The sequence below is a fragment of the Nelumbo nucifera genome, chromosome 3, assembly GCF_055504915.1.
Source record: "Nelumbo nucifera cultivar China Antique chromosome 3, China Antique-T2T, whole genome shotgun sequence".
NCBI lineage: Eukaryota > Viridiplantae > Streptophyta > Magnoliopsida > Proteales > Nelumbonaceae > Nelumbo > Nelumbo nucifera.
In genome coordinates this window covers 19,122,598-19,192,335 of record NC_142651.1, presented here as the reverse complement: position 1 = coordinate 19,192,335, position 69,738 = coordinate 19,122,598, and the positions used below count along the sequence as shown (strand labels likewise).

The 69,738-nt window shown below is 40.6% G+C and overlaps 2 protein-coding genes across 3 annotated transcripts; one reads left to right on the top strand and one right to left on the bottom strand.

The window, feature by feature from the left end:
* Nucleotides 1–3,747: 3,747 nt before the first annotated feature.
* On the bottom strand, nucleotides 3,748–7,592 carry LOC104600122 (phosphatidylinositol 4-kinase gamma 7-like). Of its 2 annotated transcripts, none has more exons than XM_010262967.3 (2): nucleotides 7,298–7,592; nucleotides 3,748–6,309 (listed from the first exon to the last, which is right to left on the bottom strand). In XM_010262967.3, the coding sequence occupies exon 2, from the start codon at nucleotides 6,021–6,023 to the stop codon at nucleotides 4,116–4,118; it is 1,908 nt and encodes a 635-aa protein (XP_010261269.1). In that variant the 5' UTR covers nucleotides 6,024–6,309; nucleotides 7,298–7,592; the 3' UTR covers nucleotides 3,748–4,115. The 2 variants fall into 2 exon arrangements, with proteins under 2 accessions (XP_010261269.1, XP_010261276.1); XM_010262974.3 differs by lacking the exon at nucleotides 7,298–7,592 and adding an exon at nucleotides 7,086–7,270.
* A 23,675-nt stretch (nucleotides 7,593–31,267) lies between these two features.
* On the top strand, nucleotides 31,268–67,099 carry LOC104600114 (O-fucosyltransferase family protein). Its single transcript, XM_010262957.3, has 10 exons — nucleotides 31,268–31,702; nucleotides 32,145–32,229; nucleotides 59,435–59,505; nucleotides 59,590–59,678; nucleotides 59,814–60,057; nucleotides 63,155–63,267; nucleotides 63,352–63,442; nucleotides 63,539–63,667; nucleotides 64,123–64,673; nucleotides 66,235–67,099. The coding sequence occupies exons 1-10, from the start codon at nucleotides 31,505–31,507 to the stop codon at nucleotides 66,698–66,700; spliced, it is 2,037 nt and encodes a 678-aa protein (XP_010261259.1). The 5' UTR covers nucleotides 31,268–31,504; the 3' UTR covers nucleotides 66,701–67,099.
* The last annotated feature ends 2,639 nt before the right edge of the window (nucleotides 67,100–69,738 follow it).

The following is a 69,738-nucleotide window of genomic DNA, read 5'->3' as shown; positions in this document are numbered from 1 at the left end:
TTATGCAGCGGCTTTTTGGCGTTCCATGAGCTGATAAATCTGGAATGCCGTGAAACTAAGCTGGTAAAAACCTGGAAAGTCGAAAATAGGTTTATTGAATTAAATGACTTTCCAGTGGAGCTGTCAGGTAGCTTCTCCCAATTAACACAGCTCAGTCAACGCAGAAGTTTTCCTTAATGGATTCTTATCATGCTAAGGTAACATGATTATAATTTCTCTCTCTCCTAATTTTATTTATCAAAATCTCCACCTATGATACAGTATTCTGCATTGCGTTTTGATAGATTTCAAAACTAATTATTTGCTCATACAATAAGGTTCATTTCATCTTTGATTTTCGCTCCTTATAATGAAAAATCTCTCGTAAAATTGAATTATTTGGGCATCAGTCATTTGTGTGGGTGCTGAAAGAAAATTTTCTTGTTGTGAGGGTTATCCAGATTCTTCTACAATCTCCTGGAGTCATTTAGGAGAATTTCAATTGTTCAGTCTTGGTTCAATGATTTTGATTTTTGAGGAAACCCATTTGAAGTCATGTTGGATTTCTTTCTTCACCGACGCCGATATAGAAAATCAATAAAGCTTCAATAACCCATTTTATCTCAAGACAATTTTCGCTTGGCCTTTGCTGCTTACTGGTCCATTGATACGCCACTTTTCTTCAATTTCACGCCTTGTGAATTTTAAACCCATAGCCTAATGGCGATAAAACACTAAACACCTGATAAAACCTACTACAGATTTGGAGGCCACCTCAGGCAAAGGCTATTTCATTCACGCACAGAGAGAGAGAGAGATTGTTTATTAACAAACAAGCCTATTGATGAGGACCTTCACCAACCATTTCTATTATCGCTGGAGATAACTCCAAGAGGAATTGAAGATGTCCCTATTCACTAACAAAGGCTTGACAAACGACAAGGACACCCGACATTTAGGACTTCACAGTCAGTCTGGATCGAGTACAGTGGATGAAGTGGATCCAATATAGGGTCATATTATAAGCGGATTAGATCTGTTATTCGAGATCCATGTCCACCTTCACCAGTTTATGTTTGGGTAAGGCAACTTATCCTAAACAAAAAAGTACTTCAGAGTTCACATCAGTGATTAAAGCAACAAAGGAAATGGATTTTGGGAAGGCAAGTAATCCCCACAAAGAGCACTAATATGAATGATTAAAGTAACAATGGAATTTGCTCTATTTTGATAAGAAAAGCAGAAAAAAGTGAGATGGGGTTGATTTTGCTTTTGGGGTTTCCGAGACCCCAAGTGCCCATGAAAATTGAAAAGGAAGATCTCCAAGATCAAGGAAGGGTCCTGTCTGTGTCCCAAAGACCACCACTAGATATGCGACAAAGAGAGGGTTGTGGGTTGTGACCGCTCTCGATTGTTGTTTTTGCTTATTTCTCTCGCGGTCATACTCATGGTCATGGGCATCTTTCTTGTTCAGTGTTTGTCAAGGGGTCTAATGGCCTGGGCGTGAGCATCCATGAAATGTCCTTGTAGTTTTCAGTCATATATTCTAGACAAAACATCGCTTGTTGGCATCAGAGGACTAAGGACTCTTGTCTGCACAGTAACTACAAGGTGAAATTAACAGCACATCAAAGCTCAAAGGATCAGAGGAATTAACGGGTTACCTGCCAAGAGGAAGAAAAAGTAAAATGAGAGTATGCCTGTGGAATCATGGCAATGCTGTCAATACAGAAACAACATGTTCATGTCTTCCACCCGTCAGGAGCTCAGTACATATAGATTGGGACTTTGAATCCAATGGCCCCAACTTGCTTCTTGTTGGACACTACCCAGCTTTTAACAACACTAAAAAAGTAGGTGTGATGTCGGTCGGACCTTGCTAAAGGCCATGAGAGCTCCATCAACAGCTCCAGCAATTTACTGAGAAAAAATTGTTATTTTGTTCTACTTCTACACAAGTTTCCTGTACCACACACCAATGACCACAGGATTTGATAATTGCACCCATAAATAAACACGTAGAGAAGTACAAAGTTAGAGTTCACAATACTTTTTGATATTTTTATTGGTAGCTTGAAATTTTATCAAGGGTTATTATGACAAACTGCCCTTCGGTTTTCTTACGTTTCAGACGCTTTTGTTTATGACATTGCGACCATCATAACGAAAGTAGTCCAAATGCACCACTATTATTATTGTTTTTTAATACAAAACTAACCCTGATTAATTGATTAAATTTCATATGACAAAAATACCCTTATCTCTGTGGGATGCAAATGTAAACTCCCCTCCAACAGTTCAACTGAGCAGATTGACGAGTCTATTTTCAATAGATTTGTTCAAAGTATGGAATTGATAAAGGGGCATCATAGTAATCTTGCAAATTCCATTCGTTTTCTAATGGCAAATGTATGATCTCTGCAGGCATGGAAAAATCGAGACAGGTTTAACAGTAAGTCAGAGAAGTGGAATTTCCAGACAATAACCCTTTTATTTGTTTATTTTGGTGGGCAATTAGGCTGCATAATAGAGTATTTTTTCAGATAATAACTCTCTTACAATGTTTGTAAAGGTTTCCCTACCTTTCTTTTTCCTTCAAACCGGACATAGCCTTATTGATATATAAATGTCAGGGGACCGGGACAACCCACAAGAACTCCTACCCACACCTACCCAATTTATATCTCCTATCCACACTTAATCCTTTGCATAAAGATTCACTACAGCTGTATATGGGGAACATCTTCCCATGAATAATAGCATACAGATATGAAAGATGTAGATGTTCTCAATATACAGCTGTAATGAGACTAATGATAGCATACAAATATAAAAGATATAATATTCTCAATATACAACTGTAATGAGACGTGGATAAGATTCTAATGAGTAGTAGATCCGAACAGGAGGAATCCAACCTACACTTGTGAATTGGGAATCTGTGATAGACTTCTTACAATAGCTATAAATGTACACAGTAATGCTGTCACAAGTATGGACATGTGGCAAGTGGCATCCAATGGATTCGTAATTGTAAGCACACTGCCGTCTTCATCTAGAGAATGGATTCGTAATTGTAAACTGGCATTGGAAAACTATGAATGGATCTTTGCCCCAAGTGGCATCCAATGATCCGAATATGTAGTTAACTAAACAAAGCCCTTTCATTCGCACACAAGGCAAGAGGAAGAGGACAGTGAGACAATGAGAAATAAACTATAAACAACTAAAACAAGGTACAGATGCGAAAACCTACAAAAAAAATTGAAATTTACCATTCCACCATATTAAGTTAACTAAACAACAAAACGAATCAAGTATCTAACCACGTTCCTTGGTCTTAAGAATATGTTTGGTTTTGAAGAAAAAGGTAGGAAAAGAAAGGGAAACTTAAAGAAGGTTTGTATAGGCCTCCGTACCTTTTCCTTCCTTTCCCTACTTTTTTCCTTCAAACCAAACACAGCCTAGATGTTCTTTCTTGGCATGAGAAGAAATGTGCACCTTCTATTTCTCTTCCTCCTAAATACTAATTCCGACCAGCGGCAGCCCTCGAGTGCACAACACTATTATACAAAACCACCACCAACATCTGAGCGCGCATGCTTAAACAGACAAATCATCAAACAACTGAGTTCCCTAAATCACTTGTCTGCCACTACAAACAATAAGTCCACGAAGAGAGACCGGAAAAACCGATGCTGCTTAATACACCAACCTCATTCGAAACAAGTCCAACATAAAATAACAAATAGCTCTAACATCACAATGTACAATAACATTTTTCTTTTTTTTCTTTTGGGATTTTATTCTACCAAGTTATTTATCTAACCAGTGAACATGGAGTGAAAAGATTAAAAGAGAAAATAAAAGTGAAAAAGGAACAAGGAACAATCACCCTTGCCTCTTTCACTTAAAGCTGATGACCGATACTCTCATCTCATCCTCAGATTCTAAGAATATTTACAACACTTCCTCCTACGACTACCACTACCAACTCCCAAATACAATACCTTCGTCCGGGAGGAAAAACCAAAATCAGACCTATCTACGGACCCTCACCCCCACACAGCTCCAAGTCTTATTCTTCTTCTTCTTCTTCAGTCGTCTCTTTTTACATTGGCAGATATGCAACTGTCTCAAAACTGGCATGATGTTCCAAGCCTCTGTCTCTGCCTCTGCCCAAGGCTCACAGATTTTCGGTTGTCAAATGCTGGGTGCAGCAGCTCCTGGAACTTGTCAAGGAACAGCGTCCACTCCTCTTCGTTCATGTCAGCCAGTTTCACAAAGCTCACGCTTGCAGGCAATTGCTCGTTTGCACTCCTATTCCCTGAAGACGTGCCTTCAGCCTTCGAATTCCGGTAGCACAAGTTCTTCTCACCTAGGCCAATGCTCTTCAGAGACATAGAGACCTTAGAAATGGTTGGTGCCCGATTAAGAGCTAGTGGGTTTGCAAAATCCTGTAACCTTTCTGGCTCCTTTTCCCCATCGCTCTCTTCCTCCTCGATGCTCTCCTCTAGTTTAGAAAGTGGATTTCGGCCATTCCCAGCTCTGAACCCAAAATTGAACGGTGTTTTAGCCATGAAATCGTATGCCATTTTGGGTGTCGAGTCCACCATTGCTTCATCACAGTCTATATCAAACTGGAATTCCTCTTCCTCTCCTGCTTCAGATTGGGATGAAGCTTCCCTTTCTGCAGCTATCAATCTCCTCGCCTCAATGCATACCACCTCAAGCTCACTTGGCTCCTCATCACGGCTCCGAAACTCTCTACTCATCATCTCACCTATCTCAGCAAGACAGAGACCAAAAGCCGCTGCTTCCTTGAGAAAAATAGTACAAAGAATCAAAACTCGAAGGCACGCCTCTCGTATCATGGGCAGCTCCATCCGTAGCATCTCAGAATCTTTAAATGGATCAAGCATTTTAATGTACTCAAGCTCATCCTCAGTGAATGGAATTGATGCTTGAGGCCAATGGATCCACTCGAAGTATGGGTCCTCAAGGCTCTCTGGAAGGCAGAGGCCATGATCAATTGGAATGAGTTCAACCTGACCAAAGCTCCCAATCCCATCAAGCTTCCTAACCAGAAGGTTTCCAGCATGTCTGTCCGTATTCAAGATCCTTATATCTAAAATCCCTATTCTATGCACAGCAGCAACTGGGAAACTTGATGTCCCATGATCACTGGCATCGAAGTCATGAGGAATGAACTGCTGGAAAGATGCAATTTTGCTAACCTGCTTCCTGTCATGAGTCTTGCTTCCATTTACCCCATCATTGACATTGAAGATTGAGTGTGTGATCTTCACAAGTGCCGTAGGGGGAACATTGGCGAAATGATCATAGTCAAGAAGGTAAGCTGCAACTTCTCTGAAACCTGTCTCCCCAACCCGCACAGAACGTTTCAACCCTGGCTGCCCAAGGGCCTTTCCAACAAAGCCCTTTGGGTTGTTTGGCGCAAAAGGTTCTTCATCTGTTGGCTTTACTATTGCAACACTCTCACCTTGAACGTTTCTAAAATAGTAAGCACCACCAAGGCCATTATGAACAGGGATTGGATCAATACCATTCTTTATTGCCTTCACAATGTCCTTCACCAGTTGTTTTGTTCTAGCAAATTTGCTTGAGTACCCTAATATTTCAATCAGAGCACTTTGATCCCTCTGCTGGAGATCCTTACCGGTTGGCGAGAGGCATGGAGTTGATGAGCTCCTGTGCAGGAGGTTACGCTTCAGCAAAAGAGGTGAATCGTTTCGAACAGCACTGAGGTCATTCTTCAGCACCAGATCCCCAAATGTCAGCGAGCTCTCCTCTGTTGGAACATTAAGGGCAAGCTGCAACCTTCTCTTCACAGTATGGACATTATCACTTCGGTCCAACTCCAGCCCCAAAACACAGCCAGTATCAGTTTGCACAAAGACACGCCTCCTCCCAACTGGTTTTCCCTCCAATCTCTTGCTCCCATGGTATTCTGCACTGATGGGGCCGTTAAAGACTGCTACTGCCATCTGAGTCTGAACAGGGCTGTCCAAGTTAGGAGACATGGAAGGGAGAAGAGAAGTGCTTGCTTTCAAGGCCAGCGACAGAGGTGGCGTCAGCAGAGAGCTTCCTCTCCCTCAAACAGGCGCCAAACTCAAACGCTGACACAAGATGAATGAGAGAGATGTCTATTTTCCAAACAATCATTAATCGACTACTAGAATTTGAACTGCCTCTGTTAATTTTCACATCAGATTGAAAGGCACTGTACACAGGTACAGAGAAAGAGATCTAATGAAGTTGCTACATTGGGGAAGCCATTGGATGCCGAGTGAGGCAGAAGAGGGAAATCTGTAAAGAAAATTAATAATCACCGTTAACTCACAAAAGAAAAATATGTACCTACTCCAAATAAATCCAGCTAAAATAACAAGAATCATTTCACAAAAGAAGTATCTTAAAATTCTTGACCGCTAATTAATATATTTTGAGGGAAGGGGTAGGGGCGTAAGTTCGGTAACACAATATACTTTTAACACTTTAGATATTGGATACGAGTAAAATAAACGAACGCTAAAGAAATGGGAAAAAGATTGACAGGTTGAGATATTTTTCCCTGATCATGAACTGTCTCGCTGTTTTAATACTTGCAGCACAAGCAGAATAAACGCTAAAGAAAAGGGGGGGAAATTGGTAGATCGACATATTTTTCCTTAAACTGGACAACCGAGCAAAGACGAGTGAAGGATATAGTGTTACAGGGATCTTCCTGCATTAAGCGTCCTTCATTATTACTTTATTTTCAAAGATAGAGTCTTTGTTTTTCATAAAGAAAGATAGAGTAATTTTCTAGAAGAATCTCACAAGATAGGGCGAAAAATGCACTTTGAATACGTTTATCCACTAAAACCCTTAAAAACTCAAGTTCATTCGTTCATTTCATGAAATTGCAACGGTAATTTCGGTTCGGAGTTCATCGTAATTCAAAAATCAAACAAAAGCAAGGCACTCGTACTTCAAATGATTCTTCATCTTAAAATATAGTAATTATTCACTCCTTTCTCCGATAAACCAGAAAAAAAATGAACGAAAATTTAAATCTCTATTGGCGAGAAAGAAACCTCTACCATTTCGTCTGAACATTGAATCCAACCAGAAATCCGCAAGGATATATTAGAACAACCGAGAGGACTTCAATGATCAACTTTCAAATGTAATCTACGGAAATTAAGAAAACATATGACAAAAAAAAGAAAAAGAAAAAGAAAGGCGAGACTGATCTCTCTCCCAAAATCTGATCAAGCATACACAATTCGAAAAATCCAAGAGAGCAACTGACCAGATTGCGAGACTTAGAAGCAAAACGCGTTGAGTTCGTACGCGGAGAACACCAGAGCCTCGATTCCGTGTCAAGGACGAAGGAAATCGGAGACGAACGGCTTGGATCCGAGACACAAACCGCGTAAGGGTTAAATTTGATCGAACTGCCTCAGATACCTCTTCTCCAAGCCAAAGCCCTCTCTTCGAATCTTCCTCTTCTCCCTTTTAACTCCGATCTCGTCTCGCAGTCTCGAGTGAAGAAAGAAAGGGTGGATAGAGTCAAGGCCAAGGGCGCAGAGGGGGTTAAAAAACTAACCGTAGTTAGAGAACTGGGGTTTTCGTTTTGCTTCTCCTTCGAAGAAGATTCTAGAAACCGAAACCAGGATCGTCGATTGCGAAGGAATATGTCATCTTCACCGCTTGATGTTAGCCCAATGGGATTTTGTAAGTAGGGCCCATAGGGTTAATTACGTGGAAAAAGGTGACTGGGCGGTGACGTGTTAATATCTTCGTCAAACAGGTACTGCTTTTGTTGCCGGTAATCCGGCAGGTATTTGAATTTGACCATTTTTTCCATGAAAATATCAGAGTTACCATTCTATCCATTCTAAATCAGGAAACGTCGATGGACCGAAATACCCTTCAAGTATATAATAAGTTATAGAGACGACATGGACCACCACCACCCACTTGGCGGGCCTAGGTGGGGGCATCTTCTTTTGACAACTGCTGAGCTGATCAGCTTTTCCATTCGTGCCCGGTCCCGTTATCAGGATCATTCGATGAGTATCATGATTTGACTGAAAGGTTCATGACATGAATGGTGGGGCCCTTAAGATTTCTCTTCGTACCACCATACGATCATCCCCTTTAAATTATCATAAACCTGGATCATTGATACCGTGTAAAATTTGTATTTTAAAGGGTCATTTTCAGTTTTCTAAAACTAGGATTTTCTCGGAAACAAGAAGGTGAAGCTGACTAAAGTGACGAATTTACCCTTACACATTTGGGGATCACGGAAAGCATACAAGAGGGGTGTTAATGTAATTTGAGGGGGAATTCTTCCAGACGTTACGGGATCTGCGGGAAGTTCGTGGAGGAGCCCGAGAAAATTTCAGCACTCCCTACGTTTAGTCGTTTACTAGGCAATTTTAAACAGTTATGATGAATCAATTTTAGAAAAATAATAAATTAAGACCTATACTCTTTACGAAGTGAGGGACAGATCCTCTGGTTGTAGTACGGACAGAAAAGACACGTTGCGACGATGCAATGGGCGTGGTGTCTCAGAAATGTGCTAACTTGTTACTCAATGCGATGACTCTACCCTTAGTGCCAAGGGTGTGTCAGGACTGTGTAGTAGTCCTGTGGGAGTATCGCTCAACACGTGTAGTTTGGATAAAAGATTGGGACCCACTAGGTGGTTCCCACCCTCCGATACGGGTTTTACCTTTTTTAATTATATCCTTTGAGTGGGGACCCTGTCCTACAAGAGGCACATGGCAATATCTGATCTCATATATTCCTTTGTTCAGTTCATGTATCGGTTGAAAGAGCTCAAATCAAATGATGTGGTTGCCGATTTATAAGAAAGATAAATAAGGCGAGAGGAAAATTATTTATTTGGGGGAAATAAGGTAGGAAGTAAATTGATGCTGTCATTTTATATAAGAGAAATTATGGTAGGAGGAAATGGTGTAAAGTTTGCATCAACTTTTCAGATGCAAAATCTGCATTGTTAATAGATGCAAATGAGACAAAATAAAAATGTAAATTTGGTATTAGATAAGAGTGAATCAGGTATTTGATATTCTCAACATACTTATACAAAAGGGAAGGAAAGAATTAGGTGGGTCACTTGGAAATTGCGCAAACTTTTTTATAATTAAATTGTGGATGGTGCTTGTCGTGGGTAAGGGTGTCAATGGACCGGTTTTGGATTGGATCCCATCCAGTCCAAAATTAATTTGGATGGATTGGACTGACTAACAAAATAAATTGGATTGGACCAATTCGGTCCAAAATATTTATTAGATTGGATTGAACTTGGTCTGTCCATAACAAATTTATATTGGATTGGGTTATATTAAGCCAATATCTGATCCATTGATATAAGATAAGAATATATGTATCAATGAACCAGGTTTGGGTTGAAATCAATCTAAGTCAAAATGAATTTGAATAGATTGGATGGTCCAAACATTAAATTGGGCCAATCCAAATTGGTCCAAAACATTTATTGTATTGGATTGGACCTGGTTCATTTATAACGAACACACATTGAATTGGACACCCCTAGTCATGGGAACCCCGATGATAGTGGAGGAGGTGGTGTAGTGACTAGTGAGAAACTTTATAGGGGTTTTTTGCTTTGCCTTCTACAATTTTATGGAATGAGCGCTTCTATTAGAGCTGAATTTAATGCTCTCTATGATGACCTTCAAATTTGCCTATCTTGCAACATTTTGGAAGTCGAGATTTAAAGTGATAATCAATGCTTAATTGATATTCTCCTTGAAAAAATTCCCCACCCTTGGCTTCTAACTTATATCCTTCCGAAAATTGAGAAAACATGTGCTGTTATGCACCTTTCTTTTTCTCATACATTAAGAGAAGGGAACAAATGTGCCAACTTTTTTGCTAATGAGGGTATTAATAAAGGAAACTACTATGCTTACAATTCCATCAATGAGGTTCCAAGAGAGGTAAGATTACTTTTTCAAGAAGACTATTTTGGGATTCCATCACTCCGTATAGGTTAATGGTCTTGTTTAGTTTTGATTGTATTTTAATATTTTGTTTTTTAAACCTTATATTGGATTGGAATGAGATGGTAAGGTTGTGTGTTTTGTTGTTGGGTTTTGGGGCAAGGTGGGGTATGTCCTCCCCTGTTTTGATTTACCTCCCTTTTAATAATGGTTAGTAAAATTTTTAGGTGGTCACCCCTCCAACTGGAGTAAACTTAGGAAAAAAAAAAAAAAAGTATACAGATGTAATACTAACCTGTGGATGCAAGATTTGTATCTGGGTTAGATTTGCATTGCAACCAAATGCAGCGTAAATTTCCCGAAGGATTGCACCAGTGAAAATAGCCTTTATTGTTAGTTTGATAACCAGTTCAATGACCTCAGAGTTGTATAACATAGCTGAAGGAAGCCTCATTGAGCTTATGGTTTACAGCACAGTCCAATTTGTATTAGGCTTATGTGACTAGGCGGGAGGGGGCACTGATAAATAGGAGGAACTCAAGATCATCTCTACCCATAAGACGTTACCCACACTCTTCCCATGAGGTATTATAGTGCATGTTGAAAACATTCTCATAAGGGAGCGTTCTTTTTTTGGATTTTGAGAGGGGGGAAAGTTGGTTAATGGGGTTTTGGTTCCCATTGACCAAGAATTTCATGTTCTTTTTTTAGATTAATGTGGGGACTAGGTAAGTGATACCCATCTCCCAGGTGGGAAGAAAGTTTCTAACACTTGAATGGAACAAAAATACCCATTTTAATAATAAATTTTTATGGTTAAAATAGTCATTTCCTTTTTTACTTGGGAAATAAAAAAACATGGGTAAATACACTTACCTGGGTAAGTATTTTCCAAGAAAAACTTACCCAGGTAATTGCATTTACGTAGATAAGTAACTTACCAAAAAACGAACAGGGCCTAGGCCTAAATGGCAACATAAAAGTGGGAATTGAAGATGTTTCTAATACATGGCTATGTTGTCTTGTGGATAGTGTGTGGGCAACATCTTGCGGGTAATAATAGATCCAAGCTCGAAGAATAGAAGGTCGACTTCACTATTTTTGTGATCTGATGAAATTCCACTTGGACTGAGTTTGGATTGATAGAAAGTAAGAGAAAACAAAGAAATTGATGAAAGTTCTTATGAAATCTTACCAAACTTTCCATCAACTTTCTATTCCTCTTTTATTTTCTGTCAAACCAAATACAACTTTAAAGATTTAAGGATCAATTGGTATCATAATTAGTTTCTACTTTTATGATACCAGTTGATTGGTTATAATCTTTTTGAGTACCATGCCTTTCCCGTAACATAGCCGAATCCAACAATATATGATATATGAAAGAAAGAAGTTTCTTTCATGTTAGGCAAACTACTTGAACCATGAAAATGACTTCCAATCTTTCTTAATAGGTCAGCTGCTTAGGCGTGCAAATGAGGCACAAATACAATGGTGGACAAAGGTTAGGCTCATGGGTCTCAAATCTTTGCTCATCACATGAAAAGATTCCCAACAACCCTACTGAATTGACATTTTTTATATGACATATACCATATCGTGAGTTCATATATATTATACTTCTATATAGTTCTTTAATCAAGACGTAGCAGTAGTCCATGTGGCATGGATCTTTTGCTAAAAAGCTTGATTCTTCTTGGCAAAGCCAAAGCCTTAACACTAATTACATGGCAAAAAGAGTGCAATTAATATGTGAAAAAGAAGATAAACAACAGCTTCTTTAGAATTGACATTGCTTAATTAATCTGCAGATCAACTTAGCTCCTGTGTTAAGTTTCACTCTGATCACTAAATTTAACCATGATTGAAGGTCCACCATGGGACCTTGCAAAAATTATTAAAAACCAGAATTAATAAGAATTCTTGTAAACAATAAATAGTCAATTTATGCAACTCTTTTAAACGTTAAGGCTTAACATAAGTCCCACAACTATGGTGGGAGCCATGAAAAGACACTACAAGACAAGCATATATATGTCTTATCATTTTCCTTAAAAAAATCTGCGAAACTCCAACAGCGGGCCTTATAGAGCAAGAGACTGCTATAGGGTGTTATAAACACGGGAGAGCTCATTTTGTAAGCAGGACTTAACCTAAAAGTTCAAGCCATTTGGTCAATTCTTATAAATCATTCGTTTCTTTTATTTCTTTTCAATGTAAGAATTTTTTTGCTCATATGCTCACACTTGAATCCTAACTTGAATTTGCCATAAATCAAAGATTTTATAAACTCAGTCGACCGAGCTTACTTAGAATATACAAAGATAAAAGAATATATATATTAATACGCCCTCAGTATTCTAAGTGTAATATTTATGTATTGGGTTCAGGAAAGGAAAAAGGGAGATGAAAACAATTAAGAGATGGTAGACAATGCCAACAAGCAACTGGAAATTGAAAAAAGGTTTATTTAATTATTTATCAACTTGGATGCACGGTCCAAGACGTCCCAACATATGAAAAATTAAAAAGGACTATTCATGAGAGTAGGTCGAGGGTATTCTTGTAATCTTGTATATACGCGTATATTAATATGTTATTCTTGGGTTAAAATTTTAAAAAGGCGTATTATTTAAGGAATTAAAATCTCGGTGGCACGAGGGGCTGAGTCACAGCCCAGTTGGGATTTTTTGGAAGTTCTTCTGTAAATTGTAAACACTAAAACAGCGTATGGTTTCATTGAAGTCAAGCCCAAGGAGCATTTGAAACTGGCACGTGCACTTTTGTGATATTTGGGTCTTATCTTGCCACATTGTTATGGGTAGTTCTGCAGCCGAAGAAACTTGTGTGGCGTTCAAGCTAAGGCAAGCCAGGATAAGCTTTTTGTATGCTTAAGGTTAGGAGTTGCCCGATGTAATGGTTTCACCAAGTTCAGTAGCATTGGATCATGACCTCAGTTCCTATGGCCAGGGCACTGTGTTGACTCCTTTCGGTCCATGGGAGGTGTTGTTTACGTGCTAAAGGGGGACAACCATGATGAGAGGCAATTTGATGCTAGTGAGAGGGGCTGGTATGGTGAAGGGTCATGCTTAAGCCAGGCCAGACCCGCATGCCAAGCCTCCCTTGAGTGTCGGTGGCACAGTGCCGGTCCATGCACTGTCCCCATGAGCATATATGCACCCATGAGAAACCCTAGTAGCCATGCTAGCCATTAACCAAGACCGCTCAGCAAGGAATGTTAGTCTAAGAGTGCCAAGGTCAGACATCGAAGGAGGTCGATCACCCCTCCTCAAAGAGTATGTTAAGCTTTTGGAGGTCTGCCTGAAGATAACATCAATTCTCCTAAAAATCTTACAGGTGAAAATGATGATGATGTCTCTTAACATAAATCCATCAAGTATAGACAAGGCTAAACTTATGTCAGACCATGAGAACGTAGCCTCATGTGTGCGAACGGTCTTATTCCCCTTTTTGACTTGGTGTGATTCGTTTATTTCTTATGATTGTATTAAAATAATAATAACAGTCAAACATAGAAAAGAGCTAGCATTGATGGAAGATGGAAATAATAAAGGAAATAGAGAAGATAGCCCCAAGTTTTTGTTTTTTGTTTGTTTTTTTTTTTTCGATTCTCATCCAATTGTGATTAACTGATTACTATGGTCCATGTGTCCTTCCTTTTCCCATGTCTATTCAGAAGCTGAAGCATTGAATTGAGTTTGGTGGAAGGTGGAAAGCAGCGTTTGTATTTGGGGATTATTGGTCGGGATTCCAGGAGTTCCCGTGGGCGGTCGATACGACCTGGTTTGGGCTCTATTATTTCGCGCCTGCTGTTTTTTCATTCTCTCTTGATGTTGAGGGTTAACCCACTAACCAGCCAGGCCTAGCCAATGACTGAAAGCTTGAAAGTGGGAACGGACCAGCTCTGGTCTGAACGTCCCACGGTCCCAGTAATTTGGACAAAGCTTTATCAAACGGTTGAACCAGCTAAAGAGCTAAAAGGTGAAGCTGGTCCCTGTTTGGGAGGGCTGCTGCTTTGGTTCAACTGCTCTAATTAAGCCCTTTAAAAATCCACTAAAAGAAAGGTCCTGTTTTTTGTTGAATCACTGTATATTTGGGCTTTCCCGATTTTTATTTTATCCGACGTTGCTTATAGGTTTGTCTGGGGGCGACCAACCTCACAAAGCCCAAAAATTATCTTACATCCAATGGTATGCCTTTCTGCTGAAGTTTCATTGAGTGGCTTCACCAAAGCAGCTCAAATCAAAGCTTAACCCTCTCAAACAGGCCCTTTGGAGGGGCGGGCTGACCTAAAGATTCAGTGCTAAGCTAATTCAGATGTTTTCAAGCACTCTAAAGATCTAGGCTGAAGCAGATAATCATCCAAATGGTTAATTAGCAATCTATAAATGCTTCTGGAAGACGTTCATGGTGAAATTACAAAGTTGCAAAGCTGGGCTAAACTCTTTGTTCAAGTGAAACCCTTAATTTTATATATTGAGACCTTGATTTTATATATTGGGGTTAATTACTTGGGCAGGTTCATTCAATTGATGGTGGTCCAGAACTCCAGATTCTTTCAAAAGCAAAGCAAGAGAACAAGTTGTTCAGTCGTATAGTCCCAAAATCATGAAAAGCACTATATATCTTGTTGGCTGCTAGCTAGGCTTCAGAAGGCAACACAACCAATTCAAGCGGTAGCTAGCTATCTATCTTCTCGAGCCCATCGTATTAAATTGTCCCATGAGCACTACGAGTCCAAAACAAATGGGTCCTTAATGTATGAACATGAATAGCATAAGAAACGTAATTAATTTCATCATATCTATCTTTTTCGGCCATGTACAAATATGATCATTGGACACAACTGAGTACTCCTTCCTCCCTTCCAAACGCAAAGTCTCATCGTTGATACCGTCTAGTCCAGCTTATTTATCAAGCAGTTGATTCATCTTTCCATTTAAAGATTAAAATATAGATATTCATTATTATTTAAATTTGATATCGATGTATGTCGATATAACCAATATTTACTTTTTTTAATTTAACTTTTTCTATTTAATAATAAAAATTAGAGGGATGATATCTATTTATGAAATGTTTTAAAAGTCTTGAAATAGCTCTGCATTGGTGTATCAAAACGTATCTCAATATACCGAAACATTTTTAATCCTTATTCCCATCTAACAGCGGGCTTGGAAGCATAGGGAACACCCTAAGCCAATAAAGGGATCTTCTTCTTCATTGAAAATGTTCAAATAGAAGTTAGTTGCTAGTTTTATAATTAGTTAATACGTGTCTTCACTCTCCAAGCTTCTATTGCTTGGCGGAGCCTTAGATTCATTCGTTGGCGGTTGGACCATTGACCAAAGGAACCCTGTTTCACCTCATGAATCCAAAAGCAAGGAGTCGATGAGGGTGTTTTAGTAATTGGCCACATTATACACCCCTTAATGCCCTTTTTCAAAAAGGCTAGAGTAAAAGTTGGTTACCCTAAGGGGCCAATTTGGACCTACTTTTGACTTCACTTGTGTAACAATTGAAGTAATAGTTTATGTAAATGAGCTTTATAAAATAGGTACTCTCCCAATTAATGGGGAGGATTTGATTCATTGGATTGGACGGAAAGTCCGGTAAATATTAACAATTCCATTCTTATTCTTTTTACGCCAAGGACAAATAAGTAAATATAAACAAACGATGGTTAGTATGACTTTTACTTTTCAACATCAACTTTCGTTTGATTGCATTTGGAAATTAAGGAAAAAGCAATGAATTTCTGAAATTTCCTATTTATAGTGTTTGGTTCTAAATAGCAAGTATTTAAGAATGACGTTGCTTTTAATTTCTTTTACCTTATTATTATTATTTTTTTGGAGCAAATAGTGATCGTACACACATGAGAAACAAATTTTGCAATTACATGGACAGCCCTATTTTTTGTACGAGGGATAAAGGAGATTAAAACATAATGAAATTCTTGTAAAAGATTTCTGAAATTAGCAATAACTGTGTGAAGCCGCCAAGGGACTTATTGAGAGGCATCCAACAGGATATCTGTTATTTTTTGTGCATCTCCTTTAATGTGACTACGAGGGAAGTGGAGTTCCTTCACCATTTGGAGTCCAGCTTTGAAAGTTCATGCCCCAGTAATGTCAGGAGCCGTCCTTTCCATGCAAATGGCTCTACTAAACACAAAACCTCCAGTGTGATCTCTCAAGATAATGCAAAGCCTAGAAAAAGAATCTGTATTTGCACTATCGACATTAATCTTTAAGAATGGGTGAGAGGGAGGAGACCATCTACAATGGTTGCTGATAATTTGGTTATTTTGAGAGGCGAGAATGCTCCCCTTCCTTTTTAGTGAAGCCAGCTCCTCAATCTGTGCATGGACTGATGAAATAGTTTCAACTCGGTTGAAAGCTTTATTCTCTATTGCCTTCTTGCATGATTACATCTACTCTTCCAACAATGCCAGAGGATTATAGCAAATTTACTGAAAAGACCAAGATCATCCGTTGGATTATTTCTACTCTATTCCCACCAAAGGGACATCCAATCAAGAAGAGACTAGTCCGATTTTTCCTCCGTACGCATGGCTAAGCAAGATCCAAACTAAACTGGTCTTACAGTTTGGCAATAGATGAATAAATGATCTGCATCCTCTCCCACAGAAAAAAACACAAAGGACAAGATTTATCAATTTTCTTAGATATTTTGGCCAAGGACTCTTTTAAAGGTAAAGTGCATGCCTTTAAGAGAATGCCATATGAAAACTTGGATCCGAGGAGTGATTTCTCTAAGCAGATGCACAAGTCATGGAAATCCAATCCTCCTTGTTTCTTTGCTCTCAAGAATTTACTCTAGCTTTGTAAATAAATATAAGATCCATTTGAATTAAACCCCCACCAAAAATCACGTGCCATAGCATTTAATTGGTTGCAAATTCCTTAGGGGAGGGGGTTAGTCAGCATGAAATAAGTGGGGATAGCATTGATAGTAGATTTGATCAAAACTTCCCTATCAGCATGAGATAAGCAATTTGATTTCCAAGATTTCAACTTGTTCTTACATTTTTCTAGAACGAAGTGCCAAGTATTGGTTTTATTTCTTTGGTTGAAAAGAGGAGAGCCAAGATAGATTTCCTTATTTTTCATAACAGTAACTCCAAGCAATTAGCGATTTCAAATCTCAGTCTTCTATGGACATTGGAGCTGAAGTGAATTGTGGACTTACTCAAATTACTTGTTGACCCGAGCAACTATTGAACTCAACAATGGTGTTTTTGATTGCATTGATCTCATTGCTAGAACTTCTACCCATAATACGAATATCATCTGCAAAGAGTAAGTGGTTAATTCTTAGGCAGTTCTTGGCAACTTTGAAGCCATGCAGAATTCCAGTCTCTATCTTGTAAAGGAGAAGTCTTGAAAATAGGTCCATATAGAGAATAAAAAGATACGATAAGAGCGGACATCCTTGCCGAAGACCTCTTTCTGGCTTGAAGCTGCTCCCTAAATTTCCATTCAAAAGAATTGAGTATGTAGCTGTAGTGATGCAGGCTCAGACTAAATCACAGTATCTATTGGAAAAGCCACGCTTCTGCAAATTCCACAAGAGAAAATCTCATTCGACCCTGTCATAAGCTTTAGTGAAATCAAGCTTGAGTGGAAAGCTACCATTTCTTCCTTTCATTTTCCTCATGGAGTGAACAATTTCAGTATCAAGGACTCTATTGTCATGTATCTGTCTCCCTAGAGAGAAAGCACTCTTCTGGAAAGGTATAATCAGTGGATCAAAGATGGTCTTGATTCGAAGTACAAGGATGTTAGGGATGATTTAATTTGTAGGGAACATTGGTAAGACCAATGGGCCGAAGATCATTGACATATTCTACTCCTCCTTTCTTTGGTATGAGTACCAAACTAGTATCATTAATTTCCTCAATTAACTTAGGATCAATGAAAGCAACTTTTACAAAGGAGACCAGGTCAGCACCCACTTCATTCCAATAATTTTGTTAGAAGAGAGCGTGCACCCCATATGGACCTGGAGCTTTCAACGGCCCAATAGTGAATAAGGCCTTTTTAACCTCTTTGGTTGTAGGAATTCTATAGAGATTTTGGTTCATCTCCTCTGTAACTTGAGTGGGAATTAGGGAGCATCGAATTGGGAAATATTAGGATTAGTATATTTAAATAAATCCACAAAGAAATTACGTACCAAAGAGTAAATGGTATTTTCATTTGATGTCCAGTTACTGTTGTTGTCTCGGAGCCAATAGATCCCATTTTTTCTCCTGCAGGATACGGAAAAATCTAGTTTGTTTGTCCCCTTCCTTTAACCAATCAATTCGATCTCTTTGTTTCCAAAAAAATTCTTCAAGCTCTAAAAGTTGATCGAGCTCCTTTCTCAGTTGAGTTTCTTCCGCAACATTACACATAGAGTCCTTCAATTTATTTTCAATAATTCTAATTTGTTGTTTGAAATTACCATATTTGCACGAGAGCCCAAGAGAAGAAATTCTTTTTGCAAGAAGTGCACCTCTTTCTAAAAGTTCCTTCAGACTTGTTCCATAAATCTTGAACCATGGCTTTAAAATTGTGTAGCTTTGTCCAGTAGGCTTCAAACCTGGTTAATTTTTTTACAATAACGTCGTCTAGGATTGTTATAAGAGCTATGGGGTAGTGATCACTCCTTCCAACAATTAAATGCTTTACATGGGAATGTGGGAATCTATCAAGCCAATCTTCTGAAACAAGCGCCCTATCTAGGCGTTCCAACACCAGTTCATTTTGTCTACGGTTGGACCAAGTATAAGGGTTCCAGTGAAAACTAAGTCCACTAGTCCACAGTCCTTTGCCATTTGGTTAAATAAACGAATTTGATGCTTATCAGTTCTGTGTCCCCTGTGCTTTTCTCCATCATTAGAGATAGCATTGAGATCTCTGATTAAACAAATTGGATTAGCAACATGAGAGCAAATATTTTGGACATCTTCCCAAACTTCACCTGTGTGTTCTTTTTGTAGATGGCCATACACACATATAAGTTCCCCCGCGAAGTGAGCTGGAGTATTGGAAACTTGAGCGTGAATAACATTATGGGAGTGGTACAGAATTGATAAACTTAAATTCTTATTCCATCCGAGCCACAATCCACCAGATTTACCAACTACCTCAACCACAAAGCTGTTATAGTGATAGAAGCTATTCATAATCCTTAGAGATTTAACAAAAGACTAATCATCTCAATTCATATATGAAATGGTTCTCATAGTTTGTTTTTCAAGTTAGGTGAAATATAATTTGATTTGTTTCCCTATTCAATATCATTTCCAAAGGCTGTGTTTTGTTGTAGTGCAAAGCAAATTTATTTGTAGTACAAAATGCATGGGAATATAAATACTGATTATTGTAATGGGTTGTGAGAATACAGACAAAGAATGCAAGTTCTGGTTTAATTTTATTTTGGCGGCGTTTGAATATAGTGGAAAAATCCACCGTGTAAAAGTTAGTTGATGAAAAAATACATCATGTAGAAGTCCATTATTTTAAAACTGCTTGAATTATTGGGAATTTTTAAGTAAGAATGAATGCAAAAGTGATTATTTACATCGATTAATGATAGTCAGTCAAAAAACATGACTACATCAATTTTTATGGAAAACAAACATCTGCAAAAGTGGACCAATGTAAAACTTGAAAAAATGCGAATTGACAGTTTAGTTTTATGTCAATTCACATTTACGCCTCAATCAAACGTAGCCTTTGGGTTTTATTTTACTTCATTTTTACAATAATTGAACAAAATAAATTAAAATTTGAAATAAAATTAAACCAGAATTTGCACTATCATAATTTTGCATCTATGCACATAAATTTGTGCTGAAAACAAATGCAACCAAAGGAAATAATTCATTTTCCTTCATTTTATGTACAACCAAACACAACTAAATAGATTGTGCAACTTTCTGATGATCTATGTGAATGATAAAAGAGTTCAGGATTGCCAATAAATCTATAAGCAAGCAAGATATTCTTGTGCAAGGCATTTTTGTCATAAAAATATTACTGATGATTGTTATAAAGCCAATCATGTACTCCTCTCTCTCTCACACACACAACACATGAGGTGGGCTATATGAATCCTGTTTCTCCATCCCATTCTCTTTGTCTTGCCCCTTATTAAATTATGAACACTTAAATCATTTATTACTATTCTTACCCATGTCATTTTTGGTCTACCTTCAGTCCTTTTAGCTTCTTAAATTTTCAATAAATCATTGAAAAAGAAGGTGTATTACCAAAATATTCTTTTTAATGCTAGGAGTGCAACTTGGGTTGATTTGAGCTAGCATTTTACACTACTTCAATTTGGGCTCAGGCCTTCAGATGGACCATTCAAATTATAACAAAAGCCCAACCCAAACCTACCCAAGTTGAACCCCTAATTGATGCAAGATTATCAAAATAAAGAAAAAGAAATGACTGGAATATTTTGTTATTCACAAATCACAATCTCCACTACAGCTTTATTTGTGGAAACATTTTTGTGCATTCAGAAATTCCAACCTGATGGTTTTAATTTGAGGACCTCCTAGTTAGAACCCTCGCTTCCAAAGTTCCAAGAGAAAACGTCTTAGTCATATCCTTGTGTGAAATGCCAAATTACTTCCTCGTAATTGTGTTGTCAATTTCATGAACGCTAGGTGATGAAGTTTGGGATAAGTCCTACATGAATAATTTCATTTCCACAGTTATTTCTAATGGCTGATGTATCACAAGAAGTCAAGAAATCCTTGACATGTTGGTAAAGTAATGAGAAATCAATTTGACGATCAAAGCCTATATAGAAAGTAATCTCCTCCTTAAATCTTCATATCCATGACCCATCTCTCACATTTCAGTAGTTCTTTGTTCATTTTCAAGTGGGCTCTTCCAAAGAGATTTTTTCAGGAATAAAACTCAAAGTGGTTTACCTTTTCCGTCATTTCAGGGACTATTTGACAACAACTGAAATGGCTGAGCTGAATTGTTTTATCTTTAAGTGAATAAGTTTTTAAGAAGGTTGTGAGCTCCTTAATGGCTGAAACTGAAGTTCGGTAGAGTACTATACCCTTGAATATTTTATTAATAAATTATTTTAACCACTGAAGGAGCAAAACAATAAGGCATTCAGTTCAGAAATTTCAGCTGTTATCAAATGGTCCATTAGGCTCAGTTTGTGAAGTGCATAAATATAAATATGTACAATGCAAATACAAGGTTTAGAAATACTATATACAAACGTTTTGCACCAAACACATTTATATTTGGATTCTAAGCCTTGAAAACTTTCTATCTATGGTGAACATTTATGAGAGTATTCTGCTATTAACTAGATAATAAAATTCAATATACAATATGCCTTTCGAGATTAATCATTTTAACTCTTAAGTAATTCTTAGGGGGCATTTTTTTTTTTTTTGCATTTTGAGAGAGGGGAAAGTTGGTCAATGGGATTTTGGTTCCCATTGACCAAGAATCCCATGTTCTTTTTTCAGTTTTATGTGGGGACCAGGGAAAGTGATACCTATCTCCTAGGTGGATAAATAACTTTCCCACATAGGGGAAAAGTTGCCAACACTTGAATAGGACAAAAATGCCTATTTTAATAATGGATTTTTATAACTAAAATGGTCATTACCTTATTTACATGGGAAATAAAAAAAATATGGATAAATACATTTACCTGGATAAATATTTTCCAAAAAAAATTTACCCAAATAAATTATTTATCAAAAAATGAACGGAGCCTTGTAGATTTTTGTTTGAGGTATACTATAATCTATAATGAGGGTGCCCTCACATAACATGATGTGCCTAAGTTAGGAGATTAATGAAACCCACCATTCGATATGTTCACACTCCAAACAATAGTTAGATAAAGAAAGTCACAATCAAATAATTCCAATCAGACATTTACTTTAGACTCTCAAAGTGAATGCTGATCCGGAAATAATTCAAAAATCAATCAGATGACTTGATTTTATCTTATCTTTTTGGACCTTTTTAGATATGTGATCATTTAGGTAAGATCTACTCAACAGTTCGGTCCCAATCCACTATACATGATTGAAGGGAGACACCTCATCGCAGTTATGATGACAAAATCCTCGTTAATGTAGCATGGTTAATTTTTTTTTTTTGCATTTCTTCTTATTATTGTTTTTTGTGTGTAGTATTTTTTTCTTAGAACTTAAGCTTGTAGCCTTGTAAGTGAATAAGAATTACCTTTTAAATTCTAAGCTTTCTTCTCCTGTTATCAGGTTTCTATTAACTACTAGATTGGATGTTTAAGGGAACAGTCTCATAATCAGGTTGATTTTAAAGCCAAATAATCTTACACGTGGCAATTCATGTTGGGCCCAAAAAAAGACCCCCTGTCTTCTCTTTACCATGTTCACGGGGCAAGCATTAGCTCAGATAGTGTGGTTACATGACCAAACATTGTAAGGGAGTGATTACATGGTCAATCCTGATGGCGCCTATCTGGCTGATTGTTTGGACTTTGGATTGATCAAGGCTCATTTACATAGCAAAAATAGGTGGGATCATGGTTTTCAAAATCTGACCAGACCGGAAAAACCAGGAATCGGTCACTTGACTGATTCCATTTTTCCCCAAAATTGTTTTTTCCTAAAACCGTTGATTTTGATTAGCAAATCGCTGAACCGGCTAGTTAATCGTTTGAATGGTTTTGACCTTTTTTTAATTTTTAAAATTTTTTTATTTTTTAGTTAGAACGGGCCAGTCATTCAAATCGAACAGTTGGACTGTTCAAACCGATAACCAGACCTCCGACCAATTCAATCACCGGTTCAATTTTAAAAACCATGGATGGGACTATCTCATTTATCTACCTTAATTAGCCTCATCAGGAAATCTCCTCTCTAGAATAAAGTGAGGTGTGGCCGTATGAGGATACAGGACCCATAGGTGGATTTGGTTCCTCATAAATTGCAATTTATCCGTATTTTGAGTATTGAAACCCAGCATCAGTAGGGGTACAGCTTTGGCCGAGTTAATTCAAACCCAATTCAACGAAGTCAGCCTGGGTTGGGCCAGTTTGGAATTCAGTTAGGAGTTAGGATTAAGGTTGAAAAATTATAAACCTAATTTAACTTTGCATTGGGTTAGGATTGAGGCATAACCCAAAATTTACATGTCTTCATATTTATTTATATAAATGCCACATAAATATGTGCAAATGTATGTATTTATGCATGTAGGTAAACATGATTAATGTAAAAAATCAAGCTAACCTGAGCCCAGTTGATCCTAAGGGTTAGGAACTTAGGATTGAGGTTCAACAATTCGGGCTGAATTAGGACTGACCTCAACCTAACCTAACCAGCCCGACTTAGCACCCCTAAACATCAGAGAGGTCCTATCTAGACTCCAGATCTGTTACAAGAAGGTATTAAAACAGGATACCTAACCCAATAAGAACAGATAGCTGACATGTTTGCTGGTTGGATTACGTAGCCTGTATTACACAAATTGTTTGTAGCAGGTCTTGTCTTTCCTGTGTAATAGATAAGATCAACAAGGCCAAACATTATCATATACAGAAGATTATCATGATATAAATTTTATGCATTCCAGACGGTGAAAAAAACACAAAAGAAAGCTCTTCTAGTTCTGATTTTTGGCAAAGTCAATGCTTTATTTAGGACCTATTCTATGATGGGTCTTAATTATTATTAAAACCTTGCGGGGGCCTCTAAGCCCATTTATGGGTTCTGTCTCCATAAATCAAACAAGCTTTTACAGTTTATGAACAGATAGGAATTCCGAACCCATCTTAGTTCCATGGGTGATTGGCCTGGCCAAATCCATGCTGTGCATGTATTTGTTCGTAGTCCAATCCATTCTCTGTGTGAGAGTGGTGTGCGTGTTTTGTGGTGTTTACATGGTACACATTAGGGGACTTAGATTGTGTTTGGCAGGGCTTTTCTTCCCTAAACGGGCTTCCTAAGAAGCACTTTTCTTATAAGTGTGGGTGATTGGCCTAGCCCAATCCATGCTTTACTTCAATGCGTGTATTTGTTCCTAGCCTAATCCATCCTGTGTGTGTGCTTGTGATATTTACATAACACATATTAGCTGGCTTGGACTGTGTTTGGCATGGTTTTTCCTCTCTAAAAAACGACTGATCGGGTGCTTTTCTCTGTTTACTGCATTTTCACCCAGTGGTTTTTTGGGGGTGCTCTTGGCTTTTGGAATGCAAAAAAACCCCAAAAGTGCTTCTGGGAAGCCCCGCCAAACGCAGTGGGGTACAAAATTATTTGTTGGTAGCACTGTATCATGTAAGGTTTTTAAAGCCAAACTGGTCAGGGGTTCAGTTTCTGGGTCGAATGATCTGACCATTTGAATCAAATAAACAGTCCATTCTGACAAAAAATAAAAAAAAATGGTCAAAATCATCGAATGAGTCTGAGTCAATAATTTGTTGACTAAATCAACATTTTTTTAGTAAAATTCCGGTTTTAAGGAAAAATGAAACCTATCATCTAACTGATTTCCAGTTTTTCGATCCAACCATCCAATCCAATTTTAAAAACCATGGTACCATGGATTTTTTTTTTTCGAACTCAGACCTAACTGTGCTGAGACCAATTTCTTGGGCTATAGTCAGGTCCTGAGCTCCAATGGTCAATAAAGTGTGCCATTTGTTCCCTAGCTAAGGAATTCTTGCTTATAATACTCATGAGAAGGCATTATAAATACAAAATTAGGCATGTATTAGGAGGGTGAGAGGTAGTACTAACATTTCTGGATTACCTCCCTTTATTTTTCTTTGCACAGCCTTTCTAAATATCTCATTTAAATATTGTTAAAATGTGAAGATAATGGACAAAGGCTGTCTCAAGATATGGATTTTTTGAAAGTAAAAATCATGCAAATATTTTGAGAGCTTAATATTTTAACATACGAGTATAGGAGACATTATGACATTACTTCTTGCAAGTAAAATCTCCACACACGCTCTTAAGGTAGCAACATTCATACTAGAGATATTCCTATGTGCAGTTAGTTGTAATTTGCAAAGAATTTTTGCCTGCAGGAAATCTATGCTCGAAGGTATCTCCTTATGTTAACGTAAATATGGGAGATATTCTTAATGTATGACTGGATGCTATGCCCTCGGGGTATTTTTTTACTACCCATTAATGATTTCAATCCACTCTTGCTGAGTGTATTTTTAAGCCTAAAACTGTGAAATGACAGCCTTTGATATATTGTCATGGCCTCATCTTGAATCGGATGAAGTGACATCAAGTTGGGGCCACAACAATGCATCAGAGGCCGTGATTTGTGCTAAAACCACGTTGTAGCAAAAGTAAACTCTTTTTTGTTTTTTTGGTAAAATTAGAGAGGTGCTAAAGAAGAGCCCTCCCTCTCTGCCATGTTCATTTTCTGAAATATTATTCCAGTTTGAAGATTATTTTATAATTTGCTTAAATTTCAATCCGGGAGAAAACTAGCAAGGGTCTTCTCGAAATTCACCAAAGAAATGTCTCAGCTACTAGAAGGGCAAAACAAGGTTTTTAAAATTTAAAACCAGTTATGTGATGCCACATGCCAACAGTATGTAAGGTCTCATTAGTCTAAGTGCAGTGGGGTTACTCAATAAGATATATTTAAGTCTATATAAAAACTTCAGGATATATTTAAGGGTTGGTTTGATTCACAGTTGGAATTAGAATTGGAATGAGCTATTCGTATAATCTATTTGAGTTAGATAGGAATTAGAATGAAAACTAGAATCATATGGAATGGGATTTGGAAGGGAATGCAAACGGAATTCTGATTCCACCCAATCAAACCGATTCCAAACCCCGATTCCTATCAACCAAACAGGCCCTAAATCTTCTACCCATCTTTCGTTCTTAAAGAATCCAAGAGAGGGTACTCAAACTCAAAAGATAGCATAGTCTTAATTAAACCCTCAGTTAAACTAAGCCTAAGCTTAACACTCGAACTTTCTATGTTTTCATATTGTGGTAGCTTGGAAGAACAGAAATCAATGCATGTTTAATAACACTTCAATTTCCCCCCATTTGGTCGTTGAAAAGGCCCTAAACTCCTTTTGTGGGGGGAGATTGAAAGAGTAACAATACTAAGACTTGAAAGCATATTATTTGAAAATTATCTGAGGTTGGGATGATTAAGATTAATTTTGATGCATCTTGTTCAGATGGTGGTATTTGCTCGATAGCTAGTATAACATGAAATCATTTGGGGGAAGTCATTGATGTAAATGCTTATAATCTTTGAGTTAAAACTATCAATATAGTAGAGGCTTGGGCTGCTTGGGAAGACCACAACCTGACCTGTAATTTCAAATGGGAGATTCAAAGCTTGTGATCACTTGCCTGCAACAAAGGACAGTCCCGCCTTATAACCTCAGAGGTATTATTCAAGATTGCCGGAGGAAGACGAAGGAGTTGTTCATGAATGGAATGGTCTACAGACATGTCTAATGTGAAGCGAATCAAGTTGTTGACCAAGCTTGATTGTTGGAAACATAAAGAGTTGGATCCACTTTGGCCTGGCCCACAGCAGGTCATGGTTAGAATTAAGTTTCATAAAAATAGTTGAATCTTGACATTCTGTTTCGATTTTATATTTTACCATTACACCAAACAACGCCCAGTGGGGTTCCAACCTAGGTCAACAAAGCAAAAGAAGGCCAAACCAGACTAAAGGTTCATTTTCCAAAGCCCAAATCCAATATTGGATCCAATATGAGTTTGCGCTGTTTGAATGTGGTAAATTGGAGGTTAAGTTTGTTTTTGTATGTCGGGCAATATAGTTGCCCATGCAACTGCAATTCGTGGGTTTTTAGCAATCAGGATTTTCTATCCACATCTATCGTACCCACAAGAATCCTACCCATGAGGCACTACAGATGTATTTTAGGAATATCTTCCTACGAATGGGGACATGTAAAAACTAAAAACGAAAGACTTTTCCTATTTACATTGTAGTGTCCTATTGGGTAGGTGTGGATAAGATCCTTGTTGATAGGAGACCTGAACTCTGTTTTTAGAAGATAGGGAATTTGTTTCTAATCTTTTGAGTTGGTTAATTGTTCGTGGGTAATGTGTCCGTTAGTTGTACTTGTTTGGCTTCTCTTTGTATTCTCTTTTTTCTTTGTTACTAACCGTTTTACAATCTCGTTTTTAACAAATCTGAACTTACACATAATTGTGTTCGGATCTCTTACCCACAAGAGCCCTGCCCATACCTATCCATACATCACTATAGTTCCACATTGGAAACATTTCTTATTTTTATATGTTATCATTCAGAGAGAGATATTCGTAATATACAGCTGTATTACTCCTGTGGGTAGGATTCTTGTGAGCAGGAGATCCCGATTGCCCATAATCTCCCCTCAGACAATAATTTAGGCATAATATTGCATTTGTTTTTATGCATAAACTCATTTGTTCATGCTAAAATATATGACAAATTATTTAAATGCAATAATAAAAGAGAGCAGGCGTACCAAAGAGTGGAGATCTGCTATGAAACTTCTGTAGCAAAACACAGTGCTGAAATGCTGTAGTTCTATGAAGCAACATTTCAAATGCATTTTGGTAATCAAAGTATATGCAGTACACCGTATGCATCTATAGATACTCCCTTAGCCAAATCAAAGTACTTTCTTTGTTATTTTGGTAAATAACTCATAGTGCTTTCTACACTCGAAGTTAGAAAACAGAGTCAATCAAGAGCTCCATCGGATGCAATTTAGAGCCCGTTTGGCAAGTCTTTTTGAGACGATCTTCTTGTAGCTCTGACAGTCAATAGACGCATTGAGCTTTTGACATAAGATTTAGGCAGCCCGAAGACCGTTTAGCAGATGCGCATCTTTCCATGCGTTGTTTCGAGTCTTTTCGCGCGAAATTAAAACGCGAAAAACGCGGGAAGCTTCATTTGGAGCTTCCTGAAATCAGCCCAAAATGGGCTTCCCGCATCTTTTTGGTGCCCCGTCTTTTGGCGGCGAGATCTTCCACGTGCCAAACGGAAATAGACCGATTTTCGATCTTCTTGGCTTGTAAGCAGCTGAAAGACCGCATGGAAAGACGTGCCAAACAGGGCCTTAATTAAGAAGATTATCAAATTGTATAAAAAAGTTGGGCAACTGCATTAGAAAAGATAGATGAAAAGAAAGGTTTTCTAACCTCCGTTGGCCCGGATGGTTGGACCGTTCAGCCTGGGAACCGTCTAGGGAATTGGTTTTGTTTTACCCAAACCAGTCTCTGGCCAAAAAACGTTGAATTGGTCAATGATCCGTTGATCTGGGCAGTCGAATCATTGATCCATTCAACAGTTTTGACTATTTTTATTTTAACTTGTTTTAAATTTTTTTGTCAAAACGGATCATCCACTCAAATTAGATGGTTGAACCATCAACTCAGAAACCGGTGGTTAGAATGGTTCTGATTCCAAACCGGTTTTTAAAACATCAAAGAAAAGAAAAGATCTATGCTGCTGCAAGAAAGACATGACATCAATTATGCCCTTAATCTTGATAAATTGATTAGCATTTTATTAGCCTTTGAATCTTATCAATTGGTTAGTTCAGTTTGGAAGGAGTACAAATACAAACATGTACCATGCAAATACATACAAAATACAAGGTTTTGCACTCTATAAATATGTACTCCTTTCAAACCGATCCTTAGCATTAGGGGTGCAAAATGGATAAGATAATGATTCCATCTGACTCAAGATCCAATCCTATTTGGTAGAATTCGGATCACCCCTATCCCATCCAAAAAGATCAGATCCAATGTGTTATATATTTATAAATATAAATAGATACAAATATATATGTTATTTATTTATTTATAAATATATTATTTATATTGTATTTTTATAAATTTATTATATTATTTATTTTTTATAAAAACTTGTATATATATAATGAAAATTATTAAAAAATATTAGTATTTTTTGTTTTTTTATTTAAATTAATATATTTTATTTTTTCTTTTAATAATTTATTAATTTTTAAAGAAAATAAATCAGATCAAATCGAATACTATCAGAATTACACATAAACAGATCGAATCGAATTCGAATTCGAATATACCCCTGATTCGAATCCCATCCCATCCGTTTGCATCTCTACTTAACATTTTTATGATTCCGCTTCATGAGTTTATAAGTTTGTTCTGGTATCATATTCGAACACCCACTAAAAAAAGTAAGTACATTTGATTGGCCCTCAGAAAACGTGTGGGTCCAGAAAAATCTTCTTGATTCTACTGAAATTTCTTAGATTCAGCGGTTCTTTTTTCGTTTTCATTTTGTTCCCCTTTTTAACATGAAAGAGCAATTAAAGTGGGGATCCACCTTTTTAATAAGCATCAGCCCATGAAATTGTGACAGGAAACCAGGAGAACTTGCAAAACCGTATAATTGATTAATTTCCCTATGTTACGGTTACAAGGCGTTAAAGGGGCCCACAATGGTAAAAATAATTCAAATCAATTTGACAATTTTAGACTTCTTTTAATTAAATTTTGAAACTAAAGGGCTTTAAGCAAAACTCAACTTTAGGGGTGTAAATGGATCGGAATCCGATCCTAGGTCCGGTCGTATTTTGTTGAATTCGGATATTTTTATTTTAGAATTTTGGATCAGTTTGGATCTGAAAAACAGATTTGATTTAAATGGATCAGATTTGTATCCAATTTGAAAGGATACGATCTGATAATATTTATATTGCATTTTTATAATTTTTTTATAAAAAATATGTATATATATGACAAAAATAGTTGAAAAATATTTTTATTTTTTGTTTTTGTATTATTTTTTTTTTAAATTAATTTAGATCGAATGATATTTGGGTATCCGACATCCTTAGTAGATTCGAATCCAGATCAATATTTGTGAGACCCGATCAGATCGGAGTGGACCTACAGTTCATTGGACTGGATTCGAATATACCCTGATTTAAATCCGATTCTATTAGATGACTGAAATAAAACCAAATACAGAAATGCAGAAGAAGATTTCAAAGATTTTGGGCCCAAGATTACTGACTCTTCCATAAATAAAACCATATTCACATGGCCTGCATTGACAGCCTCTTTGCACATTAAGATGCAATTACAAAGCTATTATTCCTAGAACTCTTCTGAGGGTAATTTTTTGATTTTTCAACTACCCACTTTGATATTTATCCTTTTTGAGTTATGAGTTACCGTTTCTACTGAAATGCTGTCTGTTAAAAAGGGGTTTTGGTGGTTAGAAATTTACAGAAGCGCATTTAATAGGCATTTGGCAGGGTAATGTGAAAGACTATGTATTCAGTCTAGTACACTTATTTGCCAGCCTCAAGGCCCTCAACCACCAATGCGTGTTTTGAACTGTTTTTATCTGCTTCATTCAGACTTCTCAAGAGTTTCCCAGAGCAATTTCCACTCTCCAGTTCAGGCTGTTCAGCCTTTGTTACTTCTCCTCTTTCTATCAATCTGGCAAATTCGAGGTCCAAAACACCATAAATACATGGCAATAAAGAACAAAAGAAAGATTTAGAATCTCAGCTGTTCATTATGAGAGAAGGACCAGAAGCTAATGGATTGAACACTTGGGCCCATTCTATGACACTGTACATGTGAATGGTTCAGAGAGCCTGGTCCACCTTGAGATGAATGGCTTGAACTAATCCTCAATATTTTTATCTCTATATAAACCATTCTAGAGATGTACCTTCTGTCATTGGAAAGTAGAAAAGTCTTTTTCCTTATGTTTCTCCCAATAATAACATTGAATCCACATTTTTTTCTATTAAAGCCATTTACTTTACATCCAGTCCCAACTCCTACGAATTAACATTTCAAGCTTATACAGACCTCTCTCTCTTCTTCACTCTTTCATGAAAATGGAAGCCACCATGAGATAAAGTCGCAGCATATATGGTAGTTGCTATTTGCTAAAGCCTACTGTTCCTTTCCCTTTTAAAAATCCAACTATAGTGACCCTTCCTTTCGGAAAGTGAGACCGATTTGCTAGACGGGTCGTGCAGCGAAGAAAACAATCTTGGCTAGCTAGCCGCTTAGGTGGACTGCCGCTACACTCCCATGTGGCTAGTCTCTGGCTGAAAACAAGAGATAGTCCAGGAAATAAGTTCCCGTTCAGAAAACCTTTTTCTATCAAAGGAAATGTCTACTCGTATTTAAGAATGTGCAAGATGTCTGGCTGCTGCAGTGCTGCTGCCTTTCCAACTCGACTTCCGCAGAGTGAGGCCTTCGCAAGACATGTTCTCACACGTGTCGTCTTCTCTTTGACTTTTCTTTACTCCGTCCCCAGTCGGCCAGTCCTCATCTTTCATGTTTTGAAGCTCTACTCTAGATTGTTGGGTAGAGATGGCGAAAATTTCTCGCATTACAGTGAATCTTCTGCTGTCTCTCTTTGCGCTTTGATGTCATTAGATGTCGGGTCGCCATGAAAGGCGAAAAGAAGATGGTTTTGAAGTCTAGGATGAAATGGGTTGGTCTGGTTGGGCTTGTTCTCTCTGCCTTCTCTCTGTTTACTCATTTTCTGCTCGCTAGATACACCGGGAGGAGCATTTCTGTTTACGAGCCTTCCATTACTATCTTCCAGTGGAGACCCATATTCGATAACGCGGATCTTGCTAGAAGTGTAATGTGCAGAAAGACCCACCAAGATTTCGTCTTTTCTGTTTTTGCTTGTCATTTTCTAGTTATTCAGTTTGATCGTTTGTGATGGGGTTGTGAGGCTTTCAGTGCGTACTTACTTGTGACTGCTTCTAGATGTTCTTTCTTTTTTCTTTTTGTTTTTATTGTTATTCTACAGTCAACGAAGAAAATTTATATATCCTCGTATGCTCATCTGAACAAGCTTGATTTATATTTATTCTGTATATTCCATTGTTTTCTGTTGGTGGGTTTTCTGAATCAATTACATTTGGGTGGTCATTGAATGTAACCACCACCTTTTATATCGTCTTCCACTTCCAATTGACCTGTTTTTTCCTGTGAGATCTTTGCTAGTCTTCCTTTTGTCCTTTTTATTTTTACCTATTCTTCTGGGTTTTCACTATTTCCCTCTTTCTCTTATGCAGGGCCCAATGTATAGAAGGTTATGGGGTCCTGTAAGGCATCTTGAGTCTCTACTTCCACATGCAAATCCAAGAAGAAACTATGAAGGTTATTCTCTCTAGTACTTCAGTTCTATTATTGCAAAGTCTTCTTCTGGTGTTTAGGAAAATGACGACATATTATTTATGGTGCATTTGTGTTGGGGTTGAAAGATTGAAGTTTGGACATTTGAGGTTTTGAAGCTTTATAGATATTATTAGCTTTATGGTATCAATTAGGTGAACTTTTAGCTGCGCAGACACTTCTCACTCTTTGTTTATAATATAATAGATATCAAAGTGCAAAATTCTGTAGTTCAGCTACAATGGAACAAAATATGTTTGGAGAAGCATGAAAAAGCATCTTGTACGCAGTACGCTATAATAGAATAAAAATTGTCTTTTATTCCTATTTCTCTATCATTATAAATGGAATCACAAAGTACCTCTTCCTATCTAAGAGAGGATTAGGATTAGAAGCAAGATCATCCTCTATAACATCAATTGGGTCTCTTTAGTGAATTCTTGAGTATTGTGTAAGGCATTGGTTGGGGTTAATTACAAAGTGTAAGGTGAGAAGGGAGATAATTTCTATGTTTCATCTTCAATTTGCAGTTGACACCATCATAATTTGTGAGGATGAGGGAAATTATGTTAACAATTTGAAGGAAATAGTTGAATGTTTTGAATATTTCTTAGGTTTCAAAATCAATATGAATAAAAGCTGTATTGCTGCAATTGTGGATTTAGAGGAAATGATTGGCAGGGCTATTTGTTGAGATGAGAAAAATTGAATTTCTCCGCAAAATATGTGGGCTTCCATTGGAAGGTAATCCATCAAAATCTATCACCTTTGATGGCACCTAACCCCATAAAAGCTCTGTCTACACAGTTTCAAACTTTCTGCAGAATACGTCCAAGGCTTAGACAATATGGATGAACTCTGTTGGAGGGATTTGCTGTAAATCAGTAGGTCCAGGAATACAAGGAAAGCTTGCTAATAAGATGGTTTTTGATTTTCAACAATGGTCATTGGCTGTTGAAGGAAGGTTTGGAGATTTTTCCATTCCTTATCCAAGATTTTAAAATGGATTTGTATGGAGGGGTGGATGGTTGTTTCAAAATGATATTTGGTGAAGGGGCCTATTCACCATCTTGTGTAGTTTCTCTCATTAATGGTAACGACTTAAATTGATCTGGAATGCTATGAGAGAGTTAGAAGTAAGAAGTGGTTGCCTTTGATATTTAGGAAGGGAACTATGATTATGAACTGGGAATGCTGGCAACTCTTATTTTTGGTCTTGCAGGTGGGTACACCCCTTTCAAATGTGCAACAAAATGACATGGCAGTGAATCAAATTAACCTTGTATTGGTAAACTAATGTCATTGTAACCAATGGGGCTGGTATCCCAATTCTTTTCTTCCACCTTTTCGTTCACCTATACCCTTTCAAATAAGTCTTTGTTCACTATCTTAACTATACCCCCTTCTATTATTTCCCATGCCCTCTTACTACCTTCAATGTGCAGCAAATTTCTTCTTCTCAATGGTGAGGCTGTTCTTATTGCCCCAGAAAGGGGGTCTCTCATTTTATACTTATTAATATAAATTATACTTTACCTTTACTCAAAATGAAAAAAAAAAGCTTTTGTTCTTATTTGCTTAATCATGGTGCAATTGTTCTATGCCTATCTTGAGGATGGCCTTGATTCTGGTTTTCTTTCCCATAAGATCTGTTGACTTTAGTTCCTTCCAAGTAAACCTGTTCATGGGCATGGTAACCCGGCTGGCTTGCCCATCCTAACCATTATTTATTGGGCTTGGACATTATTTGAGCCCCGTGTGCTTGGGCTTGCATGACGGTAACTACACCTTGTTACATGTGAAAGTACTCTTTGAACGAATAAAAAGTAAGTAAACTTTAACATGATTTGTTGATATTTGGATTTAATGTGCAGCCAATATTAGTGAATGCATCGTAGTTGAACTCTAATAATATATAATAAGTATATATAACGTGTATTAGTTTATTAAATTATTACAAAATACCAATTTACTATTTAGGCCCCTTCATGCCTTAGTCCCTTTGATGGTTCCCAACTTCCCATCATTCCCAACCAATTGGTTCCCTATCCCTAATCCCTTCGACCCTTCCCTTCCCAGTGGCTGGCAGTGACTCATCCCATCAGATTCTCTCTCTCTCTCTCCCCCTCTAGTCTCCACTCTTTATAGCTTAGGCCTGGACATTTTTGTTAATAAAGAGGCAAAGCCCGACTTGCGAACAGGTCTACTTCCAAGGGAATAGCTAATGATCAATGGCTTGGGACAAAACCTTAATGGTGGACCACCTCCCTTATTGGAAAAAAAATCTTCCTAAACTTCTTTCTTTGTATCAAGCCAGAAACAACTTGCCCTTTTCCTAATAAAGTTTTTATAACAATAACTGAACAGAACTTATTTCAGTTGTCTTGTTGGCTTCATCATGTTTTTGGGGGTTGGTCCATTAGAGTTAGTGAAAGGGTGAGATTCTTTTGTAGTTCACTTTGATTCCCCTTTTATTGGAGTTTCTAGTAATGCTAGGGTTGATTTTGATGGTTTTTTTGGTTTGTAGAATCTCCGGGTATGCATTCCTTCTAAATCATCCATCCAACTCACCAAATCTTTCAAGTACAAGGGGAAGGTAAAACTAGTTAAAATTCTTAATTTAAGTAATTGTTTGAAATTGCGAAATATTTTGATGAGGGAATTCAGATGGAAAAGGAAGGGGGGGATTAGAGAACTAAATAGGAGATATATTTAGGCACGAGAGTTGATGGCAGATAGGTGGAGAAGATTTTAGGATGGTTGTGGGATTAACGTATATTTGGCTTTCCATCTAAAACTAAGGGAGGAGTTATAGGACTCCGTTTGGAGAAAAGTTTACAGGAAAACATTTTATTTTCTTTGTGGTAGTAGTGTACTGCTGAAGGTAGCCTGAAATAAGGTGACATAAGGATTTAAGAAGGTTGGTTGATTGCATATATCTAGATGAGTAGGGGTGCAAATTGGGATGGGTTAGCTCAAGCCCAACCCAAAAGTTTAGTTTTAAGTTAAACATGAACCTGACTTGACCTTGGGTAGGGTTGAGGCCTTGGGCAAGTTGATCCAATCCGACATAGTCAAGTTGATCCAATCATCATCATCATCGATGCCTTATCCCAACTATATGGAGTCAGCTACATGAATCCTGTTTTGCCAATCCAATCTATTTAAAATAACATGGAGGTGCATGTGAGTACAAACGAGAGTGTGTATGGGAGGCTGAGTTTGGTGGCACAATTCATTATTTCAGACCCAAATGAGGAAAATGTGAAGAAGTGGGCAGTTTCTGAGTGGAAACCAAATGGCTTTTTCCAAGCGAGGAAACTGAGCGCTGGATTTTTTTTGTTCATTTTCGAAAATGAGGAGGCAAAGAATATTTTGCTTTGAGAACATAAAAGTTCTGGTCTCCTGATCTGAGGATTAGAAGATGGAATCCGCTGGATGGTGCTATCAGAGATGTTGGACTAACAAGCTTGGTGTGGATTAATGTTTTTGGCATTCCTCTCCATGCATGGTCTTTCCAAACTTTTGAAGCTGTGGGTAAAGCATGTGGCGGATTCAGATTTGCCGATCCAAGAACAAGCTCCTGGAGGAATCTAGTTTTCACGCATATCCTGGTTGAAATGGATGAAATCCATCTAGTGCCTTCCTCATTGCCTTTGAGATTAGCGGGAGAGACATATGATTTGAGACTTGTGATTGAGGGCTTGTATCCGGAGATATGGGTGGGGAATATGGTTGTGGGGGAAGAATAATAGCAAAGTCCTGCAGACTGATGTTACAAAGTGGAAGTCCAACAGTCTATTTGACTTGGAGAATTCAGAGGTTGAAGGCGAGGGTAGTTCTAGAATTTTGGGTATTAGCGCCCCTAAGGATATTTTTAAGAGTTGAGGGGTCCCAATCTAAGGATGCTTCGAATTCTAATGTTGGTTTGTTGGCTTTGGAAAGCTTTGGGGATAAAGTTCAAAAGGGGTTGATAGGACATGTAGAGGGTCAAAAGGTTAATGATGTGGGGCCAGGGAGAGAGAAGGAAAAAACCATGAATAAGGGAGTGGAAGAGTCATCTGGGGTCAAGAATTTGGATGGTGAACCGGGAGGGGATTGACACAAGAGGTCTAGTTTTAATAAGAGGGGAGATCGGAATAGGCTATCCAAATTACTGGTTGTTAAGAGACAAGGAATGTCTTTTAGAAAAAGGAGTCTTGAAAATTAATAAAAAGGTTGAGAACAGATTTTGAGAGACAGAAGAGAAATTAAAAATCAATCTGTAGAGGACGAAGGGGAGAAGTTCACTGGTAGCAGACTAGCAGTATTGATTGTTGATAAAACTCAGATTAGATGTTCGTATATGTTCAGATCAGAAGAAAGAGAAGGAAAAGGAAAAGAAGGAGAAAAGGTCACAGCCGAACTAGAGAGAAAAAAATCAAATCCCTCTAGTCGACCCTTCTTTTATTTATACTCTTCTAAGATATACAAGGATTACCATTGTGCCCTCACTTAAGTGAGAGCCACATCAGCTGAGTAGTACATATATAACTAAACATAAAAGGACTGTACTACCCTTGTACAGTCGACTCTAACACTTCCCCTCAAGCTGGTGAGTATATGTCATATAGTCCCAGCTTGTTGCATATGTAGTCCACTCTTCCTCGATTCAACCCTTTGGTAAACAGATCTACCCATTGATTTCCTATGTTCACATATGCTGTACTTATCACTCCATTAAGCACCTTCTCACATACAAAGTGGCAATCCACTTCTATGTGCTTCGTCCTTTCATGAAACTCTGGATTAGAGGAGATATGAACTGCAACTTGATTATCACAGTATAGCTTCATAGGAGTGTCAATCGAGTATCCCATCTCCTCTAGTAGATGCTTCAACCACACCAGTTCGCATGTCGTGTGAGCCATAGCCCTATATTCAGCCTCTGCACTGCTTCTTGCTACCACTGTCTGCTTCTTACTCTTCCATGTCACTAAGTTCCCACCAAGAAAAGTGCAATACCCTGTAGTGAACCTTCTATCAGATATGGACCTAGCCTAATCAGCATCCGTGTATCCCTCTATCTCAAGACTTCCTCCACTTTACAACAAACCACGACCTGGAGCACCCTTCAAATACCTCACAATCCTTAGGATTGCTTCCCAGTGTGGGATTCTAGGATTCTGCATAAATTGACTCACTACGCTGACCACAAATGAGATATCAAGTCGAGTGATGGTTAGGTAATTAAGCTTACCCACCAGCCCTTTGTACCTTCCTGGATCCTCAAACTCCTCACCTGTATCACTACCCAATCTAACATTCAGTTCCATAGGTGTTTCAGTTGGTCTAGCACCCAACAACCCTGTTTCTTCTAGCAAATCAAAAACATATTTCCTCTGGCACAGATTAATACCATTCTTGGACCTTGCAACCTCTATCCCTAGGAAGTATCTTAATTTGCCAAGATCCTTTGTTTGGAAGTGATCATGCAAGTAAGTCTTCAACCTGTCAATTCCTAGTCTGTTACTGCCTGTGATAACAATGTCATCTACATATACCACCAAGAGAATCTTCCTAGCATTTGATTCATAGCTGAATACGGGAATGGTCAACCTGACACTATTTCATTCCAAACTTCTTCACCACTTCACTAAATCTCCCAAACTATGCACGAGGAGATTGTTTAAGTCCATAAATAGCTTTCTTAAGTCTACATACCTTCTCACCCTCCCCCTGAGCAACAAAACCTGGTGGTTGCTCCATGTACACCTCCTCAAGAAGATCACCATGTAAAAAATCATTCTTGATGTCAAGCTGAAACAAGGGTCAATCAAACATAGCAGCAAGAGAAATCAGAACACGAACTGACCCAATTTTAGCAACCAGAGAGAAGGTGTCTGTGTAATCAATACTATACTACTGTGAATAACCTTTGGCAACTAACTGAGCTTTCAACCGTTCAACACTCCCATCAGGTAAGTATTTAACCGTGTACACCCACTTACAGCCGACCACATGCTTACCAGGAGGAAGAGTGGTGAGGTCCCACGTATGAGTACGAGTCAGGGCCGAGAGTTCTTCTTCCATTTCTTGGCGCCACCCTAGAGAAGTGAGGGCTTCTTGGACATCCTTGGGAACAGAGACAGAGGATAACATAGAAACAAACTGTCGATGGGAAGCCGAAAGGTGAGATACAGAAACATAATTGGAAATGGGATCGAGAATGCAACTGCGTTTACCTTTCCGCAAAGCAATAGGAAGATCAAGGTCATAACTTGGGGTTGGGGCTAGGGTGGGATCAACTGCCAGATCTGTCGATGGTGATGAAGCTAGGGGAGGAGCCGATGCCTGACGATGTGTATACACTTGCCGGATAGGTGGTCCTCTCTTAGGTAGCTGCGCTGGAGGCGAAGACTGGGTCATGACTGGAACAAGAGGAACGAGATCCTCAATAGGAACTGGAAGAGGGGGTGATGGCAACAGAGGAGAAGAAGTATCCGACCTGGAGAAGAAAGGAACAGACTCGAAAAATGTAACATCAAAACACACAAAAGAACGCCGAGAACGAGGGTTATAACACTTATACCCTTTTTGAGTCTTGGAATAGCCAAGAAAGACACACTTAGTGGAACTAGCATCTAACTTATCCATTCCAGGCCCAAGATTATGAACGAAACACACATCCAAAAACTCTGGGAGTCAGGGGAAAAGGAGACAACGTGGGAAACAGAACAGAGAAAGGGGACTGACCTTCAAGGATAGACATGGGCATGCAGTTAATAAGAAAGCAAGATGTAAGTACAGCATCACTCCAAAAGGGTTTGGGGACATTCATCTGATGTAAGAGGGACCGAGTAGTTTCCAAAAGGTGACGGTTATTTCTTTCAGCCACCCCATTTTGTTGAGGGGTGTAGGTACATGAGGTTTGATGGATAATGCCATGTTGTTCCAAATATTCTTGAAAGTGTGGAAAAATACTCGCGGCCATTATCAGAACGAAGAGTTTTAATATGTACACCAAATTGATTGCGAATTTCAGCATAAAATTTTTGGAAGATAGAAAACAATTCACTCTTTTCTTTCATAAGGTAAAGCCATGTCATCCTTGAATAATCATCAACAAAAATTACAAAGTACTTGTAACCATTATAAGACACTACTCTGTTTGGACCCCTGATGTCCGAATGAACTAAAGAAAAAGGACTCAATGTACAACTATCAACTCTAGGACTAAAGAAGAAACGATGATGTTTTCCAAACTGACACGACTCACAATTTAAATTAGAAAGACGACGCAACGACGAAACAAGTAATTGAAGAGCTCTAAGAGGCGGATGACCAAGTCTGCAGTGCCACTGATGAGGGGAGAGAGATGACTGAAGAGCTATTGCCGAACCACCTCCATCAAGATAATACAATCCACCAGCTTCATGCCCTCCACCAATCTTCATCCCCGTCTTGAAATCCCGAAACACACAAGAGGAAGGGTAAAAAGTTATTGAGCAATTGAGAGACTGAATCAATTTACTAACAGACATCAGGTTAAAGGGAAACTTGGGAACATATAAAACTGAGGAGAGGGATAATGAGTCAGTGTCAACATTACCATACCACATATGGCTAATGTAGAGCCGTTGGCAAAAGTAATAGATTGGGAAGTGGAGGACGGAGAAATGGATGAAAACACACCTGGAGTTTCAGTCATATAATCGGAAGCTCCAGAATCTATAATCCAACGGGAAGATGTGGATGCCAGACAAGCCGTACCTGTGTGTGCAAGGGTAGCTGTGTTCTGTTGAGATGTACCCTGAATGAACCGCTCATACTCATCCTGTGAAACACTCATCATCTCCTTTTTGGAAGCATCCGTAGATGTAGTGGGGATCTGATCAGTGACTTGAGATTCTTGTCTTGAACTACCACCATTTACAGTTGCATGATTCGCCCAGGTTGAAGGTGGGCCATGTAGATCATAGCAAAAGTTGATAGTATGTCCCTCCATACCATAGTGAGTACACTTTCTCTGAGTATTACCACGTCCCCTACCACGGGCTCCCCCTGAGTCTCGTCCTCCAACACGACCACCACCACGATTATACATTCCACCACCACCACGACCATACATGGGTCCACCACCACTACCACGACCATGCTGACCTCCTCTACCACCATGACCTCCCCCTCTCGTAACTGCAAATGCAGACCTATCTGACATAGTGGAAGTCTCTATGGGTCCAACTGAAATCCTCCGAAGACGAGCAAACACTTCCTCAAGAGAGGGAAGAGCAGATCCACCTAATATCTGTGCCCTTACGGGTTCATACTCAGATTTCAGCCCTACTAAAAATCTGGTCGCATCCAATTGCTCTCTCTGTTGTTGCTGAATTTTGACATCAGGTGTAAGAGGATGATAAACATTCAACTCATTTCGTAAATTTCTCATATTGGCATAATAGTCCTCAAGACTCTGATTCCCTTGTTGCAGATTGAAGTACTCTTGGTACAGTTGGTAAACCCTAGTAGTGTTATCTTGTCCAGAATATAGTTTCCTTGCATGATCCTAAACTTCCTTGGCTGTATCTAAAAACATGAAGTTCACACTAATTTTGGACTCCATGCTATTCCATACCCAAGTCATAATTTGAGCATCCTCCTGCTCCCATTCATCATATCCCGGAGAATCAATTGGGGGTTTATCTTCCCTCACATGTTTCACTTTTTTTTTGGCTTTCAGGAAAACTTCAACAGATTTAGCCCAAGGAACATAATTCTCACCATTCAGTTTTATAGAGGTCATCTGCACATTCAGATAATCAGAAGGCACCATCACACTTGATTTGTATTCACTGCTGTCTCCCATAACTGCACAAAAAACAGTGGGAAGTTGTCCACTAAATTGTTACTCTACTGCCCTAATAAATCACCACACTCCACACGAATGACTGAACACCACTAGGGTTCCTAGTACCAGGTTTCAGCAGCAACACTCACAACTATTCACCATTGTTTCAGCAACAATATTCACAACTGTTCACCACTTTTAGCAACAACACTACTGTTGCCGTTTACTGTCAGCACTATAAACCCTTACAACACACCTCACGAATAATATTTTCAGTTCTGCAATATATAAAAGATACTTGCTACATACCACAACTTAGTTCGAAGATCATGTACCTGTCGAGTAGAGGGTACCAAGTCTGCATTGTCACCATCACAAAACCAGCCCTCTTCGAATTGCAAGTAGAGGGTTTTCTACCAACCACACAAAACCACAATGACTGCACTCATTGGAGGCATGGAAACCCCCAAAAGGAGAAAACGACCAGTCCTTTTCTTTCTTTCTGGAAAACTCTCTAAATATCAATGAGAATTCTGCAAAACCCTAGAGAGGAATGCGCAAAACAGAGAGAAAATGAGACAACTGATCTGAACTGATTATTGTGGCTCTGATACCATGATAAAACTCAGATTAGATGTCCGTATATGTTCAGACCAAAAGAAAGAGAAGGAAAAGAGAGAGAGAAGGAGAAGAAGAAAGAGAAAGAAAAGAAGGAGAAAAGGTCGCAGCCGAACTAGAGAGAAAAAATCAAATCCCTCTAGTCGGCCCTTCTTTTATTTATACTCTTCTAAGATATACAAGGATTACCATTGTGCCCTCACTTAAGTGAGAGCCACATCATCTGAGCAGTACATATATAGCTAAACATAAAAGGACTGTACTACCCTTGTACAGCCGACTCTAACAATTGTATCAATGACAAGACCGGTCTATTTACGGGGACGTGGCATTTGTGTTACGATGGATCTATAGTGGTGTGTGGTGATCAAGTAGGTCAAGACAATGCACTCAGATCATCAAAAGAAAGTGTGGAGAAGAAACTGTTGCTACTGATGAGGGACACACCGTTGGAGAAGGATTCGTCTCTGTAGTCAAGCTTTCATCTGTTTCTCCAGATTGCTTCAAGGAGGTTGTGGTTGGTAAGCTAGGTGTTGATCTGGGTCGCAGGAGGAAGATTGAGGAAAGGAATGAAACAAAGGAAGCTGGTTCAGTTCCAAAGAAGACTTGCTCTTCTAGTAAGATGCATATTGTCCATGTTATGAAAGTTTTCTCTAGACTAAAACTCGGCTTGGTGAGAGCAGGTCCTACAAAAAATTTTAAGAAAGTTTGCAAGAGAATGAGTGCAGCCATTGCAGGGTTAGCGGTAGGGCTGCCACTTGGGGCCATGTTAGCCTGAACCTAACCCGAAAAGGTCGGGTTGAAGTTGGGGTTAGGGTTGAAAAACTTGAGCACAACTTGACTTTAGGTTCTGTTAGGGTTGAGAGGCCATGGGCAACCCGATCCAACCTGAACCCAACATGTCTTCATATTTGTATATGTATATAAATTTGTATATATTTATGTATGTATGCATTCATGTTTATGTGTATATATCTATGCATATGCAACTACGTATCTGTGAAATTATGCATTTATATCATGTATCACAATTTTAAGTTTAAAGGCAAAAACTTTATAGTATAAGATAAGTATACTATGAAATCCGATTGTAATCCGAATTTGATTAGAATCTAACATAAATCTGATGGGCAAGATCTGATTTGAATTCTAATAAAAACGAACCAATTTGGATCTATCTATATCCGATCCAATCCGCTTGCAGCCTTATAGAGAAGCAAACTGTATGGAAGATTCTCTAGCAGGAGCTGGGGTTGTAAGGCCTCTCTATTATGGAGTGAATTAGGGTTGGGAAATAAATTCTAATTAGTGGTCACAAGAAAAAAAGAGATGGACAGATAATGGCTGTTTCTTCTGTACCCTACTAGCCTTTTTCTTGACCTTAGAATTGAGATTGTTCAATGTTAAATATCTTTTTGCTGTTGCTTAAGAACATGTGTTAGTGGTGTTAGTGAAGGGGTATTTCAGTCTTTGTACTTGTTGAGTGTGCTGATGTGTACTGTTATGTTAGTTCGAGTGCCTCTTACTTAAAGAAGGGCACTCAAGTCTTTTTCAATAAGTCAATAATATAATAATAGGTCTGGCCGAATCAAGGGATTAACTTTTGTCCCTAATTCGAACCAGCCTTTCTCTCTTTTCTCTCTTCTCTCTTTTCTTCTTTCCTCTCCTACTTCTTGCTGTCTACTTTACTCTACAGTCAACGAACAAGACAGAATTCTATGGCAGGTCAAACTTCAACATGGTATCAGAGCTAGGTTCACCAAATCAGACTTGCTAGAATTCTGCCTTCTGCGCATTCGAATTAGGGTTTCACTTGGGGTTCTCAGTTGTGAGTTGGAGACTGGGAAAAGGGCTGAAAAGGAGTGATCGCCCTCTTCCCTAGGAGGTCTCTATGCCTCCGATTGTGTCGTTGGTGATTGGTTGCTGTGGTTTCTAAGCCCTAGTTAGGGCTGGTACGTGTGGTGCAGTGGTGTCTCAGCCCTTCGTATGGTTGGCCTTCAGGCGATGAGGTAAAGTTTTTTTTATATATTTTTTTTTGTTATGGAATACATGAGAGGTGTAGTACAGTTCGCATGATGGGTTCTCAGATTGCAGTATGCTAGGGTTTATGCTAGGGTTTATTCTGGTTTGTGTGTGATTCGAATGGCAATAGTGTCTACTTAATGGTGAAGCTTCCTATAGTTGTGGATTAATGTTGGTGGTGTTACAAGTGTGGTTTTCAGCTTTTGATATCGCTGAAATCAGTGTGTAGACCTCGGTGAGTAGGGGTTGTGGTGTTGTAGTTTTCAACATTTAATACTGCTGAAATCAGTGTACAGACTTCGGTGAGTAGGGTTTGTGGTGTTGCAGTTCTCAGCTGTTGAAATCAGTGTGCAGATTTCGATGAAGTGTCTGTGTGTAGTGTGCAGTGTGTAGTGCTCCTAATTCAGTGCTCAGAATTAAGGGAGTTCGGCAATGGCAGATAACAGTGATAGTAAACCTAGTGTCATGATATCTACTGACTACCTGAATGTCCAAATGACCTCCATTAAACTGAATGGAGAGAATTATGTCCCTTGGGCCAAGTCTGTAGAGGTTTTTCTGAAGGCGAAGAAGAAAGTGAAGCATATAAGAGAGGAGAAACCCCCCGCTAATTCTCAGGAGTATGAAGACTGGGAACAGGAAGATGCACAGATCATTACATGGTTGTGGAACAGTATGGAACCCAAAATCAGTGTGAACTTCATGTTTCTTGACACAGCCAAAGAGGTGTGGGATCATGCCAAGAAACTGTATTCAGGTCAGGATAATACCACTAGGGTATATCAACTGTATCAGGAATACTTCAATCTGCAACAGGGAAATCAGAGCCTTGAGGAGTACTATGCCAATGTGAGGAATATCCGTAATGAGTTAAATGTCTATCATCCTCTCACTTCAGATGTCAAAGTTCAACAGCAACAGCGAGAGCAGCTTGATGTAACACGGTTTCTGGTGGGGCTGAAGTCTGAGTATGAACCAGTACGAGCCCAGATACTAGGGGGATCTGCTCTTCCATCTTTAGAGGAGGTGTTTGCTCGTCTTCGGAGGGCTTCCATTGGATCTATGGACTCTAATGTCTCCGATAAATCAGCATTTGCAGTGTCAAGAGGCCGAGGTGGCAGAAGTGGGACTCGAGGAACCCAGCCTGGCAGGAGTGGTAGTGGTGGATCTACACATATCCGTGGTGGTGGTCGTACTGGAGGCAGAGATTCAGGGGGAGCTCGTGGTAGAGGACGTGGCTCGGGTCCACGGAAGTGTATTCACTGTGGTTTGGATGGACATACCATTAACTACTGCTATGACTTACATGGTCCTCCCTCGACGTGGGCCAACCATGCCATGACTAGTGACACCAGTTTCAGCCCTACACAGGAGAAACGGTCAGCTGACCCGATGCCTTCTACTCCCTCAGATGGTCCAGGCAAGGAGATGGTGAGTGTTCCTCGTGATGAGTATGAGAGGTTTGTTCAATCCAAGTCGCAGCAGAACACAGCTTCCTTTGCACACTCAGGTATGGCTTGTTTGGCATCCACACCCAACCCCTGGATTATTGACTCTGGAGCCTCCGATCACATGACGGGAACTCCAGGTGTGTTTTCATCTCTCACTCATTGCTCAACATCACAATCTGTTACCCTTGCTAATGGCTCCACGTCATCTATCTGTGGTGTTGGTAATGTTGACCTAGACCCTGTATCCCTATCCTCTGTTTTATATGTACCTAAGCTTCCATTTAATCTTATGTCTGTTAGTAAGCTGACCAAGTCACTTAAGTGCTCCATCACTTTTTACCCTTCTATGTGTGTTTTTCAGGATCTCAAGACGGGGATGAAGATTGGTGGAGGGCATGAAGCCGGTGGACTGTATTATCTTGATGGTGGTGGACGAACGTCAACGGCTCTTCAGTCATCCATTTCTCCTCTCCAGTGGCACTGTAGATTTGGTCATCCTTCGCTGAAAGTGTTGCAGTCCTTAGTCCCTTCATTGAGTCAACTTTCTGTTTTAGATTGTGAGTCTTGTCAATTTGGGAAACACCATCGTGTTCCCTTTCGTTCTAGGGTCGATAACCGTGTGTCGAGTCTTTTTTCTTTAATTCATTCAGATGTTTGGGGTCCTTATAAAGTGATGTCATATAATGGATACCGATATTTTGTTATTTTTGTTGATGACTGTTCAAGAATGACGTGGCTCTATTTAATGAAAGAAAGAAGTGAATTATTTTCCATCTTCCAGAAATTTTATGCTGAGATCCGCAATCAATTTGGTGTTCACATCAAAATTTTCCGTTCTGATAATGGTCGTGAATACTTGTCTTCATCTTTTCGAGAATACTTGGACCAACATGGCATTATACACCAAACTTCATGTACCTATACTCCGCAACAAAATGGGGTTGCTGAGAGAAAGAACCGCCATCTTGTAGAAACGGCACGCTCCCTCATGCACCACATGAATGTTCCCAAAACTTTTTGGAGCGATGCAATGCTCACCTCTTGTTTCTTAATTAATCGGATGCCCACGTCTATCCTTGATGGTCGTTCTCCTTTTAGTGTCTTATTCCCCAACATGTCTCCGTTTCCGCTTTCTCCTCGGGTATTTGGGTGTGTCTGCTTCGTTCATAATCTGAGTCCCGGGACTGACAAGTTAGATGCACGTTCCATGAAGTGTATCTTCCTTGGTTATTCCCGAACTCAGAAAGGGTACAAGTGTTATCATCCTAGTTCTCGTCGTTCCTTGGTATGTGCTGATGTTACATTCTTTGAGTCTACTCCGTTCTTCGTGGGGTCCGGTGCTGCTGCTTCCCCCACATCACCACCTCCTCTTCCTCTTCCTGTGGCTGATCCACCTCCTTTGGTTCCAGTCATGCCTACGTCCTTGCCTCCGGTGCCACCATTGGTTGACCGTCCACCCATCCGTCACGTATATACACATCGCCCACGTGTACCGGCTGCAGCTCCTCCAGCTTCATCACCGTCGACAGATCCAGCTCCAGCTTCGACACCAGCCTCCGACCTAGATCTTCCTATTGCCTTACGGAAAGGTAAGCGTACTTGCACCCTTCACCCTATTTCCAATTTTGTTTCACTTACCCACCTCTCCGCTTCCCATCGCCAGTTCATATCTTTGTTATCCTCCGTGGTTGTTCCTAAGGATGTCCAGGAAGCCCTTACCTCTCCAGAGTGGTGCCGTGCTATGGAAGAAGAGCTCTCTGCTTTGCATCATAATCACACTTGGGATCTCACCGCTCTTCCTCCTGGGAAGCAGGCTGTCGGTTGTAAGTGGGTGTATAGTGTTAAGTACTTGCCAGATGGTCGTGTTGAGCGCCTGAAGGCGCGGCTGGTTGCCAAAGGGTACTCCCAAACCTATGGCATTGACTACACGGAGACGTTCTCCCCGGTTGCTAAGATAGGGTCAGTTCGTGTCGTCATCTCTCTTGCAGCTATGTCTGGTTGGCCTCTCCATCAGCTCGATATCAAAAATGCCTTTTTGCATGGGGATTTGCTCGAGGAGGTCTACATGGAGCAACCACCTGGGTTTGTTGCTCAGGGGGAGGATGGTAAGGTATGTAGACTTAAGAAGGCTATTTATGGACTTAAACAGTCCCCTCGAGCATGGTTTGGTAGGTTCAGTGAGGTGGTCAAGAAGTTTGGTCTGAAACAGTGCCAAGTTGATCACTCTGTCTTCAGTCTTGACTCTTCGACAGGTAAAATAATATTGGTGGTGTATGTGGATGATATCGTTGTGACTGGGAATGATAAAATGGGCATTGACAGATTGAAGGCATTCCTACAGGAACACTTTCAGACAAAGGACCTTGGCAAGTTGAAATACTTTTTGGGCATAGAGGTAGCAAGATCTAAGCATGGCATTAATTTGTGCCAGAGGAAATATGTGCTTGATTTACTGGAAGAAACAGGATTGTTGGGTACTAAACCGGCTGAGACACCTATGGAAACAAATACGAGGCTGAGCAGTGATATAGGTGAAGTGTTTGAAGAGCCTGGCAGATACCGACGACTTGTAGGCAAACTAAACTATCTAACCATTACTCGGCCAGATATTTCATTTGCGGTTAGTGTGGTGAGTCAGTTCATGCAGAAACCTTTGGTCCCACATTGGAATGCAGTGCTAAGGATTGTGAGGTATCTGAAAGGAGCTCCTGGTCGTGGTTTGCTGTACAGAAGTGGTGGAAAACTGGTAGTAGAAGGATACACCGATGCTGATTGGGCAGGTTCTATGTCTGATAGACGATCTACCACAGGCTATTGCACCTTTCTGGGGGGTAACCTGGTAACATGGAAAAGTAAGAAGCAAACAGTTGTGGCAAGAAGCAGTGCAGAAGCGGAATATAGGGCCATGGCACATACTGCTTGTGAACTAGTGTGGCTGAGGAACCTTCTACAGGAGATAGGATATGACATCAGTACTCCAATGAAGCTCTACTGTGACAATCAGGCAGCGGTTCATATCTCTTCCAATCCAGTGTTTCATGAAAGAACCAAGCACATCGAAGTTGACTGTCATTTTGTGAGAGAGAAGGTGCTGAATGGGGTGATAGAAACTGCATATGTTAGTACGGGAAACCAGTGGGCAGACTTGTTTACAAAAGGCTTGAGTCGGGGGAGAGTGGACTACATATGTAACAAGCTGGGATTATATGATATATACTCACCAGCTTGAGGGGGAGTGTTAGTGGTGTTAGTGAAGGGGTATTTCAGTCTTTGTACTTGTTGAGTGTGCTGATGTGTACTGTTATGTTAGTTCGAGTGCCTCTTACTTAAAGAAGGGCACTCAAGTCTTTTTCAATAAGTCAATAATATAATAATAGGTCTGGCCGAATCAAGGGATTAACTTTTGTCCCTAATTCGAACCAGCCTTTCTCTCTTTTCTCTCTTCTCTCTTTTCTTCTTTCCTCTCCTACTTCTTGCTGTCTACTTTACTCTACAGTCAACGAACAAGACAGAATTCTATGGCAGGTCAAACTTCAACAACATGCTTAGGGGCCAACCAGGTTACCTCTCTCTGTATATACATACTATTCACTCGCCTTTTCTCTGAAACGGAAGGAACAATAGACTCACATTTGTAGCTTGGATGATATGATCTTGATATGTGTAAACCCACCCCCCCCCAAAAAAAAAAAAAAAAAAAAGAAGAAGAAGAAAATTTCTTTCTAAGTTGTGAATGGTTAAAGGGCGACTTATCTTGTTCTAAAATCCCCTTCAATTATTCATAACTGATGAAGGATGATTTGACCCGACCTATGAAACGGCGACACGTGGACGCTGACTCAGCGTAAGCGACAGCTCAACATCGTATTCCGGTACGGCTAAGTGATAGGCTCATAAAGCAGCCCGCTACGCGGTGGCAAGGTAAAGGAGAGGCTCGCTACAACGCGAGCTCCAGGTTCCCCGAGCTACCAATAAGGGAATACTCCAAGAATATTTCAGCTCGCGAACTAGGGAAACCAACTCGCTCTAGCACCTGGGCAGAAGACTGCCCCAAAGACCAACCTTGATGAGGGTCACCTCGAAGTACCCCAAAGAGCTTGCTGCAAAGTAGCTCGCGCCAAGGATAGCTCGCTACGAGGTAACTTGCGACTGAGTGATGCGACGCTCTCAGGAAGCTTCCATCTGACAAGACCGTACCGAACAGACTGCACTACGTCTCTCGACTGGCGGCGCAGTCCTTGTTCTTTCGACAGTCTGTGCCCACGTCTCTCGACAGATGGAGGCGTGCTTGCCCCTTTGGGACGTGTCACTCGACCAAGCGGATAGTACACTATAACAATCACCTACGCAGACCTGGCAGGTAATGGCTGCGGCAGGAGCCCAGTGGCGGTTATGCCCGATCTCGCAAGAGCGCTCCTATAAAAGCCCCCAGGGCAGAGGAGAAACTCTCTGGAAGACCTCCAACCTCTCGAATATAGTGATAAGCACGACCTCCACTCTTAGCTTTCATTTTGCCCTCTTTACTTCCATACACAGTACTAACTTAAGCATCGGAGTATTCCCATCGGGCAAACCCCCGGGAATCCTTCCTTACATCTTCTCAGGTGCCGCTCGTTGCCAGCAAGGAGCCTGTCAGCCGCCAGCTAGGAGTGCTCGGATCGCGCCGCATCATTTGGCCCCGTCTGAGGGGGAATCCCAGTGAAAGAAATAAGAGTCTGTATTGCAGTTTTCATAAAGACCACGGGCACAGCACCGAGAGTTGTAAAAACCTCTGCGACGAGATAGAAGAGCTCATCCATCGCGGATATTTGAGAAACTTTGTACAAAATAATAATAACAATAATAATAGTTACAGAACAGGTCGGCAAGGGGAGCACAGTAAAGACGCTCTCGAGTCCAGTAGTAGGCCGGCCGAACAACCACAGAGACAGCCTCCAGAGGAGAGGCCAGTTCGCGGAACCATCCACATGATAGTGGGAGGTTCGATTGTTGCAGGGTGCACCTCAGCGGCAGCTCGGACGTTGGTTCGCGAGGTCGCCCGGGAGGAGCAGAACCCCTCAAAGCGGCCAAGAACGAAAGAGCCAATTTTCTTCACAGAAGACGATGCGCGAGGGGTCCATTATCCCCACGACGACGCGCTCGTAATAAAGCTGAGAATCAATGACTTCGAGGTTAGGCGCATACTCGTCGACTCGGGCAGCTCGGCCGACATACTCTTTAAAGCCGCGTTTGACCAACTCCAGTTGCAGAAAAGCGACCTGAAGCCCGCAGACACTCCTTTGGTAGGCTTCAGCGGAGAGGAAGTCCGGCCCCTTGGGAAAATAACAGTACCTGTAGAGATCGGCACATGGCCTTGTGTAGTCAGATTCGAACACAACTTTCTAGTGGTAGCGACCCCCTCTCCCTACAATGCCATAGTAGGTCGGCCGATCACCCATGTCTTACGGGCGGTGGTCTCCACTTACCACTTGGCTATGAAGTTCCTAACAGACTTCGGTGTGGGAGTGGCGCGGGGCGACCAGCTCGAGTCCCGCAAGTGCTACGTTGCCGCCCTAAAGGGGAAAACCAAGGTGACCGATTACCTTGAACTGGAACGACCCACGGAGCAAGGCGAAAAACGAGCCACGCCCACGGAAGAAACAGTCGCGGTCCCGACCTCAACAGCAGACCCAACTCGGATGCTCCAGATCGGCGTCTCCGTCCAGGAGCCCCTACGATCCGAACTGGTAAGTTTTTTACTTCAAAATTTAGATATTTTTGCATGGTCCGCGACAAAAATGCCCGGTATAGACCCCGAACTCATAACTCACAAGCTGAACACTGATCCTGTAGTTAGGCCCGTTAGACAGAAGAAACGCAACCTAGCCCCGGAACGGTGGAAAGCGGTCGATGAGGAAGTCGAGAAGCTCCTCGCAGCGGACTTCATAAGAGAAGTCCACTACCCAAGCTGGGTAGCCAACCCCGTCCTGGTAAAGAAGGCCAACGGCAAGTGGCGCATGTGCGTCGACTACACCGACCTGAACCGGGCTTGCCCAAAAGACTGCTTCCCGCTCCCCAGAATCGACCGTTTGGTGGACGCGACCTCAGGGCATGAGTTGCTAAGTTTCTTGGACGCCTACTCGGGCTATAACCAGATCAAGATGGACCCGACAGACGAAGAAAAGACTACCTTCATCACTGAATTCGGTCTGTACTGTTACAAGGTTATGCCATTCGGGTTGAAAAACGCAGGGGCAACCTTTCAAAGGCTTGTAAATAAATTGTTTGTGCCGTTAATCGACAAAAAAGTAGAATGCTATGCAGATGATATGGTCGTCAAAACCCAATTCTCACATGAATTAATACAAAACTTGCATTCTGTTTTTGGAATTTTGCGTAAGTTCAATATGAAATTGAATCCAAACGTGTGTATTCGGTGTAACCTCGGGTAAGTTCCTAGGATACATCGTTAACCGGCGAGGCATTGAAGCCAACCCAGATAAGGTTAAGGCCATCTTAGACATGAAACCGCCCCGGAAGCCGAAGGAGGTTCAGAGGTTGAATGGCTGCATAGCCGCCCTAAGCCGTTTCATGTCTAAGTCGGCAGACCGCTGTTTGCCGTTCTTTAAGGCAATAAAGAGCAAAGGGTTCGAATGGACCCAAGATTGCCATCTCGCGTTCGACGAGCTCAAGGAATACCTTACTAGCGTGCCGACCCTAACCCGGCCCGATGAGGGCGATGTTTTAGAACTCTACCCCTCGGCAAGCGATGAGGTTATCAGTTCGGTACTAATAAAGGAAATAGATCGGGTCCAACGACCCATCTATTATGTTAGTAAAGTATTGCAGGGAGCAGAAACGAGATACCCAGAGATGGAAAAGCTGGCATACGCATTGATAGTTGCAGCTCGGAAGCTCCGCCCGTACTTCCAAGCTCATACTGTTATCGTTCTTACCAACAAACCTCTAAGGTAAGTATTGCTTAAGCCCGATGTCTCCGGTCGGTTGACGAAGTGGGCCATTGAGCTCAGCGAGTACGACCTCCAGTACAAGCCGCGAACTGCCATTAAGGCCCAAGCCCTGGCAGATTTCATAGCCAAATGCACATTCAGCTCCGAAGTTCCCAGGCCGGTTGAGCACGAGGCTCCCACCTCGGGTGAGACCGAAGCTCCCAGGTCGGTCGAGTCCAAACCCCGTGAAGTAGTAGCCAGTGTGGCACCTCTCCTATCTCGGCCAGTCGCGAGCTGGGATGAGGAGCCCTGGATCCTTCACGTAGATGGCTCCTTGAACCAACAGGGCAGCGGTGCCGGAATAGTTTTGCACGGCCCGAGCGGCATGAAACTGGAATACGCGCTACGCTTTGAGTTTGAGGCGTCTAACAATGAAGCAGAATACGAGGTGTTGATAGCCGGACTAGCCTTAGCCAGAGAAGTAAAAGCCAAGCACATCGTTATCTGCAGCGACTCCCAGCTCGTGGTCAACCAGGTCACGGGCGAGTATGAAGCTCGCGAGCCGACCATGGTCGCCTATTTAGCCAAAGTCAGAGAGGCCCTGCTCAACTTCCAGTCACACTTCATCAGACAAATCCCTAGGTCGGAGAACGCCGAGGCCGATGCCTTGTCCATGTTAGCCAGCACTAGCGACATCACCATGAGAACCGTGTACATAGAGGACCTGTCTCGACCTAGCATTCTCGAGGGGGGCAGAGGAGGTCGCTCCCGTCGTTCAAGCAGAGCCGAGCTGGATTGACCCACTCATGAACTTCTTGTTACACGGGACCCTCCATGCAGAGCGCAATGCAACCAGAAGGATGCAACGTCAAGCAGCTAAATACGTCATGATAGACGAGCGGCTATACAGGAGATCCTACACACTCCCCTACCTGCGTTGCTTGCGACCTTCTGAAGCCGAACTTGTACTTCGCAACACCCATGAGGGCCTGTGTGGCGGACACTTGGAGGGCAGGGCCCTTGCCCAGAAAGCACTTCGACAATGATACTATTGGCCAACGATGAAGACAGATGCCATCGAACTCGTTAGAAAAATGTGATAAATGCCAGAGACATGCCAATGTTCACCACCAACCCGCTGCCGACCTCAAATACCTCACCAGTCCGTGGCTCTTTGCACAGTGGGGCATTGATCTACTTGGACCATTCCCACCAGCAACGGGTGGAAGGAAGTTCTTAGTGGTAGTAGTGGACTATTTTACCAAGTGGGTAGAAGCCGAACCCCTCGTAACAATAACAACCCGAAATGTCCAAAACTTCTTTTGGAAGAACATCATATGCCGCTTTGGATTACCTCGAGTATTGATCTCCGACAACGGCAAATAGTTCGAGGACATCAAATTTCAAGACTGGTGCCGAGACATGGGGATCCAACAGAACTTTACTTCAGTCGTGCACCCTCAGGCAAATGGCCAGGCAAAAGTCACGAACAGAACCATCCTCCGCGGACTAAAGGCACGGCTGGACCGAGCTAAAGGATTGTGGGCAGATGAACTACCCAATGTCCTATGGGCCTACCGGACCACGGAGAAAACCGCCACGGGAGAAACACCCTTCAATCTCACCTACGGCACCGAAGCAGTGATCCCCGTAGAGATCGAAGTACCTACGTTGCGCCTAGAAGCATACAGTGATCAAACAAACGAGGATGAGCTACGCACCAACCTCGACCTACTCGACGAAGTAAGGGATCTCGTGTACATTAGGACCGCAACCTACCAGCAGAGAGTAGCTCGGTACTACAACGCCAGGGTCAAGAAGCGGAACCTCCGCGTTGGCGACCTGGCCCTTCGTAAAGTTATGGTACCTGAACCCGGCACTGGCAAACTCGAGTTCAATTGGAAAGGTCCTTATTGAGTGAAACGAGTGCTCGGGGAAGGAACATACGAGCTCGAGACCCTCGAAGGGAAACAAGTACCTCGAGCATGGAATATTGTCAATTTGAGGCAATATTATTTGTAAGAAGCGAAGTAGGCCATGTGCTACTCCCAAAGCCTAAGGGCCAGAATACCGAGCTAACATGACCTCGGCGCAAGAAGACCCCAATCGCCACTTCGGCTTGGGAGAATCCAAGAGCCGACTACGGGTCCCTCCCTAAGCCTAAGGGCCAAAACACCGAGCTAACAAAGACCCCGGCGTGAAGAAAGACAGCTACCGCAATAGCGAAGGCAAAGTATGAAATATTAAAGGCGTAAGCAGCTCGGGTTTAAACCCCACGAAGCATAGCTCGTCTTGATACGTCGGTCGACCTAAGGGATAACCAACCAATGCTTAGCTCGGGCGTATGTAGTAATCGCTTCGTGGTATGCCGCGGAGGCCCTAAACGTGACCAATAGGGAGAACGCCTACCGAAGAGCTCTACTTTGGGTAGGTAACCTCAATAACCCAAATGATGAGATCGCTTTAGCAAAATAAAAGGAGTTCAACAAACAAATGCGGCAAAGGAAAATAACAATGCAGCAACCGAGCTAAACAGCTCGGGAAAGGTTTGATCATCATGGGGCACTACTGCCCAACTGAAAAAACTGGTGAAAGACCGGGTTTACGGCACCCGGAAGCCACAGAAGCCCAGAGAAATGCCACCTCAAGGATCCACCTCCTCGTCCTCCGGAGAGTCAGGCTCCTCTTCATCTGCTTGGTCTGCTGTCTCGGGGAACAGGCCCTTCATAGTAATGCCGTCGAGGTTAAGCCCGGAGAACTTCTTCCGAACCAGCCACCGACAAAGCTTGAACCCAGAGCGGTACGAACCCGAGCCATACTCCGCCTAGAGGTCATTAAATTCCTGGGAGTCCTTAAAATCCCAGACTGCTCTCTCTCGCTCAGCCTCCACCATCTGGTCAAAGTTTCGGGTCTGGTTCAGAAGAGTGGACTCCAGGTCCCGCACCTGTTGCCTGAGGAGCTCCCTCTCCCCCGCCATCCTCGACGATTCCTCCCTATAGCGTGCGCTCTCTTTAGTAAGCCGAGCGATTTGAGCCTCCTGGTCGTGGACGAGCAGCTCCTGAGACTCGCTCCCCTTGCGGGTGTGATGGAGCTCGCCCCGGATCCGATCGAGCTCGACCTGGAGCTTCTGGTTGGCAGCACGCTGGTCGAAGGCGTCGACGCGATGGATGCGTGTCTGGAGAGCCATGGCATGGATGGCAGAATTTACCTACCGGCGAAAAAAAAAGATCAGAAGACAGCGGAAAAGGGCAAAACAAGAGAGGAAGAAGGAAAAAGGTCACTCACCACCATGCAGTGGGCAGAAGCGAATGCCGAGAGATCCCTGGGCTCCATGTTTCCCCACTGAGCTATCTCGTCATTACTGATCGCCTTCCGACTCCTCCGGTGAGCTACCAGATAATCGTTTACCCCTTCCCAGTTTCCCACTGGGAACCGGGGGTAAGGACGGGGCTGAAGGGGGTTAAAGGGGGCCTCCCCCAGCAGAGAGGGCTCGCTTCCCCTAGGGTTGACCCCGCTAGTCCCCTCAGGAGGGGGTATTGGAATCTCAGGCGGAGGAGGGGGCATCGGAACCTCGGGCGGAGGAGAGGGCAGGACCGACTCGGCAGACCCAAACTCAGTGCTTCCCGAAGGAGGGGTCCGGTCGGGGCACATCCTCTTCACCTGGCGTCTCTGGCTGCCCGAGAGAAGGCGGCGCGAATCGACACTAGACATGATGGCTGCCAAAAGACCACAAGATATCAGTCCAACAGGAAGCAAAATGCATGTGTACACAAGTCACAAGACGTTACACGACCTAAAAGGCCAACCTACCCGGGCTCAAGCCTGCCTGCACGAGCTTCTCCTCGGCCAAGTAGTCCGAGCAAAGGAAGCCTACCGACGCCCAGGACAACATCATTTTCCGAGTCTCAGGGTCCAGCTCGGCCCCGGGGTCCTGGATGGCGCCCCTCCAAGTGGTGGGAAAGGGCCACCCCTCAGGGTTACGGACCACAAAGTAGTCCCACTTCCAGGCGAGGATCCTATTCGGCAGCTCGTACAAGAGCTTGTAGCCGCGACGGGGAGAGAGGTAGTAAAAGCACCTCTCCGGAGGAACCCCAGGAGCAGCATTCTTTATACAAAGGATAGAGGCGAAAATGTCAAGGTCTAAAGGGAGGCAATACTCGTGACATAAGGATATAGTCCCAACCATGTTTCGAACAGCATTGGGGTGAAGCTGGTCTATAGTAACGTTGAAGTGGTTCAGCACCTCCACTATCAAGGGGTGCAGGGGAAGACGCAGGCCAACCTCGAGTTGTTCCTGAAAGATCACTATCTCATTGGGACCATGCTCCCAAGGGAAGTTGCCAGTGGGGAGGCTGTAAACCAGGTCCCCGGGAAGGCGAAAGTAGCGGATCAGAGACCTGAGCCTCTCCGCTGTCATCAAGGAAGGGCCAAAGGTATCAGGCTCCCTCCCCCTGGAAGTGGACGCCATGTCGCCAGAGGCCTCCCGAGCCTCCGGGATATGCTCCCAGGCTCCCCTCGAGCTCGAGGGAGCATCATCATCATCCTGACCATCGCCCCTGTGGTAGGTATGGCGTGGGTACCCAGACATGGCTGACGGCGATCGGGACTCACCAGAGTAGACGGAACGGGGCGGACTGAGAAACTCGATTAGACCAGGCGAAGTACGCAACCTCAGAATTCAAAGCAAGATGGCGTGGACGGAGGTAGGGCCGAGGGGGCTCCCCATTTATAGCCCTCACCCTCTCAAACCGACGGCCCGGATCGAAACAGATCTAGCGGCCCGCAGGCGCCCTGACCGCACGCCTTCTGAAAACCAAAGGCGATTGGCGGCACATCTTCCTCGATTAAGGTAGTCGCATCCGCACGACATTCGGAATTAAAGGCCACCTCAGCACGTTTTCGGAATCCGAGAAGTCGGAGGAGTCAGAAGATCTCTTGATTCCCGCCAATGCATTTATTACGGTCAATCAAGTTTGAATTTCGGTCAAATCAATCCATCGCGCTTCATAAACTCCTCGCGCTAAGGCGGCACTCTTAGCCCGAGGAGTGGGGGGCAATTGATGAAGGATGATTTGACCCAACCTATGAAACGGCGACACGTGGACGCTGACTCAGCGTAAGCGACAGCTCAACATCGTATTCCGGTACGGCTAAGTGATAGGCTCATAAAGCAGCCCGCTACGCGGTGGCAAGGTAAAGGAGAGGCTCGCTACAACGCGAGCTCCAGGTTCCCCGAGCTACCAATAAGGGAATACTCCAAGAATATTTCAGCTCGTGAGCTAGGGAAACCAGCTCGCTCTAGCACTTGGGCAAAAGACTGCCCCAAAGACCAACCTTGATGAGGGTCACCTCGAAGTACCCCAAAGAGCTTGCTGCAAAGTAGCTCGCGCCAAGGATAGCTCGCTACGAGGTAACTTGCGACTGAGTGATGCGACGCTCTCAGGAAGCTTCCATCTGACAAGACCGTACCGAACAGACTACGCTGCGTCTCTCGACTGGCGGCGCAGTCCTTGTTCTTTTGACAGTCTGTGCCCATGTCTCTCGACAGATGGAGGCGTGCCTGCCCCTTTGGGATGTGTCACTCGACCAAGCGGTTCACTGTAACAATCACCTGCGCAGACCTGGCAGGTAACGACTGCGGCAGGAGCCCAGTGGCGGTTATGCCCGATCTCGCAAGAGCGCTCCTATAAAAGCCCCCAGGGCAGAGGAGAAACTCTCTGGGAGACCTCCAATCTCTCGAATATAGTGATAAGCGCGACCTCCACTCTTAGCTTTCATTTTGCCCTCTTTACTTCCATACACAGTACTAACTTAAGCATCGGAGTATTCCCACCGGGCAAACCCCCGGGAATCCTTCCTTTCGTCTTCTCAAGTGCCACTCGTTGCCAACAAGGAGCCTGTCAGCCGCCAGCTAGGAGTGCCCGGATCGTGCCGCATCAATAACCATGCTTCAAAATTTTGATATCAATGGACATGTTGCCATGGAAAGGCAGAAGTTTCAGGATATTTCATTATTTTTTCTAAGATATTTGGAAAATCTAAAGAAATCAAGAAATATTTCTAAAGCATGAAATTTATTAACGGAACTTCATGGAATTGTTAGGAAAAATATAATCTTTTTTCTTTTTCTTTTCAATTATAGTGACTTGGTAGGTTAACCATATCAAGATAGCAAGCCAATCATCCAGTGACTGAATCCCCTTCGTTCTTTTAGGAAAAGATTAAAAAAAACTTCAATGATTTTAACAAAATATTGGGAAGTTTTAATGATATTCTAAAATTTAAATCCTAAATGTATAGTTTATCAATTAAACTTGAATTCTTGCCAATATATTGACAATGAATCAGAGATGTTAGGGAAAGAAATATTCTTGGGATATTTTATATTACCCCTAGTAAAATGGGTTGATTTTTCCAAATCTTGTTGATATTTTAAACCATGTTCATAACCAATCAGCTTTTTTTTTGTTTCTTTTTTAAAACCCCAAAGTTTACTCTTGGTGGAGGGGAAGCTGCCATGTATTTTATCAATCATAAAAAAAAGGTCTACGAAGGGTGGGGGGATGTAAATACCTTTCCCCTCTGAAAACCTATACGAGGAGGATACCTTGAAAACTATAGGACATATAAATATACACCAAAAGGAATTCTCAATAAAATAAAAAAGAAAATTATCTATCCAAATAAAGGGGATACATGTAGCATCTTCTCTATACAAGGGGAAGACGGGATACCCTGAATACTCCAAAGATGATGCTTCCAATACCAAAGAGACCAAGGCACCTCCAAATCCCCATTAGCGGTTTTGCATAAAACTTGAGAATCAGAATAAAGTTTCAACCATTGAATGCCTAGAGACCTGGCCAACTCAAGGCCATCTATCAATGCCAACGCTTCAGCATACAAGTTGCAATGGAACCCATAAAACCTGGCAAAAGCAGCAACAAATTTATTCCCATCACCATGAATAATATCCCCACTACCACTTGGCCTTGGTTTGCCATGAGAAGAACCATAAATATTTAGCTTATACCAGCCCTTCTTAACCAATAAACTCTCATGTGACTTTTCTCTACTGGCCTACTGGGTTATACATGCACAAAGGGTCGCTGTGTATGTCCATCCACCCATTTAAGCGGATTTCATTCTAGTGCAGGTTGATGATGCTTACGTAACAACCTTGAGGTCTGGGGTTCAGTCCGAAGTCCCAACTATATACAAAGCACAGATGAAAGATTTGAATAAAAAAAGAATAAAAGAAAAACTATATGCTGCCAGTTAGTATGTTTCGTTTTTAACTTTTTATCTGAGTACTTAACTCCTAACTATACTATTTATTCCAGCTCCAGGATTACAAACCAATGGCTTTATCTTTGTGCGCATACTAGGAGGTTTCCATGAAATCAGGAATTCGGTGAGAATCTCATTGTGTTACGCCTTGTTAACTATTGGGTATCTCATGTTTGCTGAGAAGTGTTTGATCTTCATGGTCCTTCAGATTTGTGATGTTGTTGTGGTTGCTCGGCTTCTGAATGCTACCTTAGTTATTCCGGAGATTCAATCAACCACGAGTAGCAAGGGAATCAGGTTCTTGTCTTCCTTTACTGTGTCCTTTCCAGAATAGATATCACAATTTCTGCTATTATTATAAGTTTATGTTTGAAAGTTATTAATAATAATTGTACATTTTAATCATTTATAAATTATAATCCCATTGTGCAGTTCTAATTTCAAGAGCTTTGCCTACCTTTACAATGAAGACCAATTCACAGCTGCATTAGTGAAGGATGTTAAAGTTGTGAAAACCCTGCCTAAAAATCTCAAAACAGCAAGAAGGAAAAAAGAGATACCTGTGTTTAGGGTTCCTCACTCAGCTTCTCCAGATTTCTATCTCCACAATGTTCTCCCAGTACTAAAACGGCATTTAGTGATTGAACTTGTTGTGTCAGATGGTGGTTGCTTGCAGGTATTGATTATTGATTTGTTTGTGGCCAAAGCTTATTTTGAAAGATCCATGCTTCATGTCTCAATTGTAGTTACAGTTAACATTTTGGTAATGAACTGGAGGTGACCTGAATTCATTTGGTTCTGTCAGGTTCAGCTGGAAGGTCACACTGATGTTGGCTTTCTACTGAGAATTGTATTCATTGGCTAATGATTTGGCTTTTTGATCAATTTTAGAAAATGATTTTTTATGAGTAACAGTATTGTTAGTTAATGATTTGTTCTGATTCTTTACAGCCTTCTGTTCACGTGGAGTAGCCCCTTTATTGTTCTATGTTCTTGTGTGCCACCATGAAGTGATTGCTGAAAATTTTGTATTTCAGGCTTGACTCACCTAAAAGAAGTCAAACAAATTGACAATCAAGATATCATTGCTGTCTCTTCTTGAATATGGAATGATGCTTATCTAGATGTCATATTGCAAAGAAAATAGAAAGGATAGGCATTTTATGTTTAATTGGTATGTTTGAGTTTATTAGGTTTTTTCGATGAATGGGCTGAAGGAAGTGCAAATATTTAATCTTGATTTTGAGTCTCTGGTGTAGGACTAATAGAACTCCACAAGTGTGAGCTTGTCTAATAGGAGGGTTGTGTGAGGTTGGATGCTGGCATTAAAACTTATGCCAAACTCTTATGATCATGGATCTTGATTTGTATTTTTGTACTGGCCAACCCCATATAGTTTGGACAAGGCTTAAATGATGGTGATATAGGACTAATGGTTTTAATATCATGCTTTTGATACCAAACTGATGTCGGACAGCCATGACCAAGGGTGACTCTAGGAAGGAATTAATTAGCTAGAATAAGGTTTAGGGATGACTTTAGAATTGAAAATAGAGATCAATTAGATTGGACAAAGCTTAAATGATGGTGATATAAGACTAATGGTTTTGATATCAAATTGATGTAGGATTGCGTGCATTTGATACCAAACTGATGTAGGACAGCTATGACCAAGGGTGACTCTAGGAAGGAATTAATTAGCTAGACTAAGGTTTAGGGATGACTTTAAAATTGAAAGTAGAGCTCAATTAGATTGTGAAAGGTCTTGGGCTTAACTACAAGAATTGCAATTTCAGATGGAGTAATTGAGCAAAGGTTATTGCATGAAACAAATATATCAGAGAACCACTAATTTGGATTTATGCTAGAAAGTTTAGAGAGACGAAGAGAGATCTCCATATGGTGTTCATTGATATAGAGAAACTATATGATAGAGTCCCCAGGGAGATTATGTGGTGGGTCTTGGAAAAGAGAGGAGTCCCCAACAGGTATAAATCTAAATATGGATATGTATGAGGGTGTAATAACTAATGTTAGAACACTTGTGGGAGAGGCATCGGATTTTATAGTTTTGATGGGTCTTCACCAAGGTTCTCTTGGCCCTTATTTATTTTTACTGATCATAGATGAATTTACTAAACAGATTGGAGGAGGTCCCATGGTGGATGTTGTTTGCTGATTACATTGTTTTAATGGATGAAACTAATGAAGGATTAAATGCAAAATTAAGTTTATGGACTAATACCCTAGAAACAAGTGGTTTTAAAATAAGTAGAACAGAATATATGATATGTAATTTTAATAAAAATAGGAGTGCAAATGAGGATACACTTAGATTTAGGATTGGAGATCAAGAGATAATGCAATGTGACCTTTTCCGGGTACCTTGGTTTGATAATTTATAACAAGGGAGAGATTGAGGAGGATGTTGCCCATAGAATTAGAAGGGGGATGGGCAAAATGGAGGGGGTGCCTGAAGTCTTATGTGAAGCTAGTCTGGATTCTCAGGGAACTTAACACTGTAGCTGACAGCTTAGCCAAATCTGGAGCCCATAGAGTATCTTTGTTTTCTGATACTTCTTTGCCTCTATAGTTATGTTCCTGCCTTCTAAGGTTCTTGTACACTGTTAACTTTTCTCAGTTAACTTTTAATAAAACTCAGTTAACCTTTCTCAATAAAAAGGCCAGCTATGTTGTATCTTGTATGAAGTAGAATGCGAGGCAGTCGAGTATCTTTGTTTGATAATTTATAACAAGGGAGAGATTAAGGAGGATGTTGCCCATAGAATTAGAAGGGGGATGGGCAAAATGGAGGGGGTGCCTGAAGTCTTATGTGAAGCTAGTCTGGATTCTCAGGGAACTTAACACTGTAGCTGACAGCTTAGCCAAATCTGGAGCCCATAGAGTATCTTTGTTTTCTGATACTTCTTTGCCTCTATAGTTATGTTCCTGCCTTCTAAGGTTCTTGTACACTGTTAACTTTTCTCAGTTAACTTTTAATAAAACTCAGTTAACCTTTCTCAATAAAAAGGCCAGCTATGTTGTATCTTGTATGAAGTAGAATGCTGGGCAGTCGAGAAACAACATATCTGAAAAATGAGTGGCAGAAATGCATATACTAAGATGGATGAGTGGAAAAATTAGAAAGGATAGGGTCTGAAATGAAGCCTATGAGTATCTCCAATAGGTGATAAAGGAGAGAAAGTAGACTAAGATGGTTTGTCACATGCAAAGAAGACCACCAACAGCACTTGTTAGAAGAAGATGTGACACCAATCAAATGTAAGTTGACTTCTGGTGCAGTGATGCTGCTGTCCTAGGCTGCTGCAAACAATCAAAACATGGCCACACTTATTTGAGAGACTCTTAATCTTAACAGTAGGGATGCATGGAAACATGGGAAAAATGACCGGTTTTGTTTGTCCATTGGAACCTGAGCATGACTGCAAAACAATCACAACATGACCACACTTATTTGAGACTCTTAATCTTCACATTATGGACACATGGAAACATGGGAAAAATGGTAAATTTTGGTTGGTCCATTGGAGCCTGAGGATCATTGCAGCAAAATTGAACTTGAAGGACATTGTCTTTATATGAGCTGTGTCTTAATTGATATTAAGGAAATATCTTTTGTTTGCTTCACATAATTATCTCTAATATTTTATTTCATCTTGGTATTGGGTATATGCTATAATCTTATTTGGGCATTCAATGCAAATCTTTAACATCATTTTGAAGTGATGAATTCTTTTATTGAATATGATCAGGCCATTCTTCCACCCCATCTTGAAGAGCACCAGAGGCTGAGATGTAGAGTTGCTTTTCATGCTCTTAGGTTTCGACATGAGGTCCAAGAACTTGCAACTAAAATTCTAAATAGGTTATAAGATACACATTACCTTCTTACTAACTATCCTCTTATTCAATTAACCTTGTACCTTATCTCATATCTATGATTTTTCAGGATACGATTTTCTGGACGACCATATATAGCCTTTTATCCTGGGATTACTAGAGATGCCTTAGCATATCATGGTTGTTCTGAGCTCTTCCAGGTACGTAGTCTGGTCTTTCATGATATAATGGGAGTTCCCAGATCTGCAAAGCTTATTAGTTTCTGTTTTGTGTAAATTGTGTCTCATCTCCAACAGGACGTCCTTACTGAACTCATTCAGCATAGAAGGTCATGGATGATTAAACGTGGGATTGTCAAGGGGAACCTTTCCATTGATTCTGCCAAACAACGTCTTAATGGCTTATGTCCACTGATGCCGGAAGAGGTAAGCTGCTCTGAACTCCTGACAACGTAATTTGAGTGTTGAAGATGAGCCTTATAGCCTAAACTCTATGCATATCCAGTCGGCTCATCAAGTTTGTACATATTGGTTCACATTGCTTGAATAGGCCATTGTCTAAAAATTCAACCAGTCAACTATGACCCCTTAAAGCTATGACTTTTGTCTCCTGGAAACAGAAGGTGATTGTCAGGATTAGGCAATGGGGTCCATAGTTTGGGTGGTCAGATGCTTTTTATTACTTGTTTTCTGGGCTATGCACCACCAAAATGGTGGATTCCTGGTTTAACCATCCAAACCACAGAGTTGCTGGGCCATGTTTTATGTTATAGGGGTTCAGTTAGCATCATTTTTCTTTTCTTTTTTGCAGAGAGCTTCGTGTATCATATGGGTACTCACAGGTTGGCATGTAAACTATAATAAGTTTTTGTTTCCCACAGGTTGGCATTCTTCTTCGTGCATATGGGTATTCATCAGACACAATAATATATGTCTCTGGGGGAGAAGTATTTGGTGGCCAGAGGGTATTGATTCCTCTTCATGCCATGTTTGAGAATGTTGTTGACAGAACATCCCTAAGTACTATCAGTGAATTAAATAGAATTTATGGGCATGAGGTTAGCCTGGTTAGCACTTCTCAGCCTGCCCCACCTATTGAAGAAGAAGCAAAACTTGAAGCATGGAAAACCTCAGGTCCTCGTCCTCGGCCACTGCCACCACCTCCAGCCAGGCCTAAATATCCATACAACATTGAAGGCTGGTGGGGTTGGGTAGCTGAGAGTGATAATGAGCCTGAAAGTACAATTATGGAGTTGAGAATCAATGCTCATAAACTACTATGGGAAGCAGTTGATTATTTGATTTGTATTGAAGCTGATGTTTTCATCCCTGGATTTGATCGGGATGGCAGGGGACGTCCAAATTTTGCAAGCTTGGTAACAGGCCACAGGCTCTATCAGTCAGCTGCATCTAAAACATACAGACCTGACAGGTAAATGCTCTTCTAGATCTTCACTAGTTTCAGATAGTTTTGAATAATGCTGATGGCATAATTAGGAACTGATGAAAGAAATACAACAAAACAATTATTTTTTTTTGAGTTATCCAACAAAACTATTAATGTATGCTTTTGTTAAACTTACAAAAAAAGGGTCATGCGTTAGCCTTAGCCCTGAAAAGCTTTACAAAGAGCCACCCCTACACCCAAAACAGCTTACCAATTGAAAACAAACCCTTCCTTTTAAACAAGTTTAACTCATTCAACATCAATTCCCAATGCATTAGAAAAATTGCATACAAGTGTGAAGGGCCTTTCAACACTATAAAAAATTCTGTGATTCCTTCCCTTCCAAACTGAGCAGAAGATCACTAAAGAATCATAATCCATAACCTTATTCCTTGGGAACCAATAGGACAAATGACCACGATGATAAAACCAAGATTCATAGTATTGGAAACACAAGATGTATCGGTAAAGCAATTTTAAAAGATGTATTGGAAGATAGCCACACTCAACACGAGATGACTGAATACCTTATTCCTCCCACTTGTAGCTTTTATAGCTAGCTTAATGGATAGATAAATTCAACTTTAAATTTGAATATTGCTAAATGTAGCATTGAATAAAGGAGTTAGTTTAAGGAATATAGCATTTAATAAGAGTTATTAAGAGAGCGGGAGTACCATAATAAAAACTGGAATGAATCAGCTGATACATACATAGTATCAGCCTCCATCAGGTTCGTATCAGCCGATACAGATCCAAAACGACCCAATATGGGCGCCTGTATCAGGCTGATACAGACAAAAAGAAACAGAACTCTTGGTTTTGTTGCATTCCACGTACAGGCTCCCACAGAAGCAATATGTATTGGCCAATACGGCCTGATACGTTACGAATTTTAAACCTTGGATAAAACAATTAAAAGGTAATGTAAAATTTAACTAGAAAAACACAAGTGAAATTTATCCTTCCAAAAAATGGAATTTAGGTCCAGGTCAAAGTCCTTTACTTTCTCTTTCTTTTTCTGAAAATCCATTATTGCATTGTGATATGCATTAGTCCATTGGGACATCCAATTTTTTCTTTCTGGGAGTTTTAGTCACATGATATCGGATGCGGGACCATCCTACTAGATGGTTTGGTCCTTCCTTTTTTTGGTTCTCTGTGAATATATTGACCTTGTTTTTTACCATTTTTGAATGACTAATTTGACCGTAAGGTTAGGATCATGCGGTCATAGTGAATTTAAGATTTCTTGATCTACTGGGTAAGCTCTTAATTTGGTCCAAATATACTCTCAAAATTGGCTTAGTTGTGGCAGTTGATCCTCTAAGCCATACTCTTGCTGTTTCCATTTTAACAGTAGGCTGGGACTGTAGACTTCACTGTATTGCATATATCATTCTGTAATAAACTAATAATATCTATATGTAACTTCTGGTCAGCAAATTATTATGTTCTTTGATAGAATACATGTCCAAATCATTTATTCAATTACTGTTGGCTAATATCAGGTAAAAATTTTGCTCCAATGCTTTTGTGAACACAGAAAAGAAGTTGCCAAGCTTTTAGATGAAAACCGGGACCATCTATATCAGGCAAACCAAACTTGGTTGACATCAATACGCAAGCATCTCAACAAAACCTTATTTGACGGACTAACCGAGGCATCCACAAAATTGAAACCACTCTCTTTTCTCTCACATCCAGTCCCAGAATGTTCATGCTGGAGGCATGATAATTTAGAAGAATCAACTCATGGTAGAGATCTTTCAATTCACGAACTTCAGGCTGCCCTGGGAATAGAATATCGTTGCCCTTCTTGGATGGACAATAAAGTGGTTTCATTGTCACCAAAGGACAAGGCAACTGAAGAGGACCTTGATGAAGATATTGTGTCGGGAATGTTTTTTCGGCATGGCAATGGTGACCATGGAATTGGTGGGGGAGAAACAAATACCAAAGAAGAAACCCAAATGGAGGATCAAGAAGAACTTGATGGTGGAGAAAGATAATATCTTAAATGGGTTTCTCAAAGTGTCCATTAAAAAAAAGTAAGTTCCTATAGTGTTAGGCTTTGTTTGCAGCCATGTACATATGGATCGATTTCATTTCCTGGATCAAGAGCCTGGGAAGGTTGGAGATCGTCTGGGTTTTTTATTACAGCAGGTTAGAGAAAGCTGGGTCTAACTTTAGGCCAACCATTCAGTGACTGGGCTGCGGCGCATAGCATTTGCCCAAGTCTGCTCTGCCAAGTCAGCTCAGATAGATATAAAAGCTCTCTTCATTAGTATTGGGCTCTGTAACTTAGTCAAATTTTCTTTGTGGCCTAAGAAAGTTTTGTTGAATTTTCCATAATCAATTTTGTTGTAAGCTTAAATGCCTTTAATGGAAAACACAAATTTTAACCTCTACTTCCCAGTTCCCACGTAGAAGCTAGAAGGTGTAACTTCTATGATTTTTTTTTTTCTTTTTCTTTTTTAAGTAAACATGGACAAGATCTAAAAGAACTGATGAATAGTCAAGATTCTTTCTGGAATAGGCCAAGCTTTAACTGCTACATAAAATCATAACCAATAACCAAAAGGCGAGGGTTACTTTTTTATTTCATGAGCGGTTGCTTTTATTTAGGCAGGTTTCCTTGCATCATGGATTAAAAACAGTCATGTTGGGGTGCCATCATGTAATATATAAATAAAGTCTCAATACTTGTACAATTTATTTTTTGTGTTTGTTGAAGATGACATGGTATCATCATTGATACTTTGGGTTTCACACCAGATCAGAGATAAAGGTTGGGTGAATCTTGTAAACCTCCACAGTAAAAGAATTAATTAAGTAGTCTCGATCTAATCATTTATGATTAACTAACTAAATCGACCACCACTTGCTACGAATTAAAATTAATCCACCTTTGGGAGATGTAGCTTATGGAGTTTCCACTTTCTGGACGTTCATTTGTTGGTAGATGGAGGGTTGGGCGGCGACAGAGTTGGTTAATTGGAAAATAGGAAAGTGATTAATTCAAAGTTCTTTTTCGGTAAACTATGGGTCTTACGGTAAATTGATTTTTTTATGGATATTTGTATTAACAAAACTGTTGGGTAAATCTAATGATTGCATTTTAGGGATAAAGATGGTCAAAAGAATACTTACCAAGAAAACACTTCGATCAGAAGAAAAACTTTGTGAGAGAGAAAAGACCATTAGACCAGTAAAGCTCGAACATGAAAATATTGGAAGGTTCATCGATGCCTCGTAATTAGCGTGACATTTTAGATGCTGACAGTATTTTGGCAGATTAATAGTTTTCAGGAAAATACTGCTTCAACACTGCGTCTGTATAGAAATGGTGGGTTAGAGAAAAGTTTCCCGTGATCATGGTCAAAATGAAGACTCCTGCGTGTATCTTCTCTTTTGAAAAATCAAACCCAGGATCCCCGTATCTTGATACCCAAGAAACTTCGTGAATATAAATAAGAGCTGAACGACTAAACTGATAGCACTAGAAACTTTGAAGATTGATCATTCAATTTCATTCTTTGCAATCGAAACGTTGACAAAGTGTGCTGAGAGATTTGGTGTTGATCTTTTCATTACAAGGGTGATAATAAACAAGGAAGATGAGCAAAGATAAGAAGGCGAGGTGGTACTCACCATTGTTAAGATCATTGTCTTCATTTTTCTACAGATACAGAAGCTATGACAATATTGCGAAGGGGCTGAAAACGCCATCGCCTTCTGATCCGGAGGCGATCATGATAGCCGCGGCTAAACATTTCTCTACCGCTCATAAAGTGCGATTAGGCTAGTCTTTTTCCCTCCTGCTAAGGATACTAAAATTTCTGTCCTTCCCATTGTTCTTCATTCTTGTATATACTAAGTACTGGTTCAAGTCTGGGCTTTTGTCTGAAAATTAGTGTCGACAGAAAGCAATAAGCCATTGTTTTAGCTTAATCGAATTCCCCAATAAGACATATTGGATTGGATGTCTAAAATATTTATTAAATTGGATTGGACCTGGTTCATCGGTAATAAATTTATATTGAATTGGGTTAGATAAGTCGATATCCAATCTGTGTCAATGGACTGGTTCAGTTGAAACCAATCTAAATTAAAATGAATTTGAACAGATTAAATGGTCCAGACATTGAATTGGACCAGTCCAAATTAATTAAAAAAATTCATTGGATTGGATTTAACTTAATCCATTTATAATGGATTCACATTAAACTGGATCGGATTGGACCAAATCCAGTCCAATTGACACCCCTACGCATGCGGACCAGTTATTCCAGAGTGCTCTTGGCTCTAATTCCATGCCCAAGCATTATCAGAAGTTCAGAGCTAGAATTACTCTTTACGTTGCATGGGCTACATCCTATGACCAAGAGAGAGAAGTGCTTTTTGGAGCCTAACATCCTTATCACCTTTTCCAGTGGTTATTAGTTTTTCTATCTATTAAGTTACTATTTAATCCCCATCAAGACAAAGAACACTGTAAGCAAAATGGTTAACATAGGCTGCATCTGAGTTCTGACATGCTTTCAGAAAATTAATTCTGATGAATTACTGGAACAAAATATTCTTCAGGACAGGATTTGGAATAAAAAAACTATATTTACATATGCTTATTGTTACCTTACCCATATTGCCCAACCTGTCTAGAGATCGGTTTAAGTGCTTACACTGTTCCCACAGCCTTATACATCGTGCATTGAGAATATCTTTCGTACTTGTATGCTTTCTTGGAGAAATACACTACAGTTTACCGCAGAATTTTGAAATTACAGCCCCCCATAGTCTATTAGTAGCCCCCCTATAAACCGCATCTTGCATGTGGATTTGGCATTAATCCACGGTTAGGATTCATCCCACCTGTACAGTGGGGCTAAGAATTCTAAGGTGGACTAATTATATGTTTGGCATCGATGCTGCATATACAACCACTACGGTGTCTTTTTTTTTTGTTTGAAAACGTTCCTGCCAGATAGGACATTTCTTGGGGCAACAACAACACCTTCTGTTTAGTACCAGTGCTCCATATCTGTTT

Excerpts from the sequence above, each read along its gene's own strand:
- LOC104600122 (XM_010262967.3), bottom strand. The coding sequence starts at position 6,023 with ATGTCTCCTAACTTGGACAGCCCTGTTCAGACTCAGATGGCAGTAGCA.
- LOC104600114 (XM_010262957.3), top strand. The coding sequence starts at position 31,505 with ATGAAAGGCGAAAAGAAGATGGTTTTGAAGTCTAGGATGAAATGGGTT. Across the intron at positions 31,703-32,144 it reads ACGCGGATCTTGCTAGAAGT|GGCCCAATGTATAGAAGGTT; the intron begins GTAATGTGCAGA and ends TCTCTTATGCAG. Across the intron at positions 63,443-63,538 it reads GTTGTTCTGAGCTCTTCCAG|GACGTCCTTACTGAACTCAT; the intron begins GTACGTAGTCTG and ends CATCTCCAACAG.